The 72,089-nt window shown below is 39.7% G+C and overlaps 2 protein-coding genes across 2 annotated transcripts in view; both read left to right on the top strand.

Annotated features, from left to right (window-relative positions):
• The first annotated feature begins 24,735 nt into the window (after positions 1-24,735).
• Positions 24,736-50,681, top strand: hgfa (hepatocyte growth factor a). The gene is made up of 17 exons (XM_079263024.1): positions 24,736-24,851; positions 30,959-31,115; positions 31,261-31,373; positions 31,996-32,110; positions 39,147-39,289; positions 39,479-39,599; positions 39,755-39,873; positions 41,755-41,926; positions 42,043-42,176; positions 44,727-44,820; positions 45,941-46,084; positions 47,812-47,943; positions 48,340-48,414; positions 49,688-49,825; positions 49,936-50,042; positions 50,152-50,285; positions 50,380-50,681. The coding sequence occupies exons 1-17, from the start codon at positions 24,788-24,790 to the stop codon at positions 50,554-50,556; spliced, it is 2,139 nt and encodes a 712-aa protein (XP_079119150.1). The 5' UTR covers positions 24,736-24,787; the 3' UTR covers positions 50,557-50,681.
• A 16,640-nt stretch (positions 50,682-67,321) lies between these two features.
• Positions 67,322-72,089, top strand: part of snd1 (staphylococcal nuclease and tudor domain containing 1) — a 197,494-nt gene continuing 192,726 nt past the window's right edge. Inside the window, exons 1-2 of the mRNA XM_079263262.1 lie at positions 67,322-67,498; positions 69,668-69,817. Of these exons, the coding sequence (XP_079119388.1) occupies positions 67,424-67,498; positions 69,668-69,817 (225 nt within the window). The 5' untranslated portion in view covers positions 67,322-67,423. The remainder of the gene's footprint in view (positions 67,499-69,667; positions 69,818-72,089) is intronic.

The raw sequence follows: 72,089 nt of genomic DNA, 5'->3' as shown, positions 1-72,089 counted from the left end.
CTGTTTGCATGCTAAAGTATACATGAGTTGTAGTTCTTGAGCTAAATATGCTGACATGGTCATTCAAGAGTTCACTTTACTGCTCAGACAACAAGAGCTTTATAGCTTTTCAGATGTCTCATTCTTCTCAAAGTGCTAAAATCCGATGCTGTCACCTCAGGAATATCTAAACTCGATGTGATATGATGTGTTTCTGATTCTGTTGGTGCTCTCTTTATGAATTGTGTGGGTTGACCTCTGAAATCTTGAGGAACGCTTAGTGTGAGTTTATGTCTGTTACACTGTTTCTACTCTGGCAGATGATCGGCTTACCCATCAGTCAAATTCTGAGCCCTCCAGCAAGTCACGCTTCACCAAACTCAGCTTTGGGCTGGTGAGACTTTCTGTAGGTCTTCCTGGATTGTGCTTTAATTGTGCAACATAATTCTTAGGAATCAGTCGTGTAAAAATGTGTAAACAAATAGCTGTTACAAACAAAAGAAAAAAGAATTATGTTTGTAATTGTGTGGAGAAGACACTGTTCATTCATGTCAAATAAGGTATATTGATAATAAAATTTTAAGATTACTATCTTTCGTTGTGTTCAGAGTTCTGGTCGATGTCCTTTTTCTTACAAAATGTCTGTTTTTTCCACTGTAGATCAGATTTCGGTTCCTAACTTTTGTCACATTGCCAATACACATTTCCCATCCAAATGTGTGTGAGAATAAGGAGGAAGCACCCTAAGTCTGCTCTCCCAGTGTCAGGCCCACATCAGAAACCCACATCCAGCCAAAGTCAACAGTGTCCAGGAAAGAAATGCACGATCCGAAGGACCAGCCACATCTCTCCACATCACAGCATTTGGCCCAATGACACGTCCAATAACGGCAATCCGTAACGTTTCTCTGGTCATAAATTTACATTAATTCTTGTTTTCCCTTTTGCGCGTTGATCAAATAGTAAGTGACTTTCTCGTTAACGCAGTCCGCATTACACTTCAACCGAAAACCAGCTGTGCTCAAACGCACAGCCTTTTAGAGGTACAATTCCTCACTGCCCCCTGAAGACAAACCACAGGCTCGTTTTACTCTTTATTATGGACATTAAAACTAACCCGAGTTTTGTATGGTGCTCATGAAGAAAACCTGAAATCCTTAAGGTGCTTAGGGACATTTTGAATGAGACCAATTACAATGTCTTTAGTATTTATTTTTAATGAAAAAAGGGTTTTATTGTTGGTAGCACAGCTGCTGAACGACTGCACAGAGACCCATTAGAAAATATTACAGATTATAAAGATCATGACAGAATTTGATTACAGCATCAACCAAAATATCCATTTAAGGACCATTAGGAAAAAGTCATGGAAGAAGGTTCATACCAACTTAAAATCACTACAATACAAGGAACTTATATAGTGGTTTCTTCTTTCCTCTTTATAAAGATCTGTTTCTACATATTTTTCCACTTCTGTAATGCGTGCGTAATCTACTCTGTTTCTTTAAGTGAATATTGTATAAAAGATTTATTATCATGCCCAAAATCATGTTTTTCTGGTGACAGCGCCCTGTCTGTCTTGGACCATCTTTTTCCCCCTGAAACCATTTCCCTTCCAAAAGTGTTATTCCTTGTCTGTCACAGATGAGTTACGACGTCAACAGCACAAGATGGATTTCCTGCCAGCGGCTCTGGATTTCGCGTCTGGCAACAAGATGACCCTGCTGGTTTACACTGAGAGGTCACTGCTGTTGTGTTTTTGATTGTTATCCTAAGTCTGCGGGCTTGTGTCCCTCTGTATCTAGTCTGAAGTCCCACAAGTAAACAGCCTGAAGAGTCAATATGAAAAGTTTATTATGTAAGTAATTACATTTCTAAGTATTAACAGTCCGCTCATTACACCACCAGCAGATTTGTTTTTACAAAGTTGCCTTTCCAGTGGCTGTAGAGATGGTGTCATGGGTCATTTGTGCTGCAGTGAGCTTCGCTTTAGGTTCTTAAAATAAAATGGGATCCTAAATGTTTTACTATCAATGCTCATCTGCCCTGTTTATATGCATGTCCTGGTCTCCTAACCATCGCATTCTTTGGTGTATAGAGGAAGAAGAAATGTTTTATTCTTCTTTCCTTTTCAGGAAGGAATCTCGCAGTATGACTGGTTTTAAGTTTGCTGAAGTTTGCACGCCCCCACACGGAACCGGCTTCATGCCCGCAGCAGTCCCAGCTGACCACAACTGAGAAAGATTTGCTTTTGCACACATGCGGCCTACAATGGACCCAGTAGACAGATGCTAATTGGGAGAAAGAACAACATTGTGGCTTTGGTTTGACAGATCTGCCTCCAAAAGAAAAGATAAGACCACCAAGGCGTTCCTTTTTTTTTTTTTTTTTTAACTTTTTATCTCATCTGTGTAATTTTAAAGGTTTGACTTTAGGTTCACAAGAGACACGTGCAACCACTCTGAACCCAAATGAAGTTCATCCCCCTTTCATTTAGATTTCAGACACCTCATAAAGACATTTGTTTGGCGAGGGTTCAAAACCCAATCACAAGTGCTGCCATAAATACCTTGTGATACTTAAAAGGCACCGGGGGAGCTCATTTAAAAGAAGCTGAGATTGATATGTTTAGCATAACATATTCTTCCCCAAAGAGTTTTTCTTTCCTTGTTTTTTTTTTTGTTTTTTTTTTCCTGCTGCTATACCCTTCACATTCAGTCTGTACCCTGAGGGGTAGAGACTCTGAATGAGACGCAACTGCTTCCAACGTTTTACATTCTTTTGTATTTTTTAGATATTAGATTACGATGGTGGAGATTATGGTTAAAGTATAGCTTTCTTTCATCATGCCTAAACAGCTCCTGGTAGGTTGTAGTTTCAAGAAAACATATCTGAACTAGACCATAATGTTTTTTTTATTACACGGGAAAACACTGATATAACCTTCGTTCTTATTATTCAGTTTCAATTTGTCATCACAGTGACTGCCACATAGACAAATGTGAGGATTCCTTGAAGATTATTCAATAACAGGATGAGAAAAACTGCAAGCTTGACTTTGCTTGAAGCAGATATAAGCTTTGCATATTAAAAGAAAATATACTTTTTGACCTACTGGTCAATTTTTTTGTTTTGTCATTTAAAAATTGTTTTAAAATGTGTAAATTCACTTCAGACACTTTTAAAGTTTGTGAAGTTTTACCTACTGAAGACTGCGGTCAGAGCACTCTGAGTTTGGAGAATCAGGATAAATTGCTTTGAGTAATTGCATGACCAATCATATCCAACAACTGACCAACAACACCCAAAATACCAAGAAAGAGTACCTGCAAACACATTAAGTAGCATTCACATACTTTTCTCTTTGCTTTACAATCAGAATTTCCTTCCTGTTTCTGTAAACTGAGAGTCCTTGAACAGGTTTTCTGCAGGTAAGACAATAGCTTCATGCAAATTTTGAATCCCTTCTTCATGAATGGAGATAAACCAAGAGAACATAAAGTAACAGGAATGACATGCCAAGTTGTTGGATGAAGAAAAGCCCAATAAGTGATGGAGCCAGCTGGTTAGTAGAATTTATTTAACCTAAATATATTAAAGACACACAACAAAACTTTTTTCCATTTTTCCCGTCACTCTCCCTCCATCAACCACTCATCCGGCATCCATCCTGCATCCTACCTGACCTGTTAGCTCTCTCCAGCCAACAAAAGACATTACATTCGAAACATCCAGTTCCTTATGAAACCGTGAAGCAAAACTCTGCGACAACGTCACGTCCTGGATGTAAAAGTTGTATCGTGCGGTTTCTCAGCCTCGTTACGCTGCTGGGCAGCAGCAGCTCTAGAAATATACATGATAGATGTCACTGTGTCATCTAACAAGTCCAGGACGTGGAGTTTTAAGATAAAAAAGTGATGTTATGTGTCTTTAAATAAGCTCGGCTCAACTAACCCTCAGCATTTATTCACATTTTTCACTTTGTGGATAAGCGTCTTTCATGTTTGAGGATCTGCACAACAGACGATTCAAAACAAACACAAAATGTTTGAGGCAGCCATGAGAATTGCACACACACTATCAGTCAAAAGTCTGGACACACTTTCCTATATCTTCTGGGAAAATGTGTCCAAACCTTTGACTAGTAGTATAAACATGAGCCTATTTTAAGCCTGAGTTGGATCCAGTTTAACAGATAACTTTGGTCCTTTAGTGGCTCAGCTAATTGAGTGGATACAACATTCATAGAGACTGAAACTTCATCACAACTAGCCCACGTCTGAGTCCTTATCTATGTCCATTTGTTGTGTTGCATACCCCTCTTTCTCTCTCACTTTGCCTTTCTTTCCAATCAAAAAACTGCCAAAAATTTACAACAGGAATTAAACCATTGTTTTTTGGTCAAAAGCCTTGATCTGTACGTGAATATGTCATGCTCGTTGTATGTCTGTGTGACATCAGGTTGGGTTAGCAGCAGCCTCACTTTAACACGGCATGTCTAAAATCCAGGTGGAAGAAAGAACTTCACGGAAAACCAGCATTTCACACAGTTGGCTTTGCTAAGTCAAAGCCTCATTCTCATATTTCCAAAACAGCTTGAATTCCAAATATCCTCCACCTGCTCCGTTGAATCGGCACGGCTTCAGATCCCTGTTGGGAGTTCTGTTGCTTTGTGATTCATCTGCTTGTCTTTAATGTACTCACTTTGTTGTAATTGCTGCAGTCTGGTAGCATTGGCTTTTCATGTTCCTTTCATGTTTTTTGGCCACAGAGAAAGTGAAGCTCAAGCGGAGGCCCCAGCTGTATAGGGAAAACAGCAAAATAACCACCGCAGATGTGGGGCGATCTCCCTCGTAGAGGCCACGTGGTGACCAGTACCAGAGGTCTGATGTGGTTTTTGAATCACCAGAATCGCCCACGGTTTCGTATCAGCTGTCCTTGACAGGAAATATGAGTAGTCCTTATCTCAGAGGAGCAGAGAGCAGCGCGGGAGAGAGAACAGAGGTGCACTTACGAAGATTTGCAGACAGCCCGGAGGTGAAAAAGAGACAAGCTGTCAAGATGTAGTCTTTAAATGATGGTGCGTGAAACGGGAAAAGAGAAAAAATATCCAGCCTCTCTTATAGACCGATGGAAAAATTTCATGCTTTCTTGGACACTTTAGATATTCCTCATTGATTTAGCGTCGTGTTTTGGAACCTCGGGATGTTTTGTTTTTTTCTCTGTTGTAATGGGAGCAAACTTGAGCCAATTAAGCCAAAGATATCCACATAGCTCTATCTCTCAACGAGGAAGTGAAGAAAAGTCTGTTTATGTTATTTGAGTGAGCAGAATCTGTAGAGGAAATGGTCATTTTCTTCTATAACACTAATGATTTGCCAACCAAGCAGTGATGCAGCATGAATCAGTCATGCAAAACGAGCCTGCATCTTCCCTGCAGCCACAGTTGGACTGATTGGCTGATAGACTAAACAGAGAAATTTATCCTCAGAGTCACAAACAACGACTCATTTTGCTAGATAAGCAATCGTGATGGCGTTTATGGGGCGATCTGTTACACAGACAGACTCGTATCAGATAGATCAGATACAACTCAGTTATATAACACAGATAAACAGTCAAGGCAGACATTTTTTTCTCTGGCAGAGAGTGAGATATTTCCTCTGCTGCGAGCCCCAGGTGTCTGGTCGGAGTCGAGAGTCAGCATTTGGACCGTGTGTAACAACACAGTGTGATTAAGCGCTACGGTCTGGCGCAAACAGAGTTGCCTCTCTTAATGATCCTCTGACACGCCAAGTCTCATCCACTCCAAATTACCCTATAGCTATATCCCACAGCTGGATCTGTATGCAGATAATTACATTTCTTCATGCCCAAACACACACTAACTGTCCTGACGATGACTACACAGATAAGCAAAGTTTACATATATATTCATATTCAAACACTCATATACTATCCTAAAGCAAAAGCAGCTTCCTCACTCATATACAAACCCTTGTCGCCGTTGCCAAACACATACACACAATTACTAGCATGAAAACAAGAAAGTGCAGGACCTCTCACTGGAAACTTCAAAGTGTTGGCATGTGGTGAACCTGTGTGTGGCACTGGGTTAATTGCATGCAGAGTAAGTGCAAATATGTGCTAATTAATGCATAATTAGTGTGGTGGAAGTTTATCTGAGAGCTAGATGGAAAAAGGATAACATTAGTTTCGATCTCATGAAATCATGATGTCATGCACCTTCAGAGAAATACACACCTTTCTCTCTTTAACTTTATACTGAGCTAAGATTAACAGTTGTATGTGGATTATTGCTATTTTTCTAATGTCAATGCTGTTTAATATAATACGCAAAACAAATGCTTATTCTTTTAATATGTAACATGGAAGAAATATATGAATGTTAAAAATGAAAAACACACCAAAGGAGACTCAGATATATAATTTACTCCACTGCTTTTTTATTATACCAACTCAAACAGGACCTTTCCAAAAGCTTGGACCACAAGTGATTTATTCATGATATCATTTTGAGGTATTAGTGTTCCCCTCCACATATCAGCCTTATGGAAAGAAACATTGAATACAGCAAACGTTTTGACATCGCCAGTCAGCATTTCAGTTACTGTGGAAAAATAATAGGACTCCATACCAATAAAAACATGTTTTTGAATATATTTTTTGGGCTAAATTACTTTATTTAAAACTAATTCACTCTTAAAATGCAAAAGTTTGGGTATTATTTACCATATTTACCAAAGTGCTCAACACCTTGGTAAATATGACAGCTTGTAAACTCTTTCTTTAACATTCTTTAACATTTCTTTATATATATATATATATATATATATATATATATATATATATATATATATATATATATATATATATATATGTATATATATATGTATATATATATATGTGTGTGTGTATATATATATGTATGTATATATGTGTGTGTGTATATATATATGTATATATATATGTATATATATATATATATATATATATATATATATATATATATATATATATATATATATATATATATATATATATATATATGTATATATATATATATATATACACACACACACACATCTTGGCCTGGGTACAGTTCAGTTCTCCAGAAGGAGCTTGATAACTATGGCTTCTCTCAAGCCACATCACCCAAAGTTGGAGAAATAGTAAAAGGGAAAGAGATGGATGATAGTTGGACTGAGTTGGGAAAAATCCTGGAAAGAAAACAGTTAAGATGTTAAAGAAAGAGTTTACAAGCTGTCATATTTACCAAGGTGTTGAGCACTTTGGTAAATATGGTAAATAATACCCAAACTTTTGCATTTTAAGAGTGAATTAGTTTTAAATAAAGTAATTTAGCCCAAAAAATATATTCAAAAACATGTTTTTATTGGTATGGAGTCCTATTATTTTTCCACAGTAACTGAAATGCTGACTGGCGATGTCAAAACGTTTGCTGTATTCAATGTTTCTTTCCATAAGGCTGATATGTGGAGGGGAACACTAATACCTCAAAATGATATCATGAATAAATCACTTGTGGTCCAAGCTTTTGGAAAGGTCCTGTTTGAGTTGGTATAATAAAAAAGCAGTGGAGTAAATTATATATCTGAGTCTCCTTTGGTGTGTTTTTCATTTTTAACATTCATATATTTCTTCCATGTTACATATTAAAAGAATAAGCATTTGTTTTGCGTATTATATTAAATATACGCAAAATATTAAATATATATATATATATATATATATATATATATATATATATATATATATATATATATATATATATATATATATATATATATATATATATACACGTTCTTTTAATGTTTGTTGAAGCAAATTTCATTATGCAAACAAAATGCTGCTAATTGAGATTAATTAATTACAAAGCCTGTAATTATTTCAGACCAATTTAAAAAAAAAAAAAAAAAAAAGATATATATGTATATATATATATATATATATATATATATATATATATATATATATATATATATATATATATATATATATATATATATATATATATTAATTTGTAATTAATTAATCTCAATTAACAGCATTTTGTTTGCATAATGAAATTTGCTTCAACAAAAAACATTTGTTTCCCATTCAGATTGATTTTAAGCTATTATTAAATCAAATAATAGTAAAAAATTATTATTATAATAAACTTAAACTCTATAAATGTCTGGATAATTTTATTTAACTTTGAAACAGTAAAAAAGAAATGGAAAACATCCTGGCCAAAATTGATCAGATCCGAAGTTAAAGTGTCATTTTAAGTACTTTAACAAACAGCTATAGCTCCAGTTATTCTCTGATTAAGAGTCTACAATATCTCTTGTCATCTCCGGCTCTTGCTTGAGCAATTTTCAGCAGAGTGTGAAGCGGCTGGGATGGGAATCAGCACTTCCAAATCTGAGGCCATGGTCCTCAGCTGGAAAAGGGTGGATTGTCCTCTCCGGGTCGGGGGTCAGGTCCTCCCCCAAGTGGAGGAGTTTAAATATGTCAAAGTCTTGTTCACGAGTGAGGGAAGGATGCTATGTGTGTTCTTCAGGACGAGGGACGGGGGAGAGGGGGCTTTGCAACTGCTTTTAACAGAAAAGAGAAAACTACACGTTCTTTTAATGTTACTCACCAAGAGTCCCTGATACCACCAGAAAAGACGCTAGACTTGTTGATGCTCTTTTTGTTTTTCAGTAAACTCTCTGAAGGGTCTGAAACATCTCTAAATATAGCACCAATGTGGCTAAGTCAGTAGCAGTAGAGTGTCCAAAAGTGGAAGCAGAGTACCAGGAAATTGTGCTCTGACAAAGGTTCCACAACTAAATACGTAATTTTTTTCATGTGTTAATGTTTGTGTAAATAATTAATTAACTCTTTAAAGTCCCACCCATAGTTGATTGTAAAACCTCAAAAAAGTGATGACCAGGATTCATCCTATCATATGTCCCGCCTTAGCTGAATCCTTTTGCATTGTGAAGGAGCAGTGACTCGACTCCCAATTTGTCCCCACTTTGTCCCATTTTGTCCCAGATCCTGAAGCACAAAAGGATCTAGCTGTTTCAAACAGGATGAATGAGCTCTTATGCCTTTATCAAAACATCTAAACGCTGTTTTTTTCTTGTAGTTTTCTTTTAATTTAAGTAGAATAACCTTTAAACTGGGTTTTTAGTCACGTTAGCTGATCTGGACGGTCTACCCTGCACAGCTCAGCTCAAAGACTCCATTAGTGGTGCTTTGCCATGGTCCACTGAGGAGTTGATGCAGGTTATGCAGGGTTTTTTTTAGTTTTGGACACAAGTCTTTGACAATTGAAAGAATTGGTATTAAACTGGGCTTGACCTCTGAACCTGTACTGGAACAGCTTTAAACCTTTTATGCTGTGTTGGACCAGGAATCATGAGGCTCCAGTATAACCTATAGTATGCCTCACAAGACTGTCCAATGGGAAGTTTTAACTGTGTTTAGGATCATCATCATTATCTTTTTAGCCTTTTCTTTATCAGACTTTTCATCAGTTCAGATAAGAAACTCTAGTTAAACTTCATGTGCCCACACGACTTCTTTCCAACACAGATTAGATGGATGGAAGCCTGTTTAGGTATTAATATTGCCATTTCTGAAGATGTAGAGAATGCTCTTCTACACATAAATCCTGTCCATCACAAAAGGAAGTGGTACACTGGTATTTTATTCATTATCCTATAACCACTTAGTCAGATTAAGGGTACTTGCAGTCCTTCGGTGAAAGGCAAGGTACACCCTGGACAGGTCGCCAGTCCATCACAGGGCCATACAGAGAGACAAACAACCACTCACTCCTATGGCAATTTAGAGTAACATATTAACCTAACATGCATGTCTTTGGACAGTGGAACGAAGCCGGAGAGAACCCCGGGGAGAACATACAAACGCCACACAGAAAGGCCACTGTCAAAACCTTGCGGCAGCCAAGGATCGGACCAGCAACCTTCTTGCTGTGAGGCCACAGTGCTCATCATTTTTCACTTATATTTTGGTCACGTTCACTGCAGCATTGATTCAAAAATCTTCTGCAATGTCACAACATTTATTTCCGTCCAGAGTTGCATTGTATTAATGATGGGAGAGTCCAACAACTGCACAAATTCTTCTCAAGCAAATCACAAAGATTCTCTAAAGGGTTCAGGTCTGGACTCTGTGGAGGCCAGTCTATGTGTGAAAATGATGTTTAAAACTCCCTGAACCACATTCTCACAATCTGAGCCCCGTGAATCGTAACATTGTCTACTTGGAATATGCCAGTGGCATCAGCGTGAAAACAAACCATTAATATAATCTTCTGCTTATTCAGTATATTCTGGTATCAGCCGACCTCATTCTTTGGACACATAATATTGCAGAAGACCAGACCAGATTAGACTGCCTGGCTTGTACAGTAGACACTAGGTATGATGGTTGCTTCATCTTCTTTTCTTACCCTCATGCTCTCATCACAGGGCAACAGGGTAAATCTGGACTTTTCAGACCACATGACCTTCTTTCAGCTCCAGAGTCCAATTTTTAATGTTCCCTATTGTTTTCTGAATAACCTCAATAATAAGTTGTTTTCTTAAAGGGGTGCTATTATGGTATTTGGAGTTTTCTGAGCTTTCTAGTGTTACAGTGTTGAGTCCTCATCAGACATGTGAACGACACTGGTTTTTTTTTATAACCTAAACGCATGTTTGAGTTTGAGTTTGAGTTCCAGCACGCTCTCCATTCGGTTTCCATGGCGACAAAAAACACGTCATTTTAGAGAGTTTTTTCTACTTGGAAATCCTTGTGACGTCCCGGGAGATAAGGTTCGGTGATTGGTTACCTTCTACTGGTTAACAAGGGCATGTACAAATACATCAGGCGGGTGGAAAACGTGGGATAAAGTTATTTCCAACGATGGCTGGTGAGTTTACCAAAGAGAGACATCCTGCTGCATTCGTTGCTGTGGGTTGCTGTTTTCCACTTCGTTTTCAGGGTCTGATTCAGGTTCCAACATGTAGGGCTGTATGCTATGTGTTGACATTGTATTTTGTTTTTTTTATTGAGTTCATATTAGCCTAATCCTTCTGTTTATGAGATGTTACAATGACGCCGAAAGCAGGTGCAGTGCGCGCTCCCGATGTAGTGCAGTGGCGGGAGGCGGGGCTTAATGCGGAAGAGTCTCAATCCACTCGTTTTGAGAGGGTCGGTCTGAAGTAAATAAAGCGATTTGTGACAATAACTCGATCAATCCCAGCCCTTCTGGTCTCAGAAATAAAAATAAATTAGCCTGAAATGCACATAATAGTTCCACTTTAAGGCTGTGCAGTTGTTCAGTCCCAATCCCTTAAATTTCCTTCACATCGTTTGTGTGTAAATGCTCTCACACATATCCCTGACTTCTACTGTGTATTTGTTTGTTTCATGACATTTTGACTTCTCCACATAATAACCATTCAGTCATTTAAGACACAGTCAGTGTTCGTCTGGAAGATGATGGTTCCCCACTATTCTTCCAGTTTTTAATGATGCATTGCACAGTTCCCTGGGTTGTTCTTTGCTTGATGCATGATACAAGAAACAGGTCAGAAATCAGTTGAATACATCTTTTCCACAACCTGTGTGTCTCCTGAAATAATTGTTTAAGAAATGAGAAGCTATACCAACTTCATCAGTTGTGTCTCACAAGCTTTCACCTGTGGCTATTTTTGTCAATTTTTTTTATTTTAAATTGCTTAAAACAAATACAACACTATGATTTTGCTCATTATATATAAAATTATGCTGCATGCATCCTTTTTGGGCCATATTTTCAAAAACGTTGGACTATTCCTTTAAAGAGAGGAAACCTGTATGTCACCACTAAGCGTCCATGCAAAGTTTTGAGTGTGTCACAGGCGTGTGTCTTGTGGGGGTGTGTTGAAGGGAGGTCAAACCTCGGTCTGGGTAATTTGCCACAGATGAAACCCAACTCCATTTCATGGGACCAGTGCAAGTAAACGTTTCAAAGCTGCAGGAAATCTATTAGCACCTGGCGGGACTCCCCACACGTCCTATTCTGTCCTCTCCTCCCCCCCACTCCCTCCACCCTTCCATCCCCACTCCCACCATAGTTAATAAAGCCACACAAGACCACTGCACTCCTGCTGTGCCACTATAGGCAGGAGATTAGGGAGTGTATGCGCACGCACGTGTGTCGGTCTGTGGCGTGTGGCGAGATGTGCATTTACGCCTGTAGTATGTGCAGCTCAGAGTGTGTGTGCAGAGCGTGCATGTAATGTATCTGGATCTGTCCTTTCTTTACACACGTGGAGCCAGTTAGAAGTGAATGAGGTGCCAGACAAGCATGCAGCAGCTGCCACACTAGAAACAATAGCTCATGATCCAGTCACAGTAGGCTGCAGTCACTGCAGAGTGCTGACTCCAGGTCACATTACATGTGCTTGGATAATATTATAATATCACTGCTCAGATCATGTAAACTGTGATGAACTTGGTGCTTTTTTATAAATACTGCTACAAAATGCATGTGCAAGAGCTTCATTAGCTTCACTTATCATCATAAACTTCAGTGCATTATTCTGTTTGGGTCATTCTGACGGAAATGACAGCTTGCAAACAGTTAAAGCTCCTCCACATGTGTTCTGCTTTGTGGATACATGTTTTAACCTTTGTATTTGTGCTGCTGGTTATTCTTTTGCTTTATAGTAAAATAGAAGCCACTCTTTAATATACACACAATCAGAGCTACAGAGATGAAAATCAATCATTAGCTCTGTCTTTGAAAAAGTTTGAAAAAAAACATCTGTCCTGTGCAAGTCGGTTGCTCAAGCCTGATTCACAGGAGTTTTTGCATGTTTGCATGTTAACGCTGGGATTTGAGGATTGCTTTCTTTCAAACAATAGTTTAAATAATGACTCAAACATACATGCAAAACAACAAAGCAAAAGGTCACACAAAGTGAAGCTGGAAAAATGTTCGACAAGAAGTAGGAGGAAGTACAAAACTGATTAAACCCTACCGCTTTTTCTACTTCTGTTTACTTAATACAACTTAATAAGCGCTTAATAGAAAACAGCTTTTATTACAGGTATGCCTTTGATGATAATTAAATGTTTATAGCTTTTTGTTTCAACACTGACAGCAGGAATCCCTCATATCCCCCTCCTGTCTGATGACCAGCTGATGCCGCCTCCTCAAGGTGGCTAAAACTCACACACTTCTGCACAGAAACATTTTTGTTTGGTTCACAGCCTTTGTTGATCATTTCAAATCTTTTTGTTTGAACACGATGACTGTCTTTTTAAATATAGCCCAATACAGAGTATATATAGATTGAAATTTCAGAGAATGCATAACATTGGAGCTCAGAGTTTAATCTTATGATGTTCAGCTTTAGAAGTTAAACAGAGCAATAGTAAAGGCTTCAGAGCATAAGTGATGTAACAGTGACCACATCTTTTTATGTTGCAGAGTCTGCGCCTGCCAGGCTGTAAAAGTCTGAAAGATGCTTTGTGCTGTCAGAGACAAATAATTGGCTGTTTTGTTGGACAAGTCCCACAGGAAACATGATTATCCAAAGGTTTTGCTACCTCACCATGTTGTGGTTGGTGTGCTGTTGGAGCTCTGTTGTGTGATTTACTTTATTTCACCTTTGAGGTTGGAAGTGGGACTTTTCCCAACAGAAACAACAACTATTGAGGTGTGGTTTTACTTTCAAATTTCTCGTTATGAGGTACAACCTGCGTCTTGGAGGATCTTCCCTCTGCTGCGCGGTTTAACTTTGTTTTATCTGCTGCCTAGTGAAAGAAAAACCCTGACAGTGAACATCAAGCTGTCACAGTTTATCAGTCGCGGCGGCTTCAAAACCAGACAAACCCAAACATCCAAAATCCGGAATTAGAACATAGGTTTACTTAAGCTTAGTCTGCATTTAAGCATAATTAAGACGACATCTTCATCTACCTGCTGAGAAAAATCGGATTATTTAAGTCAACTGTGTCTGTTGAGCGTTTGGGCCGCCACGCTGACCCGCTCACCGGCTAGCTTGTGTTCAGGGTCCAGCCTAATTGGATTTATGTGCGGGAATGTTTTCCAAAGCCACACTTGTGAAATACCTCCACATCTGCTGCCCATTAGCAGTGGACATAACACACAACAGAGAGGAAAGCCCCCAACGCCTTGATTCATTGGAGTGCAGCTCTGCTTTTTTGTTGCAGCGAAGGAAAACGGCTCGCTGCATCATTTCAGCGCGGCGAACGCTGCCTCATCTGTCTTCTTCCTCCCCTCTTATCTCTCTCATTTGCTTTTCTTTCATCATTTAATCCCTCAATTCATATGTTTTCTTTTTGTCCAACCTCTTGCTCTCTTCATGCTAAAACCCGTCAGTCTTTGCGCAGCTGTTGTCTCTTCTCCTCAGGTGCAGACGTATCGTCTTTGGAGGCTTGCTCGCTCGCTTTCATCTATTCCCTTTCAGGCTTGAGTATTCTCTCGTCGAATTTTTCTCCCTAAATCCATCCAGCAGGTCTGACTTTCCATCTGCTAACTCAGCCCGACTTCCCCACTCTTTGTGCTCTCATGCCCAGTTATCAGACAAGTCATTTGTCTATGTCAGTATGACTTCCATGTAGAAAACTTTTCCCTTGTCACTCCCCAAGGCAAGGACGTCCTCTTGTTTCATCCCTTAGTAGGCATCAGGAGAAACTAGCAAGGGGGTCTGACAACCTCTTGACCCCTCATCTGTCATCTGCAAGGGGAAAAGCACCCTCCTAATTGGGGGGAAAGCGTTGAGGGGTTGGGGGGCTGGTTTAGAGGTTGTTATTCTAGTGTTGGAGGGGTCAGAGGTGAAAAGGGGGAGATCACACCGGTGATTAGCCTCCTTCATGTGCAGGAATGGAGGGCAGCTAGGACAGGGGGAGTGTTGGTTAGGCAGCTGGGGTGTAAAGTAATTAAAAGGAAATGGGTAAAGTTTTGCTTTTAGGATGATCAGTGCTGTTAATAGCACTGCCAAGGGTCGAGGTGTGCACGCCTGCAGGCTTATAAGGTTTAATCTGTCGCAGTCAGAAAAAGAAGGAGCTAAATGTATAAACATTAATACGCTGGTGGTAAGAACTGTCCAAAAGGAATGCAAAATAAAATATTTGACACACGATTGCATCTAAGAACTCTGCAGGGACAAAGTGCAAAATCATGCCTTCATTGTTTAAAAAATGTGATTTTAGCCCTTTGAAACCGCAGCCTCCAAAGTACTCAAAACGTCAGCAGTGAGAGTCTCAAACCTGCCAGCTGGATAAGCACATCAGCTTAAAATCACACGTGTTGGCAGAGTAACTCCTTTTCCTCCTCGCTCCACCTGATGATGAACACAGCCCATCTCCTCGGGTCTCCCTCCTCCGCTTCCTCACTTCCCCTGTCCACACCTCTATACGGGGCTCGCAAGCCATGAAATAGATGTGTGTGTGTGAACAGAGAGAGGAAAAGTGAGTGAAGACAAGGAAACTGAATGTAGAAATCCTCTGATTTGTCATTAAAATCAAAGACTTTATCGAAAAATACCAACTTCAACGTAGAAGGTCAGTGCTGCAACAAACCATCTAGGATCAATGAAGTAAAGCAGACTAAACTTGTGTTTTCAATCAGCTGGATCACAAAATTATGATGGTAAAAATGCTGTCCGCTATCAGGTTAAAAGGGTTTTGGACCTGTGGGATCTGTCTCTGTTAACCATCAGGGATTCATATTTACACTTATTTATTACTCACGGTAATATGATTACACTTGCACAGTTTATCATACTTTACTTTGTTTTGCTTTTTTTTCATTTTATTAGAATTTATATTTGCAAACTGTTTTATTGAGCATGCGTTGTGCAATGATATTGCTTATTGTACTGTAATATACTGTATTCTCTTTACGATCATACATACCTATTATTAGTAGTAGTACTGTTGGTTTCTTATTTTATCAAACATACTACTCTGCATTAGTATATAATATGGTATAATAATAGTATATCATATTCCATTGCTATTAATTATATTGCAGATTACATATTACATTATACCACTGCAGTATACTAAAGTATTCTATGTACTGCTACCTCATTGCTTTATATTTGATCTACTTTTTAGATTCACACTTCTTTATTTCTGCTTTGCATGTATTGCTTCAAACCCCTAAATTCAACTGATTTCTGATATGTTTCTTGTTTGTTTGTGTGCCATAGATGCCCACTTAATAGTAAAATAATGTTGTTGTTGTTGTTGTTTTTTTATTGTATTGAATTACTCTGTGCACATGGTGCATCGTCATGGTCCATCGTCATGGTGCATCGTCATGGTGCATCATCATGGTCCATCGTCGTGGTCCATTGTCATGGTGCATCATCCTGGTCCATCGTCGTGGCACATCGTCATGGTGCATCGTCGTGGTGCATCATCATGGTGCATCGTTGTGGTGCATCGTCATGGTGCATCGTCATGGTGCATCATCATGGTGCATCGTTATGGTGCATCGTCATGGTGCATCGTCATGGTGCATCGTCATGGTGCATCATCATGGTGCATCATCACGGTCCATCGTCGTGGTCCATCGTCACGGTCTATCATCATGGTGCATCATCATGGTGCATCGTCATGGTCTATCATCATGGTGCATCATCATGGTGCATCATCATGGTGCATCGTCATGGTGCATCGTCATGGTGCATCATCATGGTGCATCGTCATGGTGCATCATCATGGTGCATCGTCATGGTGCATCGTCATGGTGCATCGTCATGGTCCATCGTCATGGTCCATCGTCGTGGTGCATCGTCATGGTCTATCATCATGGTGCATCATCATGGTGCATCGTCATGGTCTATCATCGTGGTGCATCGTCATGGTGCATCATCATGGTCCATCGTCAGGGTGCATCGTCATGGTCCATCGTCATGGTGCATCGTCATGGTGCATCATCATGGTCCATCGTCAGGGTGCATCGTCATGGTCCATCGTCATGGTCCATCGTCATGGTGCATCATCATGGTGCATCGTCATGGTGCATCATCATGGTCCATCGTCAGGGTGCATCGTCATGGTCCATCGTCATGGTCCATCGTCATGGTGCATCATCATGGTGCATCAAGTATCCATCAGAAGATGCTGCACTGTATCCTCCTCACTACTTCACCACCATCAGCCTGAACCCTTGATACAAATCATGATGGATCAATGGTTTCATGATGTTTCCTACTAATTCTGAGCCTACCATCTGAATGTGGAGCTAAAATGGAAAATCATCAGACCAGACATCTTCTATAGTTTCAGTGAATCTATATAAGGAGCAGCACTTTGTGTCATTGTGTGCTGCTGTAACCCATCTGCTTTGAGGTTGGAAGCATTCAGAGACGCTTATCTGCATATCTTGGTTGGAACCGGTGCTTATTCTACTTCCTGTCGACTTTCTATCCCCTCCAACCAGTCTGTCCAATATCCTCTGACCTCTACACATTAAGACATTCTGGTCCAAAAGACTGCTGCTCGCTGGACATTTTTATCTTTTCAGATCATTCTCTGTAAACCCTAGAGATGGTTGTGTGTTAAAAAAAAAAATCCCAGATGATTAGCAGTATCGGAAACACGCAAACCAACAACTATGTCACATTCAAAGTCAGTTAAATCCCATGTTCACTTGTTATTGATGTTATTAACATTTGTCTTTCTAAGTGTTTGTAACATTAAATATCTTCTGCTTTCCTAAAACTGGTTTTCTTGAGCATTTAACTGATGTTCTTCCGATTTTTTTTTACGTATAACGTGATTAGTTATACTATATATAGTTTGGCTCAGAGATGGTCCAAGATATTTGGTGTAAACCTGGCCGGGATAAAAATGAATGCGTTTCCTGACAGCCAGGCACAGAGGTGGGCCTATGGTGAACTGGAGCTGCATGTATCCAAAAAGATGTTGGTAATACGACATTTAAAAACCGCCTAACAAGAAGTCTGCAGAGGTTTGGTAGAGGGGAAATATTCCCGAAGGGCCACGGTCAAAATTACACAGGCGTTTCTGAAGGAGAAAAATGCTAAATCTACAATCTGGCCAAGTATTCCTCCTGACTTAAATCAAAGATAAAAGAGAACGATAGAGCAATGCAGTCCCTGCAGCAACGAGCAACTCAAACCACTCAATAAATTTCTTCAAGACGGGTTCCCTATGTGCAACAAAGGATCGAGACTTTCATTGAAAACATGCAAAGAAAATGTCAAATTTTCCAGTTTCAGCATGAAAAGTAGCTTTACTCCCCTTGCATTTGCTTATAATAAACATGTACTTTCACATCAGAACTGATACTTTGATCCCTGTTTAACGCTGTTTTACTGTGATTTACACCTTCTCATCTTTATCTGTTAAAGGAATATTTGTACATTCATGTTTTAGTGGGATTAAAACCCAAATAATCCAAATCAGCCAAACAAATTCATGTTCAAGCCATTTTTTGCATTTTAGAATCTAAACTTGGAAAGATTCGAACAACATTTTTGGCTCTGGAAAAATCATATTAATGCTCCCGACACTCATCTGGAAGATGTCAATCAGAGATTAGTTTAAAGGAAGATTTAGTTGCTGTCGGTCCCACATTGTTCCAGCGCAGGATGCGATGAGTTTAGATGTGATGTCACTGACATCATCAACATTTCTGTTTCTTTTATTTTCTTTTTTTTCTGAACACATAGAACAACGTCATGAGATCACAATCAAATTCGCCTTTATTGCTTTTCCAGCTCTCTGGTTTTATGGGACTAATTCTTCTTCAGTTTTGTAAAAGAAAACAAGAGGATTAACTATCAAGGTAATGATGCAGGCAGTACAGTTCTCAGGAGTTCCTCTGATAATGCTGGACTCCTGGAATTTACATTGCTCTCGGCCTAGCGGGAAGTCATCTGAGACCTATCTGATTAAAAATACCAAAAGCAGCTTTCTTTCCAAGAACTGGACCCTGTTGTTACTGGTAGGTATGAAATCAGTTAACACTGATTATATGTTCAACTAGAATTTAGATTAAATAACCCATCAGTCTTATGGATCACAGAGCTACCAAACCTCTCATGCTGGAATTAAGAAGGTTGCAGGAATGATTGACAGTTTGGAATCCACAGCAAAAAGCCTGGACTTAATAAAATAAATTGTGGAAGTTTATACTCCCCTTGCTTTGCTCTGTTTGGAAAGAGCGCTCCCACTTCCAACATCCTCTCCCTGGATGCATAATCAGCTGTCAAACCTAACTTATTCACCTAGGGCTTGTAAAGCACATGGGACAGGGCGAGGCGTAATTCAAAAGGTACCAAGCTGCAAAAAAATTTGCTCCGAGACAGATTTTCTGAGCGTCTGGATTTCTTCTCTGCGTTGACACTGATTGACGTTGCGAGTGTGATGTGTGTACGGTGAGCAGTGCAGCTATGTGCCTGCTGCCAGGGCTTCGAGCGACAGCCTGCAGCCCCTCCAAAGCACACACACCCTCACCTCTACACCTGCTGGTCCACTTCTGCTCACACACATGCATGCAGACCAAAGGGTGGAAAAAAAAAAAAGACCAAAGAAAAACCAGAACTGACCTGCACGCGTCTTAATGAGGGGAGGGCTGGGTGTCTGGCATTTACCTCCAACCCGTTCTTTTTTTTTTTTTTCCTCTCTCTGGAGGGCTTTAAGTCCACCGCCCGTTAACGGCTGAAGTGTGGATTTCCTGTCAAGTAAGGGTTAGAGCCCAACAAAAGTCCTGTACTTCAGTACCTAAGTAGGATCACTTCCAGCTGCCCCATCTAAACACACACACTTCATGTCGTACAATATCCCAACTGGGATTTATCCTGAACCTGCAGTGGTTGGTGTTGTCTTTGTAGTGACCTTACTGCACCTTTACGGCATTTTCCAAAGCCAATGTCAGTGTAACATTTCTATTCTAAAGATATTGTAGGTTTGTGAGCTGAAGCGGACTCTTTCCACTTTTATCCTCGTATCCTGTAGCACAAACAGTCCCATTTTTGAGACTTTACAAGGTCAGCCTCAGCTGAGCCTTTGGAATATGCCATGACTGGACTCTTGGCTCTGTTTTTCCTCTCATATCTTTTTATCCATTGAGGATCGTTTGAACAGCGGGACAAATATTCCCTCAGTCCCCGGCAGATTTGTCAGGATTTGACTTTCATGAGAACAGCTGACCCTCTGAAGAAACGGATTCTGTCTCATGATCTGGCCCAGCGATGCATCACTAAATCAGATACGGGCAATTCAGTCTCATGTTTGTCATTTTATTGGGCACATTAATCACAGACAGGGAGCTCGCAACTTTTGACAGTGACTGAGGATACAGAGCAGAAGGAGAGTTTTAAATCTTATTTCAGAGTCATTGTTTCTGCCGTTGAGTGAGGGTTCAGCCTGGCCATTTAATCAGACCACCATCTTTGTCCCAGTATCCATACACTGGGAGAGAACTCAACATATAATAACCAAAGTACATGCACAGTATTTTGATGACTAAAATGGTGAAATTGTGAAATGAAGCTAGAGTTATAAATTCAGGATTTTACCAGAGCAAAGCAGCAGTCTGGAAATGTTTTAAGCAATCATGATTTGGTGCGTCGTCTCTGATGGGCTGCTTTTCAGTCATCATTTCTGACATGTTTAGCTGCCTGACAAAAGAATCAAAGTCAAATGCAAATAGGAGCAACTTTATTGGGAGTTTGGCAGTATCACAGTGCACTTACAGAAGTGGATAAAATCTGTTCATATGGTTTCTTTTTAGGCAGATGCTCTGATGTCTTCAATACCAGGAGGTAAACATGAAAGAAAGAGGCTGCAGACAAGGGGTCTGACTGAAGTCAAATCTCTGTATTGGAGTGTATCTGTAACACTGTGCTTACAGGGACATACATGCTTGCATGCTTGAGAATTTAAAAACATCTATTTATATATTTTTCATTTTTAACTGCATTATCTATGTGTTTCAGTCCAGTTTTCAGAGCTTCCTTTGGTTGACTTTGTGCTTACATGGATTTAAAAACACCCATTTTTACCTGATTAACTGAATTATTTATTGCCTTTTTTTCTCTCGTTTTTTTGTTTTTCTAGTGTAATTTAGTTGCAAAAGGCTTGTGAATGTTACTCACTTGAACCGCTTGACCTCACAAAAAGGTTATTGAGCTCATTGATGATTATTTTTCCTTATGTTGCAAGCCTGGCACCTTATTTACGCCCTCCCCACTGATGAACATGGCGATCATTCTACAGAGAGGTTTTGTTGAAACAGGACCTTTCAGAGATCTCAGGATAGAAGAAAGATGGAAAATATGGTATAGCTAAGGGATTTTTTTTCCCCAAAGTGCTCAAGATCTCAGGCCTAAAAGAGGATTTACATTCAGTTTAATTTAGCTTTATTTACAACACTAATTCACAAGAAAAGTCATTTCAAGGTAGCAGACTCATACATATTATCCAATTCAATCCAAATCACAGTTGTCTGCTTATAATCCTCTAAAACCTAATTAGTTACATAATCCACTTTAGTCCTACTCATAAGGATTATGTTACTATAAATCTTTCATAATTTGCATTGAATCTTCTGTTCAAGTTGTTCCTTTATTGTCCCTATGGGTGGTGGGGGGAAATGGAAGGGAAAAACTCTTCAATGGGACAAAAAAAAAAAACCCAAGCAGAACCAGAACCAGGAAGAGAGCCCATCTGCCTCAACTGGTTTACGTTTTAACAGGTGAAATGGCCTGAAGAATGCCAGTAAGAAAGTGCAAAACTGGCTTTCAGAAACATTAAAAACGTTATAAAGAGTGGGAATCAATCCAGCAGAGTATGTCTGGAAATGTCTAAAAAATGGCTGTGCACCAGTATCTCCCATTCAGCGTGGTTAAATTGGAATAGTCCAATCAGAAGGAATGGGAGAAAAAAGAAAGTTTGGCCAAAACATGGGTCTGCTGTTCGTTTATGCTTGATTAAGTGACAGATAACGCCGGTATGTGTCAGCTAGCAAAAGACTTTCAGGACTCTTCACTGAGCTGCTTTCTACTTGTTTTTTTTCAATACGTTAAGTATTTTTCTGGTGCTGCATTAGATATTTTGCAACCCGTGGATCCTCTGAGGATGCAATCAATTCTTTACGCCAAGTGCTCTTTGGCACATGATGGAAAGGCTCACATCTGCCTTTTCAGCTGAGCCAAAGCGAGGTGAGTTAGGACAGACCACTTGAGATCTGTTTGAAGTGGTTGCTTGATGCTCCAGTCCAGCATAGATCTGTATTTTTCATTCATTTATTTATCAATGGATTTGTGCCCCAAAGCCAAAATGCAATCGCCTGCCCCATTGTTTTCTTTTTTTTATTATTATTGGACAGAAGTCAACTCAAGGAAAGCATCAAGTTAGCCAACAAATATTCAATGATCAAGTGTTGCTAACATTTACAGATGTGTCACAAAAAAAAAAATTCTTGAGAAATCGCTTCACCATCGTCCAGTAGTGAAAACAAAAAAACACCACAGATCTTTGATGTGATAAAGTTGTTTGTGAAAAGTTTAAAGATCAACTCTAGTGAAAGAAGGAAGATTTCTGCAGCTCTAAATTTGTTTCAAGTAGCAGATTATCTCTAAATCACAAGGATAAATTCCATTCTTAATTTATTTTATAAAAATAGCGAATTATTTGTTCTTTTGGGGGTTTTTTTTTGTTGTTGTTGTTGTTGTTGTTTTGTTTTTGTAATTTTTTTCTTTTCTTGTCTATTTTTTTCTGCTATTATTTGGAAATTTTCCATGTGGTGCGGTCAGAGGGAAGAGGCCCACCCTGTCATTGTCACTGGCCACCCCAGGAACAGCCAAACAAATTTCAGGTTGATAATACTGAAGAAACGATGATAAACTTATCGGAATTTGGTCAAAGCAATTTTCAAAAAACTCTTTATCAATGACAAATACGTGTCTGTGTTGAGATTAAAGATGCCCAATGCAGGATAATCCTGAATAAACCATTATAAATTTTTAAAAAAAAAGAAAACATCTTGGCAGTTTGCTTTTGTGAGTCTTACTTTACTTATTTATGCTGGATTACAGCTTTAGTTTTAATAATCAGTTTATTTATTTCCACAAATCTAGACCCTTTTCAAGGTTATAGTCACAGTTGTGCCCATATTTATTCATACCCTTTCATTAAAGAAGGAAAAAAAACATCTGCCTGTAAAATAAGCTGAAATTGACTAAAGTAATAATAAATAAAAATTGTATAAAAATCTTTATATTATTTTCTAATTCTGGTTTAATAGAAATATTTTTTTTAAAAAAACAAAAAACAAACAAATAAGATAATTTATTACGTATTACATCACTCATAAACTAATATTTTGTTGAACAATCCTTTAATGTTACCGCTACAGTCAGGTGTTTTCTGTTCCTCTCAGTCAGACTTCTGCACCTGTTGACAGGTATTTTGTTCCACTGTTCAACAGAAAAGTGCTCTAATTTGTCCAGGACCAATTTGTTTGTTTGTTTTTTTCTTTCTTCAACTCATCTAAATGAAAAAACAGTATCTCATATTCCTAAATTATATTTTGAGTTATTGTGCCTTTTTTAAGTCTCCAGTTATTTGAGTGACTGTTGTAAATTCAACCTTTTCTTTAATAAAAGGGTATGAATACATATGAGCACAACCGTACATGTGTAACTCTTTTCCCCCTCTGTTCCCCTGCCCGGCCCCCTTAAAAATGTTGTAGAACCGCCCAGCAAAACCCATAGACTGTCTATAGAGATGGACGTAGCCTCTGTGACGTCACCCAAAGGTTTCTGAAGAGCTGAATTGAAGCTCGGTGGGCGGTTCCTACCATCGCCATCTTGGCAGGGGCATGCACGTCATCTCACCCAGAAAATACAAATATAGGCAAAGAGGTGGAACTGAGAGGGGGGCTGTGAGCGTCATGGTGGTTGATTGACATCGAGCGAACTCTGAGTTTTCTGTAGCTAAGAGCTAAACGAGCTAACCCAGAGATAACAGGAGCTAACCAGCTTATGGAGGTAAGCGGGCTACAGCTAATTCACGTTGTCAACCGTCTAAAAAGCGTGGTTGTTCTACGTTCTTCTGACTTGAAGCGGGAGATCAGGTACCTGTCAATCAAAAGGACACGCCCCTAAATACGCCGAATTTGGTGATTAAATTACTTTTAAAGGGGCAAGCTTGAAAAAAATTCACTCCCCCTGCAGTTTTCATGAAGGTAAGCCTGACCTATTAACCTAAAATGGATTTTTGAACCAGGCTTTAAACATGTTTATTTCTGCCGTGAAGTTGGTCTTTTTAACATGGGAGTCTATGGGGATTTGCTCCGTTTTGGAGCCAGACCCTAGCGGATCAAGGGGGAACTGCAGTTTTACGCACTTCCGCATAGGCTTCACTTTTTACCGCCGGATGTTGTCGCTTGGCAAAACCTGGTAGAGTTCAATCTACTAAATGAGGCTAAATTGGCATCCATGGGTCGCTTCCTGTTTTACTCTGAAACTACCCAGAAGTCGCACTATTTTCCTCGCGGTGCTTGACAGCAGTGAGGAGAGCCGCTCGTGGAGTGAGGCACAAACTTCAGTGAAAAGGGGGTTGAACCGAGGACGTGTGAGGTTCTTTGAAAAAGTGGCATCTGCGTGAGGAAGGCGAGTCTCCTGCAGACCATCAGCCTCTCCGGGACTTTAAGCAACCACCGTGTCCGTGTCTCACTTTATCCGGATTCTAACCTGCTCCTGCAGCTTCACACCCAACCATGAAGACAAACATATGGATTTCCCAAGTTTTGCTCGCTCTTGTGGTGATTATCCTTGATACAGGTAAGATTCATCAGAACTGGGCTTCCACTGGATGTTCAGTACCAAATCTGCGCGCGTTTCAGGGATTAAAGTTGGAGAAAGTGAAGAAATCCTGACTCTCATAAAGACGGTTTAAATAAGATCTTCATTTCTTTTTTTTTCTTTTTTTTTATTTGGATAAATTAGACTTTTAAATCAGAAAACCCGACATTCCTTCACTTGTTTTAAGTGATTATAGTTCCTGTCTTTTACTTTGAAAACTTCTTCATCATTGATTTCTTTTCCTTTTGATTCCCAACCCAGTGAGGTCTAATAGTAAATAAATATTCTCATAATAACAAGTGTTAAACAGTTTAACTCCACCATCAACAATAAGGACACATGCCATCACTGTCAAAGTGCTCGCTTTGATATACATCTACTGCTTTGTCCTTTGACCTTTTATTCAGGGCATGATCTTGAAGTAATAAATAAACTCTCCTGCATCTGCTGGACGGAGGCCAGCTGCAGAGAGGATGCCTGACATACTGGGATTTGGCAGCAACAACCTAGGAACGACCATTTGAGTGCCTCTAAACGAGTCACTTGCAGCAACTTTTATGGAGTGTAGATTATCTGATGGCTTCACAGGTTATTCCAGCTCACATCCGCTCCGATCCACACTTACCACCTCCAGGGGTGCCGACCCTGACCTCTGACCTCTCCACCCAGAGGTGGGGACAGTAAAATGTAAAATGCAAACCCAGGATTGGGGTATTTTTCCTTTTTTTTCCCCAGTAGAGTGTCAGAAAAGGTGTGTGTCTGAGTGAGAAAAATGTGTATTGGTGGGGTAACATCTGGCTGCTTGACCCACCAACACACATTTTGCGCTCCCTTGAAGCAGATGTAATGTCTGCTTAATTCCCCGACAGAGACGCACCTTTAACCTGCTACTTTCCTGTTATTCAAGTAATACAGTTTTTACTCGGTGCTCTTGAAAGCTGATATTTCTTATGATGATTATTGACGCATTGTTACCCAGGAAGCCATGACTAAAACCACATCCAGCTGACTTCAGCTTCTTTGCTCAAGGGAGAAGAGGAAGTTCCTTAGCGAGGTCAGAGCCTTCTACCTTTCCCCGTCCACATTTTCAAATGTAAACTCGAGCCCGTTCCTCTCGCACGCCTGCCGTCTCCCATTAAATCCCATCTCGCTGCACACCTTTTATCACCATCCTCAGCTTCAGCAAATGCTTAGGAGATATTTGGAGATAGCAGGGGTCTGAGTGCAAGGAGAGGAAGAGACTAAGTGAAATCTAATTGAGCAGCCTGGCCAGACATCAGGGCTGGAACAACACTGTGATGAGTGCCAGATGTGGTCCAGCGGAGCCCAAACATTAATAACCCGTCCTCCCTAAAAAAAAAAAAACATTTTTGACCACGAGAAGCCTCTAAATGCTCCACAGTTTACAATGTCCTAAGTACACATGCAGCGTCTTGTGTCGGATCTTGGCACCAGGACCTGTGGCTCTATAGTAGCATGAAATTTTCCTGGGTGGTTTATTCGCTTGCCTGTAATTATGCATTTTAAACTATTAGATCAAATCAGAAAAAAGTGCATCTGAAGATGTATTTGAAACTACGTGTTAAGATCTCCATCCTGCTAAAAATGGAGCTGTTAAGATCTTATTTCATGCACAAAAATAACTGATTCATATCGCAGAGACTTTCGACTTGAAATATGATTTTGTCCTGCTTTTGAACCCACTTGGATCCCTTGTTATGCCACATCTTTGCAACTGTGGAACTCTCTTTTGATGTACTTCTTCTAAAGAAATGGCTTTCAACAAAGGTCCATAAATAACGCAAAGATGAGTTATATCACGTCTTTTTCTACCGCTGACAGTTTGACTGTTCGTTTTCCACACGTACTGTATGTTTTCCCGTATGTGTTGCCCTCCAACAGCTGAGAGAGCGTGCATTAAATCCGATACACACTTTATTGTTTTGTATAAATCCTGATTGATGTTAAAGTTTTCCAGAAGAGGCCACTGTAGTGATCTGTGTTGCTGAAAATAAAAGGAAACTAAAAGTCAGCATTGTTAAACAGCAGGACTTTCAATGACTCGTGCAGAATCCTGAAAGCTGGATTAGAAAATCATCTTCTGCAGGAATCATGACAACTGTTTAATTCCTCTGCAGTAACTTGAAACGGCTGCATTACAAGTACACCAAAGTATAAAATGTTCCTGGAGAACTCTTTTGACTCTTTGTGAGTGTAGTAAAATATGAGATATGTTTTCATGAGGAGCAAAGCTCCAGCTGAGGCGCTGCTGCATGTCAGCCTGTTGACAGGCATCACTCTGTTTCCTCTGGCTGTCGTTGCAGCTCCGCATTTTTCAGGCACCTCGGTTTGAAGCGGGACTACTTGGGGGGTGGGCATTTTGAGCAGCCCTTTCATCCTGAACACATTTCATTGTTGTTTTTCTGACACATGAAATATGCTACCTGCTGTCTTGGCTGCTTGTCAAGTTTGGATGGATGAAGAGTTTGCACATAAAACTGCAGCTTGTTTGGTGAGTTAAAACTGTAGCTAAAATAATATGCTAATTTAAAGTATAGTAAAATATTACTGGCCTTAGTCTTTCAAATATTGAGATGTGGCCTGAATTTATTTCTGATCTTAAAGAGCATGTTTGCAGGTTAGAACCCCCTTAAAGCAATATGTAGAAAAATATTGTAGAAACCAATGTAAAATAAAAACACACTTATAAGGATACTATTTTGGGCTTTTGGGGGAGTTTCTGAAAGAAGTTTACTACTGCATCTAAAACTGCAAAAGGGGGACGGTGTTGTGCTGTAAAAAGCATTCAATCACAAGAAGTGCAGTGACAGCGTCTCACCTGTAGATGGCGTTTATTCATTATTACCATAGACTGTATATATGAAGATGGACGGAGCCTCTGTGACGTCACCCATAGGTTTCTGAAGAGCTGAATTGAAGCTCGGTGGGCGGTTCCTACCATCGCCATCTTGGCAGCGTCATGCGCATCGTCTCGCCCAGAAAATACAAATATGGGGCAAAGAGGTGGAGCTGAGAAGGGGGCTGTGAGCGTCATGGAGGATGACCTAACTAACCCGGAAATAACAGGAGCTAGCTAACAGAGGTAAGCGGGCTAAAGCTAAGTCACATTGTTAACTGACTAAAAACTGCGGTTGTTCTACGTTCTTCTGATTTGAAGCGGGAGGTCGGGTACCTGTCAATCAAAAGGACGTGCCCCTAAATATGCCGAACTTCGAGATTGAAATGGGCAAGTTAGAAAAAGATTCACTCCCCCCACAGTTGTCATGAAGGTAAACCTGACCTATTAAACCGAAAATGGATTTTTGAACCAGCTGTAAACATGTTTATTTCTGCTGTGAAGTTGGTCTTTTTAACATGGGAGTCTATGGGGATTTGCTCTGTTTTGCAGCCCCTAGTGGATGAAGGGGGAACTGCAGTTTGTTGCACTTCCGCATTGGCTTCACTTTCTACCGCAGAAGGCTCCATCCATTTTTCATTTATAGTCTATGATTATTACCCTGAAAAGGAATAAATATACGCCATCTACTGGTGAGTCACTGTTACTGCGCCTCTTGGGATCTGCTTCCTGTAATGTAGTTTTATATGTAGTGGTGAAATTCTTACAGAAACTACTCCAAAAGCCTAAAATAGTATAAGTGTGTTTTTATACAACATTGGTTCCAACAATATTTTTCTACATACGGATTTAAGAGGGATTCTAATCTGCAACATGCTCTTTATATTTTGTGCAAGGTGACTGTGCAACAAACGTCTCCACCCCAGTCCAGTAGGTGGCGATAATGCTGAAGCTACTATGGTAGTGATTGAGTTCAACAATTGTGAAGAAGAGCAAAAAGAACAGCAAAGAGGCATAATGTGAAGTAAACTGAGTGGGTTGAACTTTATTTGGACTCAGGTCCTTGCATGGGAAGCGTGCTGCCGTCTGACTGGGAGAACCTTTCGTAAATTGTAATAACTACACAAGGAAGTTATTAGAGGGAAGGAAGACAGGTCATCTGCCAATCAGTAATTCAATCCCTGGTTTACCCAGTCCACACACATGTTGAAGTGTCCTTAGGCAACATACCTAATCCCAGTTCACATCCATTCCCTTCATTGGCATGTTGCTGTGTGTAGACACAATGTGCTGTATGAACCAGAAGTTTGTAAGAATACAACTACAGTTCCCAACAAGTTAGGATGATGTGTAATATGTAAATAAAAGTTGAAACTGTTTGGAAGTGAGGAGACTGCTCAACAGTCCTTTAGTTTGTACTGTTGAAAGGACTTAACTGCAGGCAGACCAGTTCTTCTGTGAAGCCATGCTGTTGTGATGGAGGCAGTGTGTGGTTCAGCATTGTCTTGCTGAAATCTGCAAGGTCTTCCCTGAAAGGGATCTTGTCTGGATGGGAGCAGATGTGTTAAATCAGAGATCAGCAACTCCAATCCTTAAGGGCCACAGTCCTGCAAATGTCAGGAGTTTTCCTCCTGCAACACACCTGACTCCCATCAGACATAATTAGCAGAGTTGTCCAGAGTTTGACATTAAACTTTGCTCATTAATCGTTGATTTGAGTCAAGTGTATTGCAGCAGGAAAACCCCTAACATCTACAGGACTGCAGCCCTCATGGACTGGAGTTGCCCACCCCTGCTCTAAAGCATCCATGTACTTTTCAACATTGATGGAGCTTCACAGATGTGGAAGCTGTCAACAATAAGGACTAATGCGGCCCCATCCCATCAGAGATGCAGGCTTTTCAACTGTCCACTGATAACAAGCTGGATGCTCCCTCTTCTCTTTAGTCTGCAGGACACACGGTCAGTGGTTTCCAGAAAGAATATGGAGTTTGGATCCATGTGACCCCATAATTAAAGACAGATTTAAGTGACTTTTGACACAGAGAATATCTTATATGGCTTTTTCTTTGTATGACAGCTTTAACCGGCTTTTGTAGATTTCACAGTAAACTGTTTTTACACTTTTAGCGATTTCTGGAAGTCTTCTGGAGTCCAAGCAGAGAATCATGTCTGGTTTTAATGCAGTGCTGCCTGGGGTCTCCAACATCACCAGCATCCAGTTTGCCCTCCAGTGCCATCTCATACATACAGAGATTCCTTCCGATTTTGTGAAACTTTTGCTGAACTTTATTAATATAGAGAATATACGGCATGTATTTTTGAAATTGTTGCACAGTTTTTGGTTCAGTTTATCTCAGACTGATGTCTGCCTATCTTTACACATGAGAGACTCTGCCTCTCTGAAATGGTCTTTTTATATTCACTCTTGTTACTGACCCGTTGCAGGTTCAACTAATTAGTTGTCAAATGCTTCTCCAGTTGTTTTTTTTACTTTTCCAGCCTTTTTGTTGCACCTGTTCCAACTTTTTACAAATGTGTTGCTATCAAATAGAAAATGAGCTCATATTTTCCATGAAACGGTTACAATATCTCAGTTTCAACATCTGATGTGTTGCTTATGTTCTTTTGGGAATAAAGTATACGTTTATGAGAGTTGCTAATCATTGCATTCTGTTTTTATTTACAGTTTACACAGCATCCAAATCCAAAAAAACTCAATGCAATTGTAGATTTACGGGTTTGTTCGTGTAATGTGATATACCACATCATGACACATCCTTTCTATTTGGTGTTTAATTATCCAAACCAGAGCAGAGATGATCATTTATATTTGTTGCCTTTACCTTTATGGCCACTTCTTTCTTATTAACCTCTGAACTGGATAATGGTTATTATGCATTAAGGGTTTTCTTGGTATCCCAACTTTTTTGGACTTATAACTACATTTTTTTCTAGTTTTGACGATTACAAATATTCACAAGTATGAGGTATACCTTAGTTCCCACTAGAGATTAACCTGCCATGAGCAATTCATTCAATTCAAATCACTTTATTTGTTCCCAGGAGTTGATTTAAAAATGGGGGGGATGGAGGTAGCTCTAAAAAAAAAACAATAGAAAATAACAATAAAATGAATTAACACATAAGTCAGCAGTCATAAAACAAACATATACAAAGTGCAGCTTTACGATTAAACATGCACGTGTCGTGTCCTCGTGCCTTTCAGGTTGCTGCAGAAAGCCTCAGTTACAGAAGTATGAGAAGACCGAGAGCCACATGCTGGTTTGCACAGACTGTCCTCAGACCCCTCTGGTACGAAACAACATCTCACAGGATCAGTGCGCCCGAAGGTGCAAGAAGGTCAAGAAAAACTTCAACTGCAGGTGAGCCCCGTTTCCGTCTCCGCTCCTCTGAAGCCACTTGGTTTCTCCTCTCTCCGCCTCTCCTTCCGTGTCCCTCGTCGTATTTACATATTTTTGTTATTCATCATTTGCTCATCTTTCAACTGCTTCCCGTGTGTTTCCACAGAGCTTTCAACTTTCAAAGGCGCAACAGGAAATGCCACTTGCTCCCTTTTGACCGTTTCACCCACGGCGTGCAGAAGCTGGCCAACATCAACTTCACTTTGTACGAAAAAAAAGGTAAATGTTATGATTTTCGGAGGCGAAGCCTCTTTATGCCTTTCAGTGTTTTTTCTCATGAGAACAGCGAGGCACAGAGATGGATTTACAACAAGGGGGGCGATTGTGACACGTATGTGTTGCCTCCGCCGTTACTAAGGAGCTTCGGTTCCTCTGCCGAGACAATAAAAACAACCAAATCTCCTCACGCCCTGCTGTTTAATCACCCCGCATGCGTAAACATGTAGCAGACTTAAGTGGAGTGTAAACAAAAAAGAAATTCATTGTTTACAGCTCGAACGCAAGAGCTCTGCTCCAGCGCAGGCTGTGGAATCTAGCACTTCAGGATTTACTGCAAAATTTACCAAAGCGCCCCTCTGTGACATTTAATGAACTTCAGGGACTTGTCTGTTTGGGGAATAACATGCAAGCTGGGAGATAAATAAATGTTTGCTGCGGAAGAAAAAAGAGAAAACGTTCTGCTTGACCATACATGGGAAATATGTGTGAGCCAGTTGAGGCAGAAAGAAGCAAATCATCTAATTACCTTAAAGGTGCGTGAACATGCACACTGAGAGTTTGTGGAAAACTTGGATCAGATCAAGGGTTTTCACATGTTTTTATGCTTTTGCTCACATTTTAGATTATATAAGGGAGTGTATCATCGGCACCAAGGACAACTACAGAGGGAGGAGATCTTGGACAAAGTCAAACATCACTTGCCAAGCTTGGTCTGATAATAACATCAATGAGCACACGTAAGTCAGTCCTCCCTTTTCTAATTAAAGTCAACATTCAGTGCTTCATATTAAGTCTTATTTAATCATATTTATGACTCTACCTTTCCCAGTTTGATCCCAGTTGGATTCATTCTTGAAAATGTAGGTAGTGTGATTAACTTCTTCAGATAAGACATGGAGGGGAAGCTGATGGTTGTCAATCTGAGATCTTAGCTGAAGCCTTAGCGTGCAGAATAAGCTTGTTTTGGTTCTCTTTTTAAGCCCAGTAAGCATTCAGTCATTTTTCTGGTCTTTTTGGGGATACTTACTAGGGCTGTGACGATATACCTTTGTCCCGATTCAATTTGATTCCAATTTTTTGGGTGCCAATTTGATTTAAATTGCGATTCTCACAATTCTTTGATATTGCCGATTTTTGTAGATTAAAAACAAAAAAAAGAAAAATGTATAAATCTTTTTTTTTTGTGGTCCTTTTTCTCAATTTCAATTTGAAAAAACAACACAGTAGCCAGACCATCATTCTGGTGCTCTAATGCCCAAGAAAACAAGTAAAAAGATCAATAAAAATAATAGAATTGACTAAAATTTTATAGTGGATTATTTTTTATTTTTTTAAGAAAAAGAAAATCGATTTTTTTTTTTTTTTTTTTTTTAACAAAATAAATCAATTTTAACACTCTCGCATTGTCAGCGATGCCAGGGACTATGTTGTTTAATCGAGCATAGCTTTCGAACCATAAAATATAGAAACTTACTTTTTTTCCCCTCTTAATCGGGAGACTCCAGGCTTTCAGACGGTAGTTCCGGCATCACTGTAGCCCATTTACAGGTGATACAGTGTTGTGTAAAAATAGGTGTTCCAATCAGAGCCTTTGTCTTTGGCACATGACACGTGTTCGTCCAATCAGAGCCGATGATGCCTCAGGAAACGCCTCCAAACAGTGTCAATCACTATGCATCGGTGTCATTAGCAGTCGGATAGCTGCCTTCTGTGTTTACAAGGCCGATAAATGATGAAACCAACAGCTTTTACGCACGCATACCATGTGTAATTGCTCAAACAAACATTTGCATTACTCAAGTAGTTTATTTCAACATAAACAACACAACGGCGTCATAACAGATGTATAACTTGGTAACAGATACAGCGTGTGCAGCTGACAGTGATTTCGGAAAGCTGCGGCGCTTCAGTCCCCTTCAGTACCTTTAGTCATGCTACGAAATTATATTACTCTTTATTTCAAGCAAAGGAGCCTCATTTACATAGCAGTTTATGATATTTCAATTAAAAAAAAAAAAAAAAAAGACGAGGTATAGGAGATTATGGGGCATTGAAAGGTGGTGTTTATTAGCATTTAAACTTTAAAAAAAAAAAAAAAGGTCAGGTTTATTTCTCTAAAATACCCTTGGTCCCCAGAGGGTTAAAATTGTGAAGCAAAAAAATCCAGATTTTCGATTTTTTTTAATTCGATTTTCCCGCTCCTAATACTTACAGGAAGAGCCACGTTAAGGGGAGCAACGCCTTGCTGAATACGGTCACAAAGGAGAATGGTCTCAGCGTTTACTTCCCTTTGCCAAATTCCTGTAGACTTGCACCGACCACCTTCAAAGCTCATGTCTTCTTCAGACTTCCACCATCTTGCTGGATGCTCCTTCTCTTTTTCACTGTGTCTGATACTGAACAGGCCTCAGCGGTTGATTTATTGATGCTCAGTTCATCCCCTTCCACCTCGGGGGGTTAAGGGAAGGTGGAGGCTCAGAGACGGTTGAACGTTTATCCAGAGTTAAGTCAGATTTCTTTCAGTGCATGTAGGGATGTCCTCCCCAATGAGCCTGTTCTTTTCCTTTTTTTTCTTCACCGTACTGGAGGCCATCAGGTGTATTCCAGAGATGTTTTCTCAAAGCGAGATCGGCGACTGCAGCGATGGGCCTTTGCCAGCGTCTCATTAGCGGCGCTCATTAGTTATTTTAACTGTGGCAAGGAGGGGAGTTGGGAGAACGAGTAACAAGAGTCTGAGGAGGTGCAGAGTGAAAAATAGAAGAGAGGCAGAATGAAAGAAAGAAAGAAGGCGCAAAGATTTATAGACTGAAGTCATGCTTTGTCTGATATCCAGCTGAGTTCACAGAGCTACAAGCATATAGAGAGAAAATAGCTCTAGTGATCCAATACAATTAAAACAGATTGCCGTGTTGGTCCTCTTCTCTCTTCTCCCACGATAAGCTCCCCCCCAGTCCTGTCATCACTTTCCAGAAGCAGCGGTCAGCTTTAGGAATCCTTTGTCATTGTTTATTTGACACATGGCCCCCCCCTCAAACCCCTCTCAGATACAAGTGTCCTGGCTTGTCAGCAAGTTTTAACTTCTAAAAGGGTCAAAGAGAGCTTAGCTGGAGGGAGACTGAGCACCACTGTGGGGTTACCTAACATCGGACTGTCCCGCTGTGTGAGAAGTACCGCCATAATGAACCGCACACCGTTTGAGTTTCAGGTAACTATTATTTTCATGCATGGCCGGTCGCTGTGGGGGCAAGAGGGGTTTCTCTGGAGGTTCCCTTGCAGTAGTGGGACTTCCACCTGTTGTCTATGTTCGGAAGTGATGGCCGGCCAAGCATGGAGAACAAAATGGAATTTATTTCTTCTAATTTAATTGATGACGGATAACATTGCAGTCATCTTTTTATTCCTGTTTGGGCTTTTCAACCTGTGACTGTTTATTTACTTCTGAAACTTCTGGGTGTCATGGTGACGGTGGGGATGTGGACCCAAATGCAGAGATGAGCAAACAAGGATGCAGATTTAAGACTTTGATTTAATCCAACCAAAAGAACTCAGGGGACTAACACAATGATCCAGCAACTCAAGACCAAAACGGAGGGATATAAATACACAGAACACAATGAGACACAGGTGAAAGAAATTAACTGAATGAACCCAGGTGAACTACTGAACACAGACAAAAGGCAAAACAGGAACAACCTACAAAATAAAACAGGAAACCAGGAACAAAGGACACAGGGAAACAACCTCATGACACTGGGCATTGAAAAATATAAGTTTTTACTTCCTGCCACTCCTTTTCGGATGTGTAAAGAGAAAATGTAGGTGTCAGTTATATTTGCTTTATTCATGCCTTACTATTTTTGTCTTTTTAATACTGCATGAATATAATTTGCCTTTAACATGTTTGAAATAAATTCAACTCAATACCTGCTCCCTCAAACTTGTAGTGTATCAGAAAGTTTTGAACCATGAGCTCAGAAAGTGAAGATGTGGGTTGACAACAGCATGGATGTGAGCATGCTGTGGCTTTCTTTCATTTCATATGAACGTTTACTCTCCTCTTAGTGCTGGTTAGTGGTGGCATTATTTGTCATTTCAGCAAAAAATGTCCAGAGGGAGTATCAGGGTGAAGATTCAGAATTTTGAGCATATTACTTAATAGGGTACAGCCGCTTTGTCATTGTTTTCGCTGTTTGGATGTGAGTTATACTACTCAACACTGCCCTCATAGTTTTTGATGGTTCTGCTCTAGTTATACATCTGTAACCTCCCTGAAAATGCACTGAAATATGCACATAATGCATGCAGAGGCCAGACAGAAGGCTCCATTCCTATGCATATTAGAGTCCTATTTATGTACTTGTCTAATTTTCACAGTGGAATTTAAATGTTTGCAATTGTCTGAAACTGACTTTGTTGCACTGCTGTCTGGTGGATATATAGCCTAACAACTATGCCTACCTAAAGGACACATCAGTATGTGTGGGCAGGGACGTTTGACAACAGCTGACACAGGCATACCTTTATTTACATGTAAAGGAGCATAAATAAGGATTTGGGGTGCATTCACACCAGTCCCTCCTACATGAACCTTTATTTGTTGGCTGAAAAAGTTCAGAAAACATTTCCCTGCACTAACCAGTCGATGAGCTGAGATGGTTTTATTCTCTCTTGTCTCGTCTTCTCATTCAGTCATACTTGTTGTTGCACCGCCTCACTGTAAACAGTGTGCAGACTCCAACTGAACAGAGTCCCGAAATGTACCGAGCCATGCAAATGGCAATAAACGAGTCAGCTAAACCGTACACGCAGAATATTAAAAACACAAGGACAGACAGCTGCGTACATCTCATTTGGGTTAATAGATGATTAATAATAGTACATGTAGGCAAATGCAAGCTGGTTAAGCCAAGCATTGCTTTAAAACGGGATGATTTCTTTGTGACAGAGTCATATTTAAAGGGGTGCTATTATGGTATTTGGAGTTTTCTGAGCTTTCTACAGTGTTACAGTGTTGAATCCTCATCAGACATGTGAACGACACTGTTTTTTTTATCACCTAAACGCATGTTTGCGTTTGAGTTCCAGCACTCTCTCCGTTCGGTTTCCATGGCGACGAAAAACGCGTCGTTTTAGAGAGTTTTTTCTACTTGGAAATCCTTGTGACGTCCCGGGGGATAAGGTTCAGTGATTGGTTACCTTCTACTGGTTAACAAGGGCATGTACAAATGCATCGGGCGGGTGGAAAACGTGGGATAAAGTTATTTCCAACGATGGCTGGTGAGTTTACCAAAGAGAGACATCCTGCTGCATTCGTTGCTGTGGGTTGCTGTTTTCCACTTCGTTTTCAGGCTTTGATTCAGGTTCCAACATGTAGGCCTGTATGCTATGTGTTGACATTGTATTTTGTTTTTTTTATTGAGTTCATATTAGCCTAATCCTTCTGTTTATGAGACGTTACAATGACGGCGAAAGCAGTTGTGGTGCGCGCTCCCGATGTAGTGCAGTGGCGGGAGGCGGGGCTTAATGCGGAAGAGTCTCAATTCACTCATTTTGCCCGCAGGCTGATCTGACAGCCTACGGAGAGGGTCGGTCTGAAGTAAATAAAGCGATTTGTGACAATAACTCGATCAATCCCAGCCCTTCTGGTCTCAGAAATAAAAATAAATTAACCTGAAATGCACATAATAGTTTCACTTTAAGGGAAAAAATTTTGTTTTACCTAAACAGTGTTTACGTTGCGAGTTAGCAACTTTACTACTTTCAGAGCACAAAACAAATCTGCACAAGTCATTATGAAAGAGGTTTTTTTTTTTTTTTTTTGTATTTTGTCAAAAAAAAAATAAAAACACTAAAATGTCTAAACTGTCTTCTTTACTTATCCAGGCCATCATGAATTATATTGAGTGATAAGAGCTAAGCAGCTATCCTGGCACAGATAAAACAAAGAATGAGCAGCTGCAATGCTGTTTACTAACTAACTGTCATTGTTGACTCATCATCTGACCAATAAGAGCCAAGTAGATCTTTCTGGAGGGAGCCTTAAAGAGACAGGAGCTATAAAAAAACAAATATTCTGTACTTCGAACATTTAAGCATATAAATCTCCTATTAGAGATTGCTATTAAAATAGAATCATGAACCTGTAATTTCCATATTATCGGCTCTTTAGTGAATTCATGCAGTCGTGACTTTCTTGCTTTAATCGCTGCACACTTCACTTTTTTGGATGCTGCAGTATTTTAGCATGACGTTAAGCTCCACCAGGTGCAGGCAGTGCCGGACATTTTGCAGCAGTTACTTCAGGCCTAGATTTCATCTTCAGTGATGTCCAAAATCTAGCCAATATGTTTCGTCGTCTCAGAGAGGGAAGCATGTGTGCGCAGTGTCTGCCTGCGCTCCGGTGGGAACAGACTTTGGCAAGGAGATGAATAGCTGGCCAACATCTGTTAGCACAACATCATTATGGCTAACTTGCTCCCATGCTGTGGCCTTTTTCTGAGTCTCACCACATGCAACCTTTTTGCAAAGTGAGGAAACTTGTAATTCCATTTATAAATTAAGGATTCTGTGTTATGATAAAGACCTGCAGCCTGTTGAGCTTGTGTGTTACACGTAACAGATGTGAGCTTTGGCCCCAGGCAGAGCGCTGCTTTGGAACAAGTGTTTTGCTTTAGTTACATGCATAAGTGAAAAGTTGCTGTTGGATCTAACCCTGTTCTATTTTGACGTGTAGGTACGAGCTTATGGTTGGAGGGTCTTCACCCTTTTTCTCCCTTGCGCTCTCCCCCTTCCTTTTGACTTCCACCGCTGGCCTGAATGATGTTGTGCATTATTGTAGAAATCTTGCGTAAGCCCCCCAAGGCACAGAGGGGAGAGCAAAGCTGACTCCCATAAGACCCTGAAGTAAAGCATTCACACAAGTTGCTGAAGAGAGGATGGTTGTTTTTACTGTTTGTTTGTTTCTTTGTCATTTTTATTTTTCATTGTAAGTTAAATAATCAAGTCCTTTTTTGGTATACTATCCTTTTCCTACGGTTTTTTGTTTTGTTTGTCTAAATCGGTCCCTTTCCTCCTGATAACTCCCTGAACTTCCTTTTCTGTCGACCATCACTGTCTTTTGGTCAGCATAGATCAGGAGGTTTGACATGCAAGGTTTTCATCGTCCTGCTATGTCAGAAGATAAATTTCAGACAGTGTCCATTTAGTGCGGGGATACCTTACTGCTCCTCTTTGTTCTGCCATATTTGCTCAAACTGGTTTTGTTCTATTTCGATGAGTTTTATTTCCATTTATTTGGTGTAGCTGTTGATGGAGAAGAGTTTGTCTTAAAAGTGTGCCACCATGAAGTTGCTTGGGCTCCTCTTGGTTGGCCATGGCATTAATCTGCACTGTTGGTAGTCACTGTGCTGTGCCAGTAAGGCTGTTTCACACTTGTGGAGGTCTGGATATGGTTAAAATCAGTAATCAGATCATGTGAAAAGATGCAAACTTGGACAGGGAAGACGCATTCATAATTTCGTATGCATACAAGTGCCTTGACTTGTCATTCCAGGATGTAAAATGTGATGTTCTCAGCCTGCGGGCACTAAAATTTCGCAGTGAGGCTCACACTTTCATTAAGATCCCCTTTGAATTTATTTGGATTGTTACGGAGAGCACTTGCAGACCAGTGTGGTCCTGAAAACATGCCTGGAACAGCCATGTGTGCAAGTACTTCTGCAAATTTATTTACACGGCTTAGAGTGTCAGTTAACACTGTCTGTGCCCCTTCAGGTTTAATCCAGAAAGGTACCCAACACAGGACCTGAGGGAGAACTTCTGTCGGAATCCCAAGAACGATGGCGGTGGTCCGTGGTGTTATACCACTGACCCCAACGTCCGTACCGAGGATTGCGGCATACCACATTGTTCGGAGGGTAAGGCAAAACATCGTTACTGGGCAACATTTTTCTGATAAAATAAAGCAAAAACTGCCAAGTGCTTGAATGTTTAATCAATGTTTGTGTGCTTTAATTCTCTCTGAAAGTCATAGGTTGTGTTTGCATTCCTCAGTAGAGAGAGGGGGAATAGGAACGTTAAGGTAATTGTTGTTTCTTTGTTGATAGAGGTGTGTATGACATGTAATGGAGAGGATTACCGGGGACAAATGGACCATACAGAAAGTGGCAAGGAGTGCCAGAGGTGGGATTCGGCAAGGCCACACAAACACCACTTCCAGCCCAAAAAGTAAGCTGCAAACCATGTTGTAATCTTTCTCACGGACACCAGCACACACCCATGACAGATGCTTAAATAAATGACGCCAATACTCCAGAGAGGTAGACCTCACCAGTTGTTATAGCTTCCTTCCCTCCCTGCTTCCTTCCTCACTGCCCCTTCAGGTATCGGGATAAAGACCTAAAGGACAACTACTGCCGCAACCCGGATAATCGTCTCCGGCCCTGGTGCTACACCATGGACCCCAAAACTCCGTGGGAGTACTGCAACATCACTGTGTGTGGTAAGGGTTTTTGCATTGTATACACTCCAAATCTGGAGCTGGGTGGTTTGTAGACAGAGTCTTCAAAGAAATTAACAGCAGTCCAAATTATTGTTTTACCCTGATTTATGATTTTGCTGGTAGTTTTCTCAGCATCCATCATCTTCAGTGCTGTAAAACAATACAGGATGTGCCACACAGTTGGACATCTATCATAGAAGTCGGAAGTGGACGGAAATGTTAGGACAATGCAAGTGCAGCGAGTATTTACAGCGTGTCAGGGATTATTTTCTTTTTCTTTTTTTTACAGGCAGAACTTTAGTGGTTTTGGTGTGGTTATGGTTTTCTGAGGGGGGGAAAAAAAGCTCCCCCTTCTCCCCTGCAGAGTCTCACAAGTCTCTGTTTATCCCACTGTTTGTTTCATGTGGTGTTTCGCCTGAAATCCTCTTACCTCAACAAGGAAGAGTAAACAGGTTGTTTGCAAAAGGGATCATCAAGCGTTTTGAGACCACTCGGGGCTACAAAGCGGAGGATTACAATGGAGACCACTATACCAAGATGCTTGCACTCATCAGTGGAAGGCCTAGTAGCTGTTTTAGAGGCTTGAAGGTTGTTTTTAAAATTATGACATATAGAGACAAATCAATGCACAAAGAGGAAAGCGATAGCAGATGCTTCCTTATAGGCCTCAGGAGGTCAGTGAATGGTGTGATGAAGATGAAAATGATGTGAATCATATGCTGTGGCCCTCACAGACCCTCCAGACCTCAACCCCAATTTAAGACAAATGGAACGTTTTGGACCAACATGTTAGGCAGTGCACTTCTCCATCACCACAGCACTAAATGAGGCTGGATCTTTTGGGAAATTATGTTTCATTAGGAAATAAATGGAAATCTTGTGGAGAAGGAATACGGTTTGGCAATGAGTCTGCCTGATTTGTAGTTTAGATAACATTTGGCATCTCATGTAATTTAAAACATGATAAGAAAAGCAATAGAGATCAAAAGATGGTTTGTACAATCAGATCATTTGTTCATTTCTTTGAAATATTCCAACCTGAACACCTACAAGCACACCGAGCGTCTCTTTTGTCTTCGTCAGAAACGTACACACATGCACTTTACAGTACAGGTTATGATTTACAGCGAGGGTGGAGGTTCTGCATTTGTCCAGATGTGTGCATCCCTCAATGCCTTCCCTCGGAAAGATAAAAACCACTGACCTGTACGACACGGTGCACACAGACACTGGCATGCATTACATCAAACCCAAGAATCCCTCTTTTCCACCCGCCTTCTCGTTTCTGCCTCAAAACATTCCCTTTTCCTCCTCCATCTTCTCCCATCTCATTTGTCAAAGGCTAAAGAAACAGAGACAGAGATCCGGAGGGGAGAAGCCGTTCCCCGTGCACTGCTACCCCTGCACTGCTGAAAAGCTAAATTCCATCTGAAGATGTTTGGAATAGTTTGCTGGAGGATGAAGTTGCTCATGCCAGACTGGGTTAGACGAGATATCTTTTTTTGTTTTGTTTTGTTTGACGTGTTGTGAAGAAATGTAACCAGAAACAGAATTGCGATTTTTGTTCCAAGCTGCGATCGGACTCATGTCGGTTATTCCAGTGCTGTTGGAAGCAAGTGGGAAAGTTTCTCACTGTTATGGAAATCCCTGTGTGCAAGAATGTGGGGCATCGGTGTTATGAACACACAAAGAGTTTCCTATCGCAAAAGCAGCACGGAGGGGGGAGCGCTACTGTTTTTGATCATCTGTCTCTCGGTTAAACATGACACATTCTTCCAGGGATTAATTTATCCCTCCCTCATTCCTGCATCAATGTACTGCTAGCTAGTTACTGCTCCCTTTCTTCTCATGTGTCCACTTACAACATTTTTCTTCTGGCAGATTCAGACCCCAGCGAGGACACCGGCGTCAACATAACAACCTCCTGCGTCCAGGGTGAGGGGACAGATTACAGAGGCACGATGAATGTCACCCCAGAGGGTGTGACGTGTCAGCGCTGGGACTCTCAGTTTCCCCACAACCACTCGTTTCTTCCTCAAAACTTCAAATGCAAGTGAGTAAGGCGCGTTTCATGCTTACCGAAAGCTTGGATTCCGTTCATCACACTTCTGTAAACAACGCAGCCGTGTGCACCATCATTTAAATCTGTAGTTTCTGTTTGTGTTATAGAGACCTCAGGGAGAACTACTGCCGCAACCCCGATGGAGCGGATTACCCATGGTGCTTCACTACAGACCCTAATCAGAGGATAGCCAAGTGCACCCACATCCCCAGATGTGATGCAGATGCCACACAAGAAATCGGTAAATTTCCTGAAATATTCAACTTTAAAGGAACAGTTTGATGTTTGTGAAGAAAGATCTGCATATTATGTCTCTTAAAAAATAGAAAATGAAGTTTATGGATGGCAAATATATGCAATGGCGCTCAAAACGGATCAAGATGATGGCCACTGATTGTTTAAATGACTTTCATTTATGGCAAGGTCAGATTATCCAATGGACATTATGGGCACAGGCACAGAGGCCCACACCCACATTGGGCCCATGTTAGGTCCACTTAGGGAAAACACCAGGAGTTTGGACATAAAACAAAATGCACATAAAAGCCAGATAGTTACACCACAGAGTCTCGTGTATTACTATGTGTACCACTGGCTGAGAAATGTTAGAAATGTCGTTTCACAATGTATCATTCACAGTTTTCACAATGTTGCGGTGGGGAAGAGGGCCCCTGGAACACTCTGGACCCAGGGGCCTGTGCACTTTTAATCTGGCCCTGATTTAAGATTAATGTCATGCTGGATGGGCTGCTGTCATGGTCAAAAAGTTGGTAGTGTGATTCTAAATTCGTTGTCCTCCAGGCCCACAGTAAGGCTGGTAATGTTAAATTATAGACTTGTTCTTTTTAACTTTGCATTCTTGTAGGTAGCAGGCTCCATCTGGAGCTAAATTGTTAATCTACATGCTTGTGTACTGTGCTTGTTACCAGAGGATTCGATGAAAGGCCAAATTATATCAACTAGACCAGGTAGTTGTTGGATTTGTAAATTGTAAACGGTAAATGTGGCAACAATAAAGGAAATTAATATTTTGTTCATTTTGAGTTTATATCAGTGGTATGTAAAGATGGTGTGTAAAGACCCATTTATGTTCCTTTACGTACGTACATAAATCGGGACATCTGTTTCAAATGTTGTCATCCACCACTGCCCGTTTACTTCCATGCATCTTCTATGTTACCATAGTTGTTAAGTCAGTTCATCCAGTAGTGGGCAGTGCTGTGTTCAGAGTTCACTTCTGTTTTTGACATTAGTTTAAGACATTGGTGTGTGGCAGTCATGCAAGTCTATAAAGTTGTTCGCAACCAACCAACCTGCCTGACACTCTCATCACCTTTTCCTCAAAAGTTCCCATCATCTCTCTTCATCTTCATCTCTCTTTTCCTTGTTGTCACCTTCTTCCTGTTCTTCTTCTTCTCTTGTTTATTCTTCTCTGTGTTTGTAAAATAGACCAAATAACATGCTTAAACCATCCATTCATCTGCATGGCCTTCATCTGCGTCAAGCCTAAATGGGCCTTAAATGGTCAAAGCCGAGCATGTTGTGTCTTTGAAACCTCCCATAATACCGTGTGACCTTTCATGTGGTCAAGCTGATACTTCAGCTGTCTGGATGCATATTGCAGCTTCCAAATGCTTCATTAGTTTCTGAGTATGTGCAAAAGAAGATGCTTCAAACAAACACAGAATATATGAGGTAGCCATGACAATTATGCATAAGGTTAACAAAGGCAGGTGTATATTGTCTATGTAAAAACAAAAAAAGGCCCAAACCATGATGCAACCACCACCATGCTTCATAAATAGGATAAAGTTCATATACTGGAGTACAATGTTGTGATTTTTGTACTTTTCTTTTCCTCAAAAAAAGTTATTTTTATTATTTCTTTGAATAAAAAAAATACTTCTTCCTCTCTCCTACTTTTGTAGAAGCTATAAGTACAAGTATTCCATGATGTTGCAGCTGATAGTCAAGCAAATCTTTTGCATACCCTAAAATGACAATAAATCATTTTTATATTCTGGTCTTTATGCAGTCTGACCAAATGAGAAATGAATTGTTCATGTAAAAACACAGATGTGTCAGCTTTGCATGGTCCCAGTCTTGCATGTTTCTCACAATTCTTGTCTTAAATCACTAAGAGTCAAGACATATTTCTTTACAAATTCTCAAAAAGATGTCAGACTACTCCTATAAGAACAACATACCATTTTTTTGAAGTGCCAGGCTTCTAACAAATGACAAGCTTGTCAACTGAGAAGAAATTTCTGAACCGCAGATGTTTGAAAAGACATGTCATGTTTTCGCAAAGTGGAATTACACAGACATTTTTGGTATTGCTCTCGTAGGACCGCGCCACTTGGCAGTGTGCTGCCCAATGAATTCCATTTCATGGAAGAATAAAAACACCAGACTTTGGCAACAGTGCTCGCTGTCATTTCCCATGTTTCTCTGCTTTACATTTCAGTGGACCACACATGTCAGTTACTGCAGACCCTCTGCTGATTCTGTTTAAGAACAGACATAGTGAGGTTGCAGTGTTCTACTATATTTGAGAAATGCCAGTCACAGGGTGTCATCAACACTAAGCGGATCCAAACCACAAGGAGAAACGTACACACAAATCTTTCAGTTCCCTCTGCAAGTGCATGATTATGTGTTTTTATGCATGCTGGCGATGCTCACTGAAGACGTTCAGGTGTTTGAGAAACTGCTTGGCTCAGTTATATTTGGCACTTGTTACAGTATTTTACAAGCTCTTCTAAAATAACTGCTTCCTGTTCCTCCTCAGAGTGCTACGAGGACAATGGTGAGATGTACCGGGGCACTTTATCCATAACTCGATCGGGGATTCCTTGTGCAGACTGGTCGCGTCACATAAACAGGTAAAGTAAACTGTACTAAGAGACTCTGAAACTATTTTCTAGAGAGAATGACATTCCTTCCAGCTCAGTGAAGAAAGTGTTGACAATTCAGCTACCATTGCCAGTTGAAAATCTCTTTCATAAGAAAGAAGCCAAGCAGTGAAAACAAACAGCGAGAGGAAATCAGAGATTCCTCTGGGGTCAATACCAGGTCCAATTATTATTCATCTAACTGACAAGAGGAAACCCTGGGGTGCCCTCCTGTCAAGCCAGGCTGACGGGGAAGTTGCCCATGCCCACCTCCGTTGCTCCGTGCAGAAGTCAAACTGTTGGATTTACTTAATTTACAAGAATTTTAAAAGCTAAAATGACACAGACAGATGGATATGTTCCAGAGCTGACCCCTGACCTCAGGAAGTGCTTTTTGAGGAAAGTAGATCAAAGCCAATCAGCTCCCTCCCATAGACTGCAGCCAGCGAGTCTACCCTGCTCAAGGTTAGGGGTCATCCCAGGAAAAACTGCTGAGAGCTACAGCTTGTTTAACATTCTCCTGGGAAGTGGAATTATCTTCGCCCCCTGACAAATTGTTGCCTATTGCTTGGCATTACTTTTGCGCCTGTGTGTCCAAACTCGTGCCTTGTAATTTCTTTTCAGGGATGTTTTGGATATCTGAGAAGATTAAATTTAATTCTTCCTCGGCCAAGTTGCAAAAAGACACACAATTAGATGTGAATTCCTACATATCGCGAGCACAACCCAGTCGCTGCATAGAGGATGTGGCTCCTGTCGGTCTGAGCCTTGTTGAATGCTTAGACTGCATACTTTCATACTCCCTTGAGCACTCTTCAGAAAACTGTTTCCTTCTCCGTGCTCTGTTCAGCCATTGCAGAGGACTCATTGGATTATAGGAAAGCCAGAGTCAGACTTTCCAGGCATAACATGGTTACCTACAGTGTGTATGTGTACTGTATGTGCATGAAGGTGTATGAGCAACTTCATATACAGTATACACATGCTTGGTTGTTTTTAGAGTGTGAGAGTGTGTATGAATCTTTATGAGACGTGACCCAGCGTTAGTTCTGATATACTGTGCACCAAAAAACAAATGAAACATGAGAGTCTATATTTGTGTGTTTTACAGTGGGGATTCTCACTCTACAGTGTCCCATGTAGGGCTGGAGAAGAATTACTGCCGGAACCCAGACCGGGACAAGCATGGCCCCTGGTGTTACACCAGTCCAAATAACCGTTTGACCTGGGACTACTGCAAACTGAAGCACTGTGAGTGACTGAAATGGGCTTTCATCACGTTCAATCCATCTCTGGAATTAGAGCATAGAGACAGCCGTGTTTAGAAAATTATAATGGCTATAAACAAGATTCACCTGTTGAATTGTTTTTTCAGGCGTTAATACAGCAGCAAGCTCAGCTTCATTGCAGCTGTAAAAACATGTCAATCTAAACATTACAAAGGCATCAGGCATATCCCATCATCATGCTTCTTCTCTCTCGTCTTTACTGTATTTTTGCTGAGCTAAACGGTAAACATTTAAAAATCTTATCATTGATGTTTAGTAGTACAAGCCGTTGTGTAATAACCACAACATGCCTAGGCTTTTAAAACAAGCTAGCTAAAAACATGTAAATTTGCAAACCTTGCAAGATTAGTTATTTTCTTCCCTTTCCTCTTTCCTGTGTTTATGCTAAGCTAAACTAAACAATAAACACTGAATTAGCATGCCGTGGGTTTTTATTGATAATTCGTGTTGTGAAAAAAGTCACAACATGTTCAGGCTAAACAAGCTAGCTAAAAACAAGCCGATTAGCTAACTCGACAGGGGTATTTATTTTCTTCCCTTTTCTCTTTCCTATGTTTATGCTAAGCTAAGCTAAACGGTAAACACTGAATAATTTTCAGAGGCATACCGTGGGTGTTTCTTGATAAGTCACGTTGTGAAAAAAGTCTCATGTCCAGACTAAACAAGCTAGCTAAAAACATACTAATAAGCTACCTTTACATGCTCTAGTAGGCATATTTTGTTGCCATGTCAACTCTCTCATCTTTCCTTCGTGTTAAGCTGAGCTAATCAATAAATGGTCTGTCAGAATCACATCATAAGTGTTGTTCAGTAATCCAAACATGACTGCCCTTGAAGATAAGTAGCTTTTTGTGAATACTAATTTTTATTTCTGGCTAAAACAAGTATTTCATGATTGGTTCAGACTGAAGTGATGCTTCTGGAAGAGCATGTAACAACATAATTTACATCTGAAATTTACAAATGTTGACTTCAACGAAAACATCACAACAGTTCTTGTCTACATTTGTCTGGTGTCTTACGTAATCTCTTAGCTGTGGTTTTGTCCAATTGACAGATAATACACAACACTCAAACGGCAAACAGATGCGAGTCTCTGATGCCACCATTTTTTTATTTGAGAAAACATACAATCAGGCTGCTGAACCAAACAATTTCTTAGGCTGGTTTCAATCTGGCTGCACTGACAGGCCTCTTGTACAATGGCTGTACAATGATTTCCATAATGTAAAACATGCCTGTCGTGAAGTCCTTAGATCTTGAGCAAATTTATCTGCTGTTGCTGCTGTCATAGCCTCTAACAATGGTCCAGATGCAGAGATAATTCTTAATAAAGTCTGAAAGGTTGCCGTTTTTCTGAGGTTTTGTGCTTTGTGTGTCTGTGGATATCAGTTCCCTGCTGATGTGAAGTCTGTTCTCACTGATATGCTCTACTTTACTTATGTCAGGCGAATCAACAATCATGGCTTCTCAACCAAACAGTGAGTATCTATTTTGTTCATCTGGATTTAAGCAGGCATGCCCTCCTCCTTGTCCTCCTGTCTCTGATCTCCTCTTTTCCTTTTAAATCTTCATATCTGATCCTTCTGTTGTCATTTACCTGGCTAAACAAATCATATTTTATGCTTAACTTTTGATGTTATTGTTAACATTTTCTCATTGAAATGCAAAAATACGTCCGTCTAACTTGCAGTATCAATATATCTCCTTGTTTAGTTCCAACCGGGTCCAAGATATCATGCTTTGTGCATATAAACACCAGAATAGTTGGAGGACATAAAGTACGAGGTACAGATGGCAGCTGGGTTGTAAGCATCCAAAGGGAGTAAGTCACTTCTTTGTCTTTTTCTGAATATCCTTTATGTACTTTCATGCTAAGGTCTTCTCTTCTTTAACTCTGGCTTGAAAGCCCATTACTTCTCCCAGACATTTAAAATTTGGCTAAAAAGGATTTCTTTGCTATTTTCCTATGTTTTAGCGATTGTTTCATAAAATTTCATTACCAAAAGGTAGTTTTGTTTTTATTATTGTGCATACTTTTAAATTTTATTTTAATTTTATCCTAATTTAATCCTAATTTGATTTGAATTTTATTTTAATTGTGTGAAGAACTTTGTTCAACGGTGGTTGTGTTATATGTGCTATACAAATAAAGTTTGACTTGAATTGATTGAATGCTAAGCTTAGAGATGGCTAAAATTATGTTTTTGTTTTCTCTTAGGAAGGTTCATTTGTGTGGTGGCTCGCTGATTAGAGAAGACTGGGTTTTGACGGATCAGCAGTGCTTCACGTCCTGGTACTGCTCCATCTTGTAAACCTACCTTTTCTTCTTAAAATCTTACTTTTATAATGTTTGAGTTGTTTTTTACAAACAAATTTATTATTATTATTTATCACAGTGATGTCAAGCAGAGAGGGGTTTCTAGCGTCCACTTCATATACTTTCAAAGTGAATAGAAAATGGGGGAAAAAAATTTGAACAAGAGCCAAAACTAAGAATTTACTTAGATTTCATTAGAATAACTTAATTTTTTTTGCATCTCCATTGCTGCAGAAATTATAAAAATAAAAATATGAATGCATAAAATGTTTATAAATTTTCTTAAGGTGGTTTATTGTCGGAAGAAGACTCGATGTGCATTGGATTGATGAAAACAACTTTGCATTCCATGTCTAACCAGGCAAAAGTCAAGTAATGTGACTCATCAGCTACTTGAAGTATATTTATATGACTAACAGCTGTTTGTCCTAGATATGGAAAAAATATTCCAGATATCTCAGTGATCCTCTGGTGGATGTTTACTATATTTTTCCCCCTCTGGATGTCTGACTCTAGTTGGGACAACTGATTCCTCCACTGAGCTACAGCCAGTCATAGCTTATACTTTACTGCCACCTCTGGAAGCAGGAGACTCCTTTCTGTTGTTACCGAATGAATCACAAACTTTCATCCTTTGAGCTTTCTGTCTGTTTTTCTTGGCACTCTGCTTAAAAGTCACATTCCTATTTCTGAATAATTTTAGAGTCAAAGTACAGTGAACTCTAGCCGTATGTGTGTCACTGGTAAAGAATGGCAAAAAGTGGCACATTGCACAAATGAAAAAGGTTTTTTCTTAAAAAGAGTTAATATCTCTTTATAAGGGAGTTTTTTCCTTCCCACTGTCGCCGTGTGCTTGCTCAGGATGGGAGACTGAGTTGGACCTACAATTCAATCTGTTGTTTTTCTTATGTAGGCTATTATGAATTGGCTTTCATTAGGTTGTCTTTTTCCTGTTGTAAAGCATTTTGAAATGGCATTGCCGTGATTTGATGCTGTATAAATAAAGTTGAATTGAATTTAATTGAATTAATGATGCACCTCTATCAAAACCTACGATTTCTGGAGTTGACCTCTGCAAAGGGGAAAGTAAAGCATAACAAAGTTAGAAGGGTTGTAATAGGAACAGTTCTAAAATATGTTGGTTTTGGCACAGTTTGGTACCGCCATCCAACTAGCATCAGTAGCAATGGCATTTCACTCTTACAAGTACATTAGGTTTATATCTCATTCCAGTCCTTGTGTCCATCAGTGTACCTGATCTTAAGGATTACAGCGTGCAGGTCGGTTTGCGTCACCTCAACGAGTCTTCAAACCGTGCAAGACTACGCATCTCTCGCCTGATCTGTGGCCCAGAAGGATCAAATCTGGTTATGCTGAAACTCGAAGAGTAAGTAGGCAGCTGCTCCCAAGGTTTCCGTGACGACTACTCTTTTGTACCTTATATCCACTAATACACACTGCCATGATTAAGCTTCTTTCATGCTCTCTTCCTTCCAGCCCCGCCCCCGTGTCAGAGGGTGCCTCCACCATTCATCTCCCGGTAAAGGAGTGTCACATCGCCGAAGGCACCAACTGCACCATGTATGGATGGGGGGAAACTAAAAGTACTGCCTTCTTTCACCTATGTGCCGGCACACTTTCCATGTTATCGCCTATCATGAAGAATTTCTGCAACATTCGCCACAAATGGCTCTTATGTTTTTTTCCTTCCAGATACGGGACATGACGAAACTCTGAATACCGTAACCATGCCCATGGTCAACAATGACATATGCTCACAAATCAAAGGAAATGCTGGGGAAAGCCGAATATGTGCCGGCGGAAACATCGGAGAAGGAGTTTGTGATGTATGTAGCAAAAGCACCAATACTGGAAAATTTTCTGTGCACCAGTCTTAGAGTTCCATGCATTACACTTCATCTGTTATTTATATTCCTGCAGAGAGACTACGGTGGTCCGCTGGTTTGCCAGGAGCATGAACGCAAAGTCATCATCGGTGTGAGCATTCAAAGGACCAAATGTGCTTCGTCGCAGCCCGCGCTTTTTGTTAACGTCGCGTACTACTCGGAGTGGATTTACAAAGTGTTCAAACTTTACCCCAGCGTGGAGAGAAACTGACGCCGCACCATGAGGAGAAAACGTTTCCAGTGTGAATGGAGCAAGAAGGAAACGTGGTCAACGTGGTATTTTGCGACTTGGAACTGGAGACTGGACGTACCAAATGGAATCTCACCACTTTGCAAACTTGGTACTATTTTCACAGCCAAAGTCTTGGGCACATGGATGGTGCACTAATTTCTAGCGTGACGTCTTCAGAATTTTTTGAAGCCATGTAAACAAAGACGATGAGACACTTGTGACTCAGTATTACTTCCTGGAATGTACTTGAACCCACCTTCTCGACGGTTACCACTTAAGGTAGCCATCTTTGAACGGGATTTCCTTTCTACTTGTTTGGACCAAAAAATGTGCCTTTTTTTTTTTTTTTTTTTTTTTTAAATCTTGGACAAAAAGAAATGGCTCCTTTGTGTCAGTAAATGTACTTGCTTCATTTTAAGATACTTCAGAGATACAAGAGTTAAACTAATCCAGTAGAAAACGTTAATATAAACAGGAGTTAAACGTGAAGACGAGTCTGTAAAGCCACGTCTACCGTCCTGTGAGTCCAGCGCAGGTAAAAACTCTGCTTCAGACTCCGTTAGTAGGTAAAATACATGACGGTAGCAGCCTCTGCAAGCCTCACAGAGCTAATTGTGTGCAGTAGCTGAACTACCTTTTCCCCAGTTAGCTGTAACTGTTAGTTTCCCCGTGAGAGGGTCTAAGTAGGGCTGAGCAAACTGCTCCAAATCTTATGCTAATATTTGTAGCATGAGAGAGAGAAGAGCCATGCCAAATAAAACATGGCTATTTGGTCTCCAGTTTGGAGGGAACTGTGGCCCCTGGTGGGCTGTGTGTGGTCAGTAGAATATTTGATCCGTTTTTCTTTTTTTTTTTTTTTTTGTTTTATGGAAAGTGACTTTGTATGTACAAACCTGCAGGTTTATTATGTTTCTGCCGTGCTGTAAGATTTTATAGGTCTTATAGATCTGGAGTTTTTTCGGTTCACTCGGTAATGTCAGATTGGCTTCTTTGTGCTTCTGATTTGTGTTAAATATTTAAGGAGATTGTTAGCTTGTGGAAATGTGTATTTATTTTAATAAATTGGGTAAAGGAATTGGTTAAAAAAAAACAAAACAAAAAGATTCTGTAATTTGATGGGATATTTACACTGTAGGTTTTTTTGTTTGTTTGTTTTGCCTTTTTAACCTGAGAATATTGAAATCTTTTTCCAAAGAAATGTAATAATTTGCAATCCAACACAAACTACATCAAGGTAGGAAGGCAATTTATCAAATGCTCAAACTGAGAAATGAGATTCTTTTAAAAATTTGTGCAGAATTTGATGTAAAATCATGTTTATCATATTGTCAGACAGTTTTTCACTTTGTATCCACGCACGATGCATTTCTACATCTCATGTATGATTTCCTTTGCACTAACTCACATTAGTGGACACAGTGATTTCTCTAACAGAATACAGTGTTTTTAATGCAGCGCTGCCTCCAGTTCAGTGCCAGTTTTCAGCCTTTTGAGCAGATATTTTTTTATATTTTTTGTATTATTTACAGATGCTGTGCTTCTTTTTATGTCCTCTGACAGACTCGGCCTCTCTGGGATGCTCGTATCCAACCAGTCCTGGTACAGATCTGTTCTCACCTGACCCGATTATGGTTGTGTGAGATGTTTTAAATTGGTTGAGCCCCTCCAGCAGTTTTTTGGTTTTTTTGGTTTTTTTTTTTAAACAAAAAAAATTACACACTTTTGACATTTGTTGTTAATCTTGTACAGTTAAAACTATCTCATTTGACCAAACCTCAGAAATGACGCCTTCTAGTTCCAAGTAGTGGACTAAAGGAGTGATTGGTTCGTTGTTTCTCTGCATTGGCTTAGCCTAGTTCAGCCTTGCGCATTCATGCATGGGAAGAAGCAGGTATAAAGGGATGGAGGGATAAATATGTTTAACTTTTATTTAATGTGCAAATAAGAACCAGACTTACTTTGACGGGAAATAAAACACCGTTCTACTAATAATAAGTAAAAACTATGTCATCAAAAAAAAGAAAAAGCCACGTGATTTCACTAGATTGGCTTTATTTTATAACACATAATGATCTATTACTCTGTTATAACCACATTTTCTGGTTTATGGTATTACTTTGCAGTAATTAGCTGCAGAGAATTCTTCATTAGCAGGACTCAAGCCCCCGAAACTCACGCAAAAGAGCAGGGGTGGGCAACTCTGGCCTGGAGGGCTGCAGTCCTGCAGATATTAGGAGTTTCACTGCTGCAGCACATTTGACTCAAACTAATGGCTAATTAGCAGACTTCTACAGAATGTCACATCGAACTGATGTGTATCAGGATGTGTTGCAGCAAGGAAACTCCTAACACTTGCAGGTCTGCAGCCCTCGAGAACCAGAGTTGCCGACCCCTGCCATAGAGATTGTTTTATTGTCTTCATGTCTGCCTGTTGCTGGAGCATGAATGCATGAAATCCTGATTTATCAAACAGAAAAACTTCCATAAGTGGCCGTTAAAGTGAGGAAACAGAGGAACACGCTTAACACGGTGGATCGTACCGTCCTGACAGAGTTGATTGTTGGAGCAACCTTTGAAGCAACAGCATTATGAGTAGATGAAAACCAACCTGAGTCTTGCACAGTTCTCGACCAACGTGATGGAGTGAAATGTACTGATGCTTCGTGAAAGGTGATTGGCTGATCGGTGAAAAGAAATGCCAAATATTCTGAGCTATGTGGCAGATCGTGTGAGTTTTGTTTTGTTTCTGTGTAAAGTCTCTTGTTGACATGCTCTGAAGGTGCTGTGACTGTTATTTAATGAACCTTTGTGTAAATAGCCTCAAGCAATCTGTAAATTCAAGTTGTAATTTTTGTAAATATACTTTGAAATATACAGCTGCTATTTTGTTTTAGCGACTTTTGTTTTTTAATCTATGACCTTTTCTAAAATTTGTATCCTTTTGTATTATTCCTGTTTTAATAAACGACTTTATATTGAGCTCAGTTTTCTCTGACTGCACTGCATCCTGCATTTGCTCTGATTTTGGAAGTAGCGCACAAACATCGCTCGGGGAAGCAAATCCTGGTGTCAGATGAATATTTAGGTATTGCAAAAGTACCAAGAGCTCAGTTATAGAACCAGACCATCAATAAATAATAACATCTTTGGAAATGTGGAGAGTAAAGTTGGACATAACTTGGTGGCCATGGTGGACTCTGGCTGTGCTTTTTAGCAAACTTTGAATTGCTCAATTTGAGATAAACGCTTCATGCTCCAGATGTAAAATTAATATTTCTGTCAAGAGATTATCAGTAATGCAAAGTCAGGCCTTTTACTGAGAAAAAAACAAGTACAATAATGTTAAATGATGCCTTCAAACAAATAAAACTAAAATAAATCAACCAAGAAGTAGGGACAGCAGTCACACACTTGATAAGAATTTGTTTAGATCTTTGTACATTAGATCCAAAAAAGTTTAAATTAATATTAAAACTAAATGTTTATAACAGGTATTAGAATTTTTCATCAAATTAGTATTTATTCGTTTAGCTTTTTTTGTTGTTGTTTAGAAATTCTTTTATTTAAAGAACCTATTAAACAGGGTATTAAAGGATTCTAATTAAATTAATATATATTTAAATGTTGCTTCTTACTAATAGCATTATTTAAGTGTTTAATTGTTATTTATATGTTGTACAACTTTTATTGCTGTCAAACTGTGTATTGTGATGTCGCGTGACAATGAATAGAAACCCAAATCTTACAGTTTTTTCATTGACTTTACATTGCACGCTATATGAAACCAATATTTTTTTGCTCAGATGACTTAATTTTATTCATCAATCTGGATCAATTTTCCCATTTCAGCCTGCATCATATAGAAGAGGTCATCTCCAAGTATGCTGCTGTGAGATCACAGTGTGCCTTTATGGATCGATGCTGCCATCAGAGAAATTAAACTACTTTTTTTTTCCCAAAGACAACCTCGTAACCACACAGACAATGCTATTTTCCTCATACATCTGATTTACAACACCCAGCACGCAATTCTTATCAAAGCTTTTAGGAATAGTGATGAGTCTGGCTGCAGGTGTGAGGAGTAATCCCAAAAGCCTGACACCTTTGTAAAGGCTTGTTGGTATCAAAGGTCACAGTTGTACCATTTGGGTTTGCATCCTTGCTCTTTAACACACTGAAAACGAGCTACAATGGCTCAGAAAATTAATATAATTACAGATTTTTCCATCAGAGTTTGCAATCCCTCTGATTATTTTCCATAATCCAAAAGGCGGAGAAAATAAAATCAGCTCAGACAGTCATTTCCCGCCGACATAGCAGCACAAGCGCTGTCATGTGGAGATATCGTTTACCTGTCTGGCTTCATGGTGTTATATTCCGACGAGGGTCATTTAGCCAGTAGTCCACTTCCATCCTGCTGACCAAGCTGTTTGCATTCTGATCCCAATCTTTCCCCTCCCAGCCAATCATCCAGAAACTCAGTCTTACCGTCTCTTCGCTGTAGTAAAGGGATATAAAGGAACTCAATGCCTCTGCCCTGTTGCAGTAATAAAAACTGATATGGAGCAGTGCAGATATCAGGTCTTGTTTAGACTTTTTGAAGCTACGCTTTTATAGATTCTCCCAGTGGCTTTCCCTGGACAGAAATGTTGGAAGGTTGCCTTCACCTCATTCTGCACTTCAGCAAACAGAAAAGCCCAAAGACTGTAAAGGAGATAACACTAAGACGCATGTCATTCTGTGGTAATCACTAACAATCCGTAGAGCCACGGTTTATGTTAACAAGTCACCAAGTCAGTGACCAGAAACATGTTGAGGCCATACTCAAATTCCCTAATTTATACTTTAATTATCTCCATTAACATCACATGTACCCTGTAAAATCTACTCCCTGTCATGCAAAGCCTGTATTTATTGAGTTAATCACACCTTGGCATAAAACTGGTCATCCCCAGGAGAGACACTTCCATAAAACATCAATAAAAATTCACAGCTGAAATTAAAGATGTTTATAACCATCTTATCTGTCCAACTTTATTCAGAACTTCATGGATTAACTTTGTCTCTCTTTTACTACTATCTTTATTGTCTGAGGTAACCAATCAAAAATATTTTGTTCCTTTTTGCATAAAACCCAAAATATCAATAAGTGTTATTCCTGATTAATGTTACATTGGGAGCACAAATTCAGTCATTTATTTGGTGTTTTGTCTCCCTCTACTGGCCGGAAAGTGTACCTGCAGTCTAGAGTTTTGCAAGCATATTAAACATTTTAAACTTTAAAATAAACCCTCCCTATCAAACTTGTTTACCAATGATAGAAACGTGGCTCCAGTTCCAGTCCACGCAGCACTGTGGATTCACATCCTGGGCAAACAGAAAGCTCTTGTTCATCTGTAACTGGCTCCAGATCAGAGGCATTCCCTGCTGGTTCCACTGGTGAGGAGCCTGGGAGTGTGTTGTCCTTGTCCTGCAGTCTGTGTCATGGTGCACCAGCGGGAAGGTGAAAGTGTCTCTGTGGATATCCTGTAGAGTCTTGTCCATGTTCTGAGGAACAATGTCACTCAGTTGATGGTGAACTGAGGAAAGATTTTAAAAATAATAATAATAATAATAATTCACAACTCTGCATATCTGTGTATACACACATACACACCTGTCTAAAACAAGCAAATAAGTTTCTCACCTATTTAAGAATTGAAAAAGATTGTTAACGAAACATTTTAAAAAAATCTATGAAACACCTTCCAACAGGCTAGTTTTTTATTACATTTGTTACTCAAAATTTGTTACTTTTTGTTTATTTGTTTGTTTTTTTACTTGTCATATATATGCAAAAGGATGATCCCAAAACGCTTAAACACTTGCCACTTCCTATGCTGACAGAAAAAAAATTACTAGGTAAGGGTAACAAAACAATAATGGTCGGAACTAAAATAATTTCCTTTTATGATGCAAATTCAAACATAAATACGTGTTAATGTGCAACTTTCACTGTCGTTAAAGTCCTGTGAATTAACGTGCAGTTACTTGTGTGACCACTACAGGTCGCACATTCCTCAAACATTGGCAACAAACCTGCATGAACTGTTCATTCACGTGCAGTGTTTCATTCCACACAACAGGAAGGAAATAAAGTAACGTAATTTATTAGTATATCAGACTGAAAATATTATCAAAATTAATCAATACCAAGACATAAAAGCAGCTAAAATACAATGGAGTTAAAAGCAATTAACACAAACTGAGCTAAGCTGTTATTTTATGTAGTTTCATATGTTGTAGTTTTCTTGCTTTTCCTTTGCATGCACAAATACGGCATGGGGTTGTATTTTCTAGTCCTAAACCCAACTTTATCCAATGTTCAAATTTCTGTCTCAGAGTGATGCAGAAAAACTGGTTCATGCTTTTGTTACTTCGAGACTAGATTACTGTAACTCTCTATTACTGGGCTGTCCTAAATATGCCCTGAAAAGCCTTCAGCTGATCCAGAATTCTGCAGCCAGAGTCCTGAACAGAACCAGCAGGAGAGATCATATTTCTCCAGTTTTAGCCTCTCTTCATTGGCTGCCTGTTGAATCTAGAATAGAATTTAAAATCTTTCTCCTTACATATAAAGCCCTCCACAGCCAGGCACCACTATATATCAAAGACCTCATAGTTCCTTAAATACCAAGCAGAGTACTTCGTTCGCAGACTGCAGGCTTACTTGTGGTTCCTAGAGTCTCAAAGAGCCGAGCAGGAGGCAGAGCCTTTGGTTATCAAGCCCCTCTCTTATGGAATAAGCTCCCAGTTAGTGTTAGGGAAGCAGACACCCTCCCCACCTTTAAGACTAGGCTGAAGACTTATCTTTTTGATAAGTCCTATAGCTAGGGATGGTTAGCATCCCTTAGTTATGCTGCTATAGGTTTAGACTGCTGAGGGACATTTCCTGATACACTGAGCTTCTTTCTTTTTCTCTATATCTCTCTCTTTTACCTGTTAAAAGGGAGTTTTTTCCTTCCCACTGTCGCCAGTGTGCTTGCTCAGGATGGGAGATTGAGTTGGACTCAACTCAATCTGTTGGTTCCCTTATATAGGCTGTTATGAATTGGCCTTCATTATGTTTTCCCCTCTGTCTGTAAAGCGTCTTGAGATGGCATTGCCGGGATTTGACGCTATATAAATAAAGTTGAATTGAAATTGAAATTGAAATTGAATTGAATTGAACTGAATTGAAATTTAAATGGAACTTTCCTAGATACGCATTAAAACATGACAGACCTGAAGATTAAAATAATTTTAAGGTCAATGATTAACAATTACATGTTAAAGTATTAGTTCAAACTTTCCCAAAGTTAACTTGTAATATTTAAAGAAAAATAGTTTTCAATAAAACATTTAATTGTTTCAATATTTAAACAATAAATTATGTTTGGAAAACAGAAATCTCAGTTTTTCACTACTCTTTGTTCCAAGGAGGTGATAATCAATTTTTTTTTTTTTGTACAGTCTTACCTGTTTCTGTTTGCAAGGAGCCATTTTGCCATTTGGCATCTTGCATCATGTTACGCGTGTTGTGGAAAGACGAGATCTCAGACCCGACTCTTGAAATCCCAGTTGTCTACCAATGTAAACAAAATCAAAACCTCTTTTATGTGCCACAGTAAATCCAGATATTATCTATTTGAATCTCACATTAAAGTGTAGCTTGATCACAATAATCCATACATTTGACATCCTGTCACAAGTGTTTGTTTCAAACACTCCATAAACCACAAAAAAAAAAAAAAATTGCTGAAACTTTCCTCAAAAATCTGCCCATAATATTACATTTTAAAGGGTTTAAAGTTGGTCTTGCAGAGTAAGTCACACATACCTGCTGAGGTGGGATTCTGTGTGACGTCGAATTCAGCTCAACCAAACCTGCGTGTGAAAAAGATGCTTCATATATAAATGTGTGATCAGGACTTGAATGAAGACTGGCCTTATAAACACACTTACTCTGTGTGGAACTCCTCTGCTTAGCTTCCCTCCTCCACTTAGCCCGTCTGTTCGAAAACCACACCTTCAAGACACAAAAGCATCTCAAGACAGTGCAGATGATGAAATATGTGAACATGTTGGCCAAGACGTGTACTCTACCTTGATGGTGTCCTCAGGAAGTTTAATTTCCACAGACAGCCTCTCTCTTGTGTACAGATCAGCGTATTGGCTTTGTGAGAATTCTGAGTGAGGCAAAAAGTGTTTTTTTTTAAATTAATCTAATGTGGTAGTAGGATGGATGGATGGATGGATGGATGAAGGGATGGATGGATAAATGGATGGATGAAGGGATGGATGGATAAATGGATGGATGGATGGATGGATGAAGGGATGGATGGATAAATGGATGGATGGATGGATGAAGGGATGGATGGATAAATGGATGGATGGATGGATGGATGAATAAATGGATGCATGGATGGATGGATGGATGGATGAAGGGATGGATGGATAAATGGATGGATGGATGGATGGATGAATAAATGGATGGATGGATGGATGAAAAGATGAAGGGATGGATGGATGGATGGATGGTTAAATGGATGGATGGATGGATGATTAAATGGATGGATGGATGGATGGACGGATGGATGGATGGATAGATGGATGGTTAAATGGATGGATGGATGGATGGATGATTAAATGGATGGATGGATGGATGGATGGATGGATGATTAAATGGATGGATGGATGGATGGATGTGTAACATGATGCAAGATGGATGGATGGATAGAGGGATAAATGGATAGATGGATGGATGGTTAAATGGATGGATGGATGGATGGATGGATTGATGGATGATTAAATGGATGGATGGATGATTAAATGGATGGATGGATGGATGCTAACATGATGCAAGATGGATGGATGGATAGAGGGATAAATGGATAGATGGATGGATGGTTAAATGGATGGTTAAATGGATGGATGGATGGATGGATGGATGGATGGATGATTAAATGGATGGATGGATGATTAAATGGATGGATGGATGATGGGGGTTACCCTGCTCGAGTGCTTTGCTCTGCTCCGGGGTGAAGTTGGTGCGATTTCTCTGCACGGCACTTTTGGATTTCTGCTCAGAGCACATCTCCTGCTCGCTCTCCTCTTCAAGCAGAGAGTAAAAATCTGCAGGGAGCCACAAATGATGCTCAGTTGCAAAGCCTGGTATGAAAGTGTTCTAGTCAGGATGTTCGGGAATTAGGTCTTCACCCTTTAACTAGTGACTCACTCTGGTCAGCACTGATGTGAGCGTTGATCTCCACGCACATTGGTCCATGTTCCAAGTGGGTCTTTCTTAAAATTCTGTTTATAGACGACACCTTGCAGAACACAACATGCAAACAGCTCTTATAAACATCTGTAACATTTTCATATTCATGAGCATAGAAGTGTTTTTTCGGCCTTACTCACACTTGGGACTTTGGCTGCTTTGCACAGTCGTGCCGCTGCGAGTCGTTTTCTAATTTCCCAAGCAAAAATAGTTGGATTTTCCCTTTTACACTGGATGATTGCGGAGATGACCCCAGGGGTGAGAAGTCGAGGGCGACTTCCTCCGATGGTTTTGGGTTCTGACAGTCCTGTGCACCGGTAGCGGCTTAGGATCTTGCTGACGCACCCGTTGGACACCTAAAAGACGCAACGGGCTCCTTTGGTTTATCAGCCTTAAATACTTCACTCAGTTAACTCAGATTGATATTTAAACAATTTCTTACACTGAAATCTGAGCTTCTAAGTTTAAAAGCAAAGAGGTGCGCCATGTGGAGTGTGCGTACCCGAAGTATCCTGGATATCTGACTTGGACGGACTCCCTCCGAGGCCAGTTCGATTATTTTCCGTCTCTTGGACTCTGGAAGAGGTCTTCCATTGAGAAACATTCCTCCCAGCTGGTTGACGCTCTTACCCCATTCTTATAACACAATTCAAACATTTTAATCTATTGCAATTTAGCTTGAAAAGGAAAAAAAAAAACATGCATTACGGAAACATATTGCGCAACAGACCTGAAACTTCATAAACATCCTAAAACTGGAAATCAAAATCACAAAACTAACCTTTATTCTGAAGATCTGGGATGATTCCGCACATCTCCGCGTCCTTCCAGCCTTGAGGAAAATCAGAACAATATTTTTTTCCAGAAAGAGTTATTTTACAATGTAATTTGGAAATAGTGCAGAAAGTAAAAATGTCCGACACCTGTGGTGAATAAATGAGCTGGATCTCACCCTGAAGCAGGGCTTTTATAGGCCAACACACCTCCCCGTGACGCGTGGAGCCGTTTGCTGAAATGTCAATACCACAAAGAGACAAGATTAAGTGGGAGATCGACTTCAGATTGGTGGTCAATCCTCCTGAAACATCTCCACATCAGATACATAAAAGCACTTCTCTTCTGTTTTAACCTCAAAAATCTGTAAGATCTTTTAATCTCAAATTCCAAAAAGGCCTCCACTTATTTGTTCCCATTTTCTTAAAACAATAACTGGTAAATGAAACCATTTATCATATAAATAATGACTTTTTGGGTTTATTTTTCAGTGCTGCGTCAGTGAATCGACACCACAACGTTGAACTTTTGGAATTAAGTGTTCCTTTTGCGCATCAGCTGCAAGTCCAATGAAACAAACCCACATTCAACAAGCCACTCTTCAGACCAGAAACATTCTGCTTTTACACACTTTAAAAGTTAAGACATCCCTGTCTTTCATTTCAGCTAAATGACCAACACCAGAGTGTTTTACATTCTTTTGAGGGGGGGGTTAGACTTAGAGTCACGTGACTCGAGCATCCTTTTTTTTTTTTTCTTTCCCACGTGGAGTGGCTCAGATTAAAAGGATCTCTGGACTCATTTCATAAAACAAACATTTGGAAATCTGCTCCAATGACGACTGCCATATGGTAAAGTGCTTTTAATAAATCATAAATCTATCACGTCCTCTCTCTTTATTACATTTCCTTTCAAAACGTGAACAAATAGACTTGTGCATGGGCGCAAGGAGAGGGCCAATTGGGGGACCTCGTTTATCCAGAAGAGGGAGGCTAAAATAACCATCACAGATGTTCCTTGGGCAGCCAGCAGATAAAAATGCGTTGTAAACGGTTCAAAGGGAAATATTTGACGAGCAAATATTAGCCCATGTGAAAACCCACACGAGGCTCGTCTTTTGGCCTGTTTAATGACTAATTGAATATCATTAGTTGGGTCCACACACATCTAAGTACGGCTAAAATGAAAGACCAGATTTTAAAATGCCATATGGTCCACATTATACATTAACCACGAGCGAGAGGAAAATAATACTCTGTGTACAGTCAGCCAGGTTGAAGGACGGACAGCCATTTTTTTTGGACACCATCATCTCCTTGCCAACCAGGACAAAAGACAAATAAGGTGAGCGTTTTTGCTTATTGCCCACGTGTTGACGTGGTCATTGATTTATAAAGCTTTATTGCTTGTACAGTGTGTTGCTAAACATGACTGATTGAAGTGCACATGTTAAGTTGTTCAGACCGCGCCGCATTTGCGTGGTGCGTAATTCTGAAGTCTGTTTTCGCCTGTGGAAGTGAGGGGGAGTTTCACAGCCTGGAGAGCCACAGACAACAGGCACGTTTCAGATCCAAGTCTCAAGGCTTTGTTTTGAAGATGAAACATGTACATGGGTGTTTTTTCCCAGATGAAGCATTGAGAAAAGTGAAGAATTTAACCGCGTAAAAAGGTTACCAAAAACCTCTCCAAAGCGCACAGGGGAGCAGTGTGCGCACAGGACTGCCTCCGTGCTCAGGTCCCCCCAGCTTTGTTCTGCCAGTTTGAGTTGATCCATAATAACCACGTTTGAAAGGTTTGTTTATGTGAATGTTTCCACGATCAGCCAACACAGATCAGCCTTGTAGTGTTTTCTATCAGTGGATATTTTGCCTTAGCGCGGTGGCAGTTCTACCAGTAGGCTACAACATAGAAGTTGTCTCATATTTTCTGATTTTTATCAATTTTTTTTCGTCTGTTTCTGAAATCCCTCAAGGATTTCTCCAAGCTTAAAGTGGCAGCAACTTTCTGTCCTGTTTTTCAAACCTCTAGACTGGTTAACTAACCATGTAATCACAATACCATTATAATGTTTCACCCAACAGCCCAGATTACCACGTGGTCTAAGATCGTGTTCAATCAGTCATGCAGAGTAACCACAGCTCTTTACCCTCACATAAAAAAAATTAACTAAAAACTCATCTGCAGTGGTCACATCAAGCCACTTTTGGTAAGTTTTACTATCAAGTTTGCGCACTGTCGTTAAATTGTGCGCGTGTTTGCTTAATATTGCAGCATTAAACAGTTACATTATTAAGCATTCAGACTATAGACGAATTTTAGGTTCCAGCTTTGAGAGTTTTTTTTTCGAAATGAACAATATTAATTTTTTTGTGGCATGTCTCCTTTTTCCAAAAACATCATCTTTTGTCAGAGCCCTCTGGTGACGCACACTCACTGCTCACTTTATTAGGTACACGTGCTCAATTGCTTGTTTAGACAAATAATTAATCAGCCAATCAAATGACAGCAAATAAAAAATGAGCATCAGAATGAAGAGGAAAAATATTTTAATTAACTTTTTGCGCAGCATGATAGTTGCTGATTTATTAGGTCTGAGTTTTTTTAGAGAGTATTATAGAGAGACTGGTAAAAAAAACAAAAAAAAACAAAAACAAACCGGAAAATATCAAGCTGCAGTTGTCTGAACCAAAATGTCTTGTTGATGTCTGAGGACTGAGGAGAACGGGCAGATTATTTGCAGATGAAAAAAGGCCTGGATCCAGCCCATCCAAGCTTAAAACAGCCTGTTTTAGCAGCAGCAGAAAACACATCAGTTGTCGCTCCTGTCAGCTATGAACAGGAAACTGAGGCTACAATTCACACACACTCACCAGAACTGGACAATAGAAGATGGAGAAACGTTGCTGGTCTGATGAGTCTCCATTTCAGTTGCTACAATCAGACAGTAGGATCAGAATTAGCTAAAAACATCATAAAAACATGGATCCATCCTGCCTATTGTCACAAGTTCAGGCTGCACGTGGTGTAATGGTGTGGGTCATGTTTTCTTTGAATATTTTGGGTACCAGTGGCATCACCACCACAGCCTACCTGAGTCCTGCTGCTGACCATGTCCATCCCTTTCTGAGCACAGTGTAGCATCTTCTGATGGAAACTTCCAGCAGGATGATGCACCATGTCACAAAGCTCACATCATCTCCACCATGACGATGAGTTCACTGTCCTCCAACGGCCTCCACAGTCACCAGATCTCAGATCAATAGGTCACCTTTGAGAAATTCTCATCATGGATGTGCAGCAACTGTGTGATGATAAACATCAGTATGGAGCAAAATCTCTGTTCAATGTTTCCAACATCTTGTTAATTTTATGACATAAAAAATTAAGGCAGTTCTGAAGGCAAGAGGGGGTCCAACATTAGTATGTGTAAAATGTAGACAGTGTGTGTCTGTAATGTGGATTTTATGCGGTAACGACCCCATGGAACAGCAGTTTTAATGTTTGGCTCTTTTTATTCACCAATACTTGAGATTTCATGAGGCGCTACATGTTTCCCATACTTCTCGTACTTTTATACTTCTCTTCACAATAAATGCAACTCTGTGTGCCTTTAGCTCGATTTTGATACTTAAGGTGTAATTTTCCTGGCAGGTTTTGAATATAAGCATGTGACAATGATTTGTTTTGTTTTATTAGAAGGCCGATGTGACTCTCTGTCCTTCCTACTCAGGTGATCTCATGATGCAAATTCCCTCTAACATCAGCTGTTTCTACCAGATAAATAATTAAAATGTCTGTTGTATCAATATATTTCCTGGCCCTTTGCAATAAATAACTTAAGAATGAATATCTACAGCTTACTAAAAACAGTAACATGTCCACCCTGCACAACTTTCTCCGGGATTTAAATGTGGTTCAAAACTCTTGGCTCAATATTAACAACTCAATTTAGGAACAGACAGACTTGATAGAAAGTTTCCACCTGTAATGCAATGGAAACGTTAATTCAACTGGACCCACCAGGACCTCATATCTGCTTGAAATTCAGCTCACACCCTATCTGTGGCTTCTCACTTATATTCATGCATATTCTGAAGCAAGTTCAGCATCTCATACAAAATGTCAGCAGCCTCTCTGCATTGCTGACATCACTGGCTAATTTAATTTGTATGAAAATGAAGAGGGTCGTAGCGCGTTGTGACCTTCACAGCTAACAAATTTCAACATATTTTTAAAGAAAAATGCGGATTTAAAATCCATTCCAAGCTTTTCAATGAAGTAATGATCAGATTTATACATTATTTAGACTCTGCATTTAACTTGCAGCTCATGGTATGATTTAATTCAAGATATTCAGAGAATACATGAATTTGTGTTAAAACCAAGAAATGTTTTATTATTTTGTGAAACATGCTTTGAAGAGACAATACATGAAAACAACAATGACAATTTTTATCATTCTTAAGTCTGAAGTGTCTTACAGGATTATCAGTGCAAAAGTATCAGAGTTTTCTGATGTTTACCTTATTATAAAAATAATAAAAATAAAAAGTGGTAAATTGATACTTCCTCTTTTTGATGATTTAAAATGTGAAATCTTTCTTTGAAATCTCAGAAGCTGCATCTTCAAGTCAAAAGTGAAAAATGATATTCTTGTATGTTTTCAGCTTAACGTGCAGACGTCAGCTTTCCTGTTGCATGAGGATAACAATGCACATGACATGGATGGTTAACTTGCACATCTGTGAAAGCAGCATTAATGATATAAACTGATTTTGGACCATCATGTCCCACCATCCAGATTAAGTGTTTCGGAGAAGACATTGCTTATTTCAGCAAGACAACGTCCAACCATACAGGAAAATTAAACTGAATTTCTCCAAAGGTAAATTACTCCCAAATTAAACTCTTTACCAGGGGAAATCATAGAACAAGCATGAATTTTATTAAAAATTTTACTTTTCAAACCAACAAAAACCAGTGTCTTATGGTCCTAAACCTTTGCAGTGTTGATGAAAGAGAATAAGATACAACAATGTGGTAAATATGCCCTGTTTTTGTGAAAGAAAAAAATAATTTAAAGTCTAAAATAAGCCGAAAAGATTTGTTTCTTTCACAAAAACAAGGTTACATTTACTGCACGAGTTACCGATGCTATTCTCTGTGTGCCACATGTCTAATACATATATTACACAACAGCATTTCATTCTGGGAGTTTATCAATTATTGTTTATTTACACTGTGTACTTGCTTCCCCTCCAGTCTGTCTTGCCCTCGCTCCCAGTCTTCCTTCCTCCCTTGTATATTTCTTTATTTTCATTACAAGTCAGAGCATCAAAGAAGTAACATCAGAAAACCATTGTAGGGTTTTTGGCCAGCAAATATTTAGAAAGGATCTCAGTACAGATGTTCTTTCTAAGCATTGCATTGTTTCCAACTAAATCAATCATACGACAGATACAGCTGGGTGCTGTTAAATACAACTGAGCAGGATTTTTATGTGTCTACATTCTCGGCTGGTGCGATCATCTTCATATTTATTTTCATTAAAGCGCAAATCTGATGGTAAAATTCTGCTGCTGTTTGTCACATTTGTATGTTAATTTGTCAGAGGATAAAACTGCCTGCATTTAATTACCTGGAAATTCTGGATGATAACCTCACACCACCAATGAGATACTTAGGATCACAACAGCATCCCTTTAGTTACAGAATGACATCAAAACCCACAATTGAATGCTTTGTTAACAAAACAAAATCTTTTATTTATGTGCAACCTCACTTATGTGAATTAAGCTTAAAGGTGGAGTATGTAAGATTTTCTATATTTTCAAAATAAATGAACTAAACAAATAACTACAATCATAATTATATAGTTTTTTAAACATGCAGGTTCCAGTCTTTGGTGCGTTATGAAATTACAAGTTTAATTAATGACAAATGACAAAAAGCACTTTTTAAAGCCAGCTGGGATAGGCTCCAGCTTCACCGCGACTCTGAATTGGATCAAGCGGTTCAGAAAATGAATGAATGAATATATATGTATAAAGCAAGCCCTTGAGTTTGCAGAGGGGTCTATGTTGATCACTCACAGCCAACCCCACCCACCAATTCTCTGTAAGTTTTTATCAGAAAGAATATCGTAAGATGTGACATCAATAATAAAATGTATATATTAATAATAAAAATGTAACTGTTATGTTTAGTTGTACATGATAAAATACGTACAACGAACTCATAAAGTTCCAGGATTGTTGCGTTACTCTGATAGAATAATTTAATGATAATTTTTGTATATATATTATTATAATTTAGGTATAATTAATGAAACAAGCCACTATATTTCTCTGCAACGATGGCTGACACATATTAAACGTTTCGACAACTGAAAGATGAATTTTTAATCCTCTGCTCGAGAGGCGCTCTGCCTGAAGTTTGGACTTTTCCTACAGTTCCTGAAGGCAGCATCCTCTGGGGGAGGGGTAACGCTATGCTGACGTGTCGAACCTCCTGCACCGGAAGTCTTTATTTCAATTCGTCTAGGCGGTCCAAGACCGTCTCCGTCCGCTTCTATTCACTCTGATCCTCAGACCCGGAAAGGTTTCAGCTTGTGTGTGTATATGCATGGCCAAGTGTGTTTCCGGTACAACGTGTGTGTTCATCGGTGTTCAGTCTTTTTCTCTTGGCTTTCATTAGAACAGTCACTCACTTCTGAGCCCCAGCTTCCTTGACCTAGTCACCCCCTTCAAGGCGAGATATCTCACACCGGTGGACATGGCTTCTGTTTCTGCACCAGCTCAGACAGCCTCCGTTTCGGCTGGTCCCTTGCAAAGAGGAATTGTTAAAATGGTAGGAATCCAAACATGTGAAGATGTCAGCTTACTAAGGAGATAGCTAGTTAGTTAGCTTCGTGCACCGAGGGCTAATGGTGGCTAAAATAACATTTGGTTGTCTTATAAGTTCACACAAGAGCTCAGCTGGCAGTATAAAGTCAAGTCCCAGTTAAAACCCAGCGTTGTCACTAAAAATCAGCTACTGTCAGTGAAACTCTGAGCACCAGGCTGCAGCAGCATGCCGGCTAATGTTAGCTGCTAGGTTGCTAAACTTGCTAGCCTGCTAATAAGCTGAAGAATGACTGACGCTATCACGCTTGCTCTGATATTTAGCCATTTATAGCCTAACTACTTTAAAATCATTACATGCTTTGGCAGATAAGAACAGGTTAAATGTCCACTGACATCTCTGTTTGTATTTGTTAGTGGTCACACTGACTGGGATCCTTTGGGACTTTGAAACTTGTGGTGAAATGTTAACAGATGTTCATTTTCTCAGCTAACTGTTAGCATGCTAGCTTTATCTTTTGGGAAACTTTAAATTTATGTTGACATTATTAAGTGCCAGTGGCAACGCTGTCAATCCAATACACAGCATAACCACACAAGAGGTTTTATTATTTTATTTCTCTAAATGTAAATGATTTGTGCTAGCGGTAATGCTAACACAAATCAGAAGTTCCCCACTCTTTAGTCATCGCTTTAGTCATTTTTCGATTGATCCCATTTATCCAGGCTGAATTGGCCAATGTACCATTTATTAATGCAGATTTATTCCCCGATCCCATTTGCTGGAAATCTAACTCAGTGAGTGGGGATTTCCTGAGAAAACCAGTCACAACCAACCACTGGAAACTGACACGTAGCAGCATCTTTTCTTACTCAGCATTCTCCATGAAATCTTTTTTTCCCACATCCTCTTTAATATATGTGCTTTTGTTTATTTGGATTTGCCTTCATGGATTTCCACCTTTATTCAGATATAAGAGTTAACAAATTACCCCCCATTGTTGGTCTTGTGTACTTTTACTTTGGCTCTGGAAACTTCTGCCACCTTGAAACACCACTGGCACAATAGTATCTTACTGAAGGACATATAGGAGGGGGTAGTTATCAGATCAAAACTTTTTCCTGTCTTATTTCCTTATTATATTATTCAACTCAAGAAGAGGTGTTCTATTTTTCCATTGGGCCTCACTGTTCCCACAACTGCCTTGTTACTGGGACCAAAAGTCTTGGGCACTGCAGCTAATGATAGTGGGAAATGTTATAGAGTAGAGAAGTTCGCTCAAACCTGTCATTTACTTACTTAAGTAGATCGCAATAGGCAGTTCAACCCACCTGTTTATGCATGCATGGTTGTTGATGATGGCTGGCGGCACAGTTATGGCAAAATTATGGAAAACTGACGAGGCTGCTCCTTTTATTAACCCTATAACTGAAGTCTTTGTCTAATGGTTATCAAAAATGAATGACCGTGCCTGTTTGCCTTTTGTTTGGTCTCTCATGGTTCGTCACTTTGTAGTAAAAATCCTGGGATGGAGATGGTCAGTGAGTGATGAACACCAGTGATTTGATGAAAGGGTTTATCTAGATAACATCTTAGATCAACAGCATCCAGGGATGCTCCCTGCAGACACGCTGGAGAGCCTGCAGATAAAGTGTTTGCTCAGATTCATGTAAATGCCATGGTTGTCACACCCATGAGAAGGTTATCTCCCCCCAAGCTTTTTTTTCCCCCTTCTTTTTGTATTTAACTACAATATCAGATGGCTTGATCACACTGTCACCATGGTAACATGTAGTGTGAAGATGCCTCTGACGAGTTGTTTAATTTAAGCTCCTATTAGTTTGCTGATTTAAAGCTTCTGTTGTATGATTTTATATTGTTTTTATTGTGCCACATCTCTTTCAAATGATGTATTTTTAGTGGCTTGCTTAATTTAACTAATGACCTGGATTAGAAGAAATAGAGGCCAAAAATTACAGCATAAATCCTCTTTTTATAAAAGTGACGGAAGTGTTGCACTTCTTTTGTTCCCTTTGTCACCGTCTTGGTGCTGAATTGGTTCTAAAGGAGACATTGCTCGATAAGATAAGCTTTAAGTGAGACAGTAGGCAGTGTTTGGAACTTGTTTTGGTCCTGTTTTCTGCAGCTGACAGTCTCTTTTGTCATCTCTTCCAGGTCTTGTCAGGCTGTGCCATCATTGTTCGGGGCCAACCTCGAGGCGGCCCACCCCCAGAACGTCAGATCAATCTCAGTAACATTCGAGCTGGGGTCATGGCCCGCCGAGCAGCACAAGGCCAACCGGACACCAAGGACATCCCTGATGAAGTGAGCAGTTTTTACACCACTATGTCGGCACTAATTTCTATTTAAACTTGTCAAACAAAGCTAGTCGAAGAATCTTTGTGCGACTATGGAAATATATTATTTTTACTTTGTTCCTATGAGAAATAAACCACATCAACTGCCTGTGAGCCTTTAGGATGAGACTAATTTAATGTGAAATCCACTAAATTTATCTCTATTTGTCAGACACATCAACTGCTGCCTGTAATTTTGAGTGAAGCAGTCCAATATTTGCCGCTACCAAATCTGTTTATGTGAACATTATTGTGACTGTGGTTATTATAGCCGTTATAACTGTGTAAGATTTTATTAGGTTGTTATAAATGACCCATCCTTTCTGAAGTTACCTCACCAATACAAGTATAATCACATTACAGATCTAACTATTTCAACAAGTTTTATTTTGATTTGGCACATTTTAAGCTATTTTTGTTTAATTTTACCTTAATACAACTATAAATGTGTGGTTTTTAATCAAAGATCTTGCTTTTAATGCAGTGTTCCTCATTGCATGCGGCTCACTGACTCTTGACTTGCGGCTCGTGAAGCAGCCACTGGCTTTCTGAAAATGCTATCGAAACAAGTCATAATGATCCTCAACGGTGCAGTTCTCTCTACAAACAAGAGCTGCAGGCTGCTTGCAGAAACTTTGCTGTCCTAACGGCCCGAACTGACCCTGTCAGAGTTGCCAGTTTTGGCTGATTTCAGCTGCACCGAACTCTGCCAAAGAGCTGCTCCGTCGGTAGCTCCGTATATGTATTGAAAAAGAAACACCCACATTCTGGAGGCAGCATTGTATTTTCACCATATAATGTTGCATAAGAATGCTATTACTCCGTGCAATATTTAGGATAATGATTCCTGTTAAAAAGCTGAACGTTACTGACTTGGCAACGTAGCAGGATACGGAGCGTGGGAATGCTTTTTTGGGAGGGAGGGGGGGGGCTCTCCTCTTGTCTTAGTATGTTGAAATAACAGTGAGGATCACTGTTTTAGTGTAACAAAAAAGTCACATTCATTTCTTTTAAAACATGTCCAGAGCATGTCATCAAACACATCTGTGCTAGCTAGACTAGTGTGGTATCGGTTGTGGTATTGGTACACTTTTATTAATACCAAGTACGAGTACACAGGCTTGGTATTAAGCTGATACTGATACTGGTATCGGTGCATCCCTACTTCCATGTGAGGGTGTGATCTGTAAGTTTGAGTCAAAACACAAGAGTCAAATGTATTTTCACCACTGCAGCTTCCTGTATGTCCCATACTGACAGGACACAAGTCTCCTCTCTAAAAGCTGACTAAATAAATGAGAAAGCGTTACAAACAAGTGATAGTATCAGAATTTGAGAGCAGTTTTTATTAGACTCAGAGTATTTTATGAGAGACTCTGTCATGTGTTTAGAATCAAAATAATAAAAACAAGGTGTTAAAATAAAAGAAAAATAGTTCAGTGGTTGAGCATCTTGCTTAGAGTCTACAGCTCCTGGATGCAGGTGCTACATTTATACTTCCATCACATGATCAGATGCATCCCACCTGAAAAAAATGAGGTTACATAGTAAAACAGTTGCAGGAAAGAAAACAGTCCAGGGTGAAAAACAAGTTGAATCTTGAATTTAAGAATACAAAGAAACAAAAAAACCTAAACAGATTCTTCTCGAGCCCTTAGCTTCTGTTGATTAGTTTGTCCAAGCAAGATGTTGCTGCATTAAATTAAGTTAGAAACACGTCTGTGTTGGGGGATAAGGGAGAGGTGGGACGATGGCATCATCGCTTCATTAGGGATGCGCCTGGGTTGTAAACATGGAAAACGTACGTTTCACGTGGACAAAAGTCAATTATAAACAAATGGTTTAAAAAAAAAAAAAAAAACCAAAACATTGCAAAAGTGACAATTTCTAAACAATCTGAGATGATTTTCATTCTAAGAAAAACCATATTTTACAGAGAAGTGTGAAGACCAAAAGACTTGATGTTAATGTGTTTTAGAAAGACCAACAGGAAGAATCACTGCAGTGGAACAAAAAAAGTCATACATTATATTCCTGATTCTAGTTTTTGTAGAACACATTGGACTCTTTAGTGATATAAAACATAATTTTTTAGAAAAAAAAAAGCAGCATTCTCACCAAAAAGTTTAATATACACAGCTTTTCACACATAGCAAATATATGTAAACTCATGAGGGGACAAGTCTCTTTGTCAAATACACAACCTTAAAATATTTGCTACTGGTCTCTACTTTTCTACC

Source organism: Telmatherina bonti, assembly GCF_933228915.1.
Source record: "Telmatherina bonti genome assembly, chromosome: 23".
NCBI classification, from domain to species: Eukaryota; Metazoa; Chordata; class Actinopteri; order Atheriniformes; family Telmatherinidae; genus Telmatherina; species Telmatherina bonti.
Note: the sequence above shows the minus strand (reverse complement) of the source record. Positions and strands in the feature narration are given on the sequence as shown.

Excerpts from the sequence above, each read along its gene's own strand:
- hgfa (XM_079263024.1), top strand. The coding sequence starts at position 24,788 with ATGAAGACAAACATATGGATTTCCCAAGTTTTGCTCGCTCTTGTGGTG. Across the intron at positions 48,415-49,687 it reads CAGCAGTGCTTCACGTCCTG|TGTACCTGATCTTAAGGATT; the intron begins GTACTGCTCCAT and ends TGTGTCCATCAG. Across the intron at positions 50,286-50,379 it reads TCGGAGAAGGAGTTTGTGAT|AGAGACTACGGTGGTCCGCT; the intron begins GTATGTAGCAAA and ends ATATTCCTGCAG.